Source organism: Panthera tigris, chromosome A1 (assembly GCF_018350195.1).
Source record: "Panthera tigris isolate Pti1 chromosome A1, P.tigris_Pti1_mat1.1, whole genome shotgun sequence".
Lineage (NCBI taxonomy): Eukaryota > Metazoa > Chordata > Mammalia > Carnivora > Felidae > Panthera > Panthera tigris.
The window spans coordinates 98,734,686-98,796,253 of record NC_056660.1 but is presented as its reverse complement, the minus strand read 5'-3'; the positions used below and the strand labels follow the sequence as shown (position 1 = coordinate 98,796,253).

Genomic DNA, 61,568 nt, shown 5'->3' with positions numbered 1-61,568 from the left:
ACGTTATGTTTTGGTTCAAATTATCACTAACCACTGACCACAGTCTCACATTTATATACTTTTCTTCATGTGAGAAATGTATAAATGCAAATGGAAAGTTCTATCAAGCATTAAATACACAGAAATGTTTTTCCTTCGTCATGTGTCGTCATTCACAAACATCCAGTTCCCTATTCAACTTGTCCTTTTATCTAACTTACCCTTCTCCTACTCTGTACCTATCAGAAATACCTAGAAGGACTGCAAAACATGCAGATGCCTTAGCTCAACCTCTGGAAATTCTTACTCGATAAAACTCAGATAGACTTGCTGACTCTAAATAAAGCCATCTTAATTAAACAGTTTGTGATAGGTCTGGGAAACTTTATAAAAGATGTAACATTCTTTTCCTAATTAGAAGGATGTAAAACAAATTCTATGAAAAAAAGGTTTCTAGCTATGAAAGGGACAGAGGAAAACATACCACTCGTCTTTTTACTATAGATCTCTCTAACTCATGTATTCCTTCCTGCACTTGCAGTCTTCCCTGCAATCTCACAGACCTCTGACTTTGAAATGTGAAAATTCACTGTATGAGCAGATGAGGGGGTAAAGCAATGACTCAGTCTCCCTGTGTTGTGATAACTACAGGGTACTAACTAGCATATGAAAATGATACCCAATAAATCATGGCAGCTCCTGGGAACCGACAGTGCCGGGCCCTGTGCTGAGCATAGAGGGTAAAAAAAGTGAATGGCGTCTACGTGCAATGTGAAATTTAGTGAAATCCAATATTAAGATACTTGCATTCCCACATTCCACTCAGATCATACACTGCTTATAAACTTCCTCTCAAGGCTACCTTTGATGTTTCTATGTACATAATTTTTCTTTTTACAATTTTTTTTTAACTGGAGAAAGAAACAGGAAGCTGTTATAAGGCAGTAACAAAGTTTCCACAATCTGCTTCCATCCCCCAGCACAGTCCCATACCAGCATGGCCTTAGGGAAGACTCAGCCTTTACTGGCAAGCGCTGCTGGTAAACAGAGGGACCAGTATCCCATTAACAATCAGAAAAACCTTCTATTTTTATTTTCTTTCGTGACAATCCTCCTTTCCCCACTGTGGATGCTTCCTCATTTTAGTATTTGAACTCCAGCTGCATCTGAATAAAAGAGATTTAAGAAACCCTAAAAGAGGGGGAAAATGTCATGAAAAAAACATACACAAAATTACATGAGTACAGTAAGTTGGAGTAGCCATTACACCTCTTTTCTGCTTCCTTAGGACCCTTCTAACTATTTCCGTTTGGCCATTTGGTTAGATTTGTATTATCAGTGGAAAATGACCTCTTTTAAAAGAAAACCAGGAAAAAACATACTGCTTCACAAGAGTGAAAAACACAAAAAGAAACTGTTTATAAAGCTGAAAGTAGCAAAACTTTAAAAAACAAAAGTGAATACAAATGAAATAGACAGGACTTACTCACATCATATACGTGGAACCACATCACAGAAGCAAACACTCAAAAATGTTCTATAACTTTGGTATCAATAATACAAGTTTGTGAGTCCTGGGATCCAATGAGATGGATTAAAAATTCCAAAATGTAAAATCACTGTACAATTATTCAGCCTGTTATTTTTCCGCATTTTATTGAAAAGTTTAATTTATGACTTGAGTTACTTAAGAAAAAGTAGGAATGTGGGATTACCATTTTTATCTCTACTACAGAAGATGAGGCATTTGTTTCCAACTTTCAAGAGCAGAATGCATCATCAAAAGAACTGCTGCCATGGCCAAAATGAAAAGTTTAATTTATGAATTTAAAAACTTTTATGCTAAAAAATGTTTTCATGTAAAACTTTTCTAAATGTTCGAATTTCTTATTGAATACACAAAATCTAATGGGGCACTTCCTAGACATTTGAAGAAAATGAGTAGGTTTACTAATGCTTATTGATTCCTAATCTAACACTTTTAGTGGCATTCCTCATGGAATTGACGCAGTTCACTGTATATTTAAAACAATTCCTAGGGACACCTGGCTGGCTCAGTCAGCAGAGCATGTGACTCTTGAACTTCAGGTCAAGAGTTCAAGCCCCACGTTGGGTATAGAGCCTACTTAAAAAGAATAAAAAATTAAAAACAAATAAAAGTGGCAATAAAGAAATCTCCCAAATGAGTATTATTATGTGCGGAAAAGTGCTATTCTGTGGTAAATTATGTCATAGGGCACTTCTGTTTTCAGTAAAACTGAATCGCTCCCTCCCATTCCAAACCCTTAGCTTTCATGTTACCATTGAAAATATCTATTCTTGAAGATTATTTTTGCTCTGAAAGGAAAATATATACATAAATCTTAAAGCAAATAAACCATTTTCTATATTCAACTGATAAGCAATAAAATTCTGAGAAAGTAAAAATTCTGAAGTATTATTTCTTTACTATAATTCTAATTATTGGAAAAATCTAAGGACAGTAGTCTTTAATGTTTTAACAAAGATTCTCATTTTCTTTAGCGGTCTATCATCTACAATTTCTGATGAGAACATTTTGTTGTCTGGTAAGCTCCCTTTCACTATGCTTTGACAGTGTCTCAACAAAAAAAGAGGTGAAGTTATGGATTAATGTGTTGAATCAGTATATAATAATGGAAAAGTAAAACATGCCTACAGGAATGAGTAAGCTGTGTGGCTACTGTTGAGAATCCAAACCTAATTACCAGTTTAAGAGCTGAGTCAAGGTGGGCAGTGTTGAGCCCTATTTAACATCACTGTCTGGGCCAATAAAACTAAACAGAACACAACAAAAACACAATAAAACAAAGTAAAAAAATAAAAACAACAACAGCAGTGACAGAATCTTTCATGTGCTATGATTTGGAATAATAAGAGCTCAGGTCTTAGCAGTACTGTTTAATTAAATCTCACTATGTTGGTAAGCAATCAAGAGCACTATACAGATGACCCTTGAACAAGGCAGAGGTTAGGGTTGCTTATTCCCCACGCAGTCAAAAATCCACATATGGGGGGCGCCTGGGTGGCTCAGTAGGTTGAGCGTCCAACTGTGGCTCAGGTCATGAGCTCATGGTTAGTGGGTTTAAGCCCCGCATGAGGCTGCCTGTGACCAGCACGGAGCCTGCTTCAGATCCTCTGTCCACCCTGCCCACCTGCCTCTGTCCCTCCCCTGCACGTGCATGCTCTCTCTCTCTCAAAAACAACTATTTTTAAAAAATCCATGTAGGGGTGCCGATGTAACTCAGTCTGTTAAGCGTCTGACTCAATTTCAGCTCAGGTCATGATCTCATGGTTCGCGGGTTTGAGCCCCACACTGGGCTACATGCTGACAGTGTGGAGCCAGCTTGGGATTCTCTTTCTCTCTCTTCCCTTCCCCTGCTCATGCTCTGTCACCCAAATAAATAAACACTAAAAACAATCCACATATAACTTTTGACTCCCTAAAAAGTTAACTGCTAATAGCCTACTTTTGACTATAATGCCTTAACAATAACCCTATCAATTAACACAGATTTTATGTGTATTATATATTGTATCCTTACAGAAGGTAAGCTAGAGAAAAGAAAATGGTAATAATATCATAAGGAATACAAAATACATTTACAGTACTATACTTCTAGTTATTGAAAAATATCTGTGTATAGGTGGGCCAGGTCACCCCTCTGGGACAGGATCAGGTGTGGTGGCAGGCCTCACCCCAGGATGGTGATGCTCCATGGCCTGGTGGCCTCTGCCCACCAGCAGCTTCTTCCAGAACAGGCCCACTGATGGCAACAGTGGCCTACAGGAAAATAGCTACTCCATCTGTCAGGGGATGTACCATCAACTTGTGGCCACCAGCGACTACAGTCTTAAGGAGACCAGGAGGCTGAGGTGTCACTCAGGACGGATCGGAGGTCCATAGCTGCTCTGGGACATGAAAAACTCAGGGGGCAAAGGCGCCTGGGGGCTCAGGGCTAGTGTGCAGTACCATCTGTGCCCTCTGGGCATGTTCACCCACTTCAGTCCCGCCTCCTGCCCCTGAGCCTCAGACATGCAACGTGACCACCCTGTGAGCCAGTTGGGCGGACTACAGCCCTGCCTGGTCCAGGGGCCTCCAGAGGCTGCTGATGGCCTGGTGGGCCTCCCTAGGTACTCAAGTTTTGCAACTTCTGTATCAGTTGCCTTCAGTTTGGTCCTGTGGAGACGGGTAGGCAGCTGTAAATAAATGCCTTGTGGTTTTGCTTGCTGTTAACTTTTAAAAAACAAAAATGGGTACAAGTGAAGCTGCTCACTTCAAACCTATGTTGATCAAGGGCCAACTATATAGGACTAAGTTTCCTCCTCTATGAAAGGAGAAGGCTGGATGGATGATTGCTAAGTAACAGCCTACCTCTAATGATGTCTGTTTTCATCTGACAAATAACAACTTCAAGAGGGCCTGTGAACACAGCAAATTTTGCTGAGGCTGATTAAATTCTTTCCAGTATTGCTACAGAGAAGCAAACATCAGAACTCAGTCCTAATATACCCAATAAAATACAGTCAGAAATGATCTTGATAAGGGGGCACCTAGATGGCTCAGTTGGTTAAGTATTAGCTCAGGTCATGATCTCATGGTCACAAGATCTAGCCCCATGTTGGGCTCAGCATGGAGCTCAGAGTCTGCTTGGGATTCTCTCTCTCTCTCCTTCTCTCTTTGCCCCTCCCCTGCTCATGCTCATTTTCCACTCGATTTCCACTCAGGTCATGATCTCAGGGTTGCAGGATCTAGCCCCACTTGGGCTCCATGCTGACAACGGGGAGCCTGCTTGGGATTCCCTCTCCCTCCCTCTCCCTCAGTCCCTCCCGAGTTCATGTTCTCTCCCTCTCTCTCTCAACAATAGAAATAATCCCGATAAAGTGGCATCCCAATATAATTAGTTTACATACATTGGGAGTGATTCAGTGGAATCTGTGCTAAAACATACAAACCAATGGAACCCTATTTATATGAATAAAAAGAAAAATATTTATTCCAGAATGATCTTAGAGACCAGTTATCTAAACCTATCAATTAAAGGAGTAGGAAACCAGGGACCAGTAAGGTAGAGAAATGCCTGAGGACGGAATTCATGGCACAGCCATGGCTCATATCCTGGCCTTTTGATATACTAAAATTATACTGTTTTATCCCCCCTCTATTGTGATAACTCACTTTCTTCTAAATAAGAAATATGGGAAATTAAGTTACCCAAATTCTTCTTTTGGTTTAATTATCTTAACTAAAAGTTATTATGCATCAGACATATTAAAATAGCTCATTAACAATGCAAAATATAAACTCTTTAAATAGTTTTACCATTTTATTTATTTATTTATTTATTTATTTATTTATTTATTTATTTATTATGTTTTTATTTATTTTTTGAGAGAGAGAGTGACCAAATAGGAGAAGGGGATACAGAGAGAGGGACAGAGGATCCCAAGTGGGCTCTGCACTGACAGCAGAGAACCCCACGTGGGGCTTGAACTCATGAACCATGAGATCATGACGTGAGCCAAAGCTGGATGCTTACCCGACTGAGCCACCCAGGAGCCCCAGTTTTACCATTTTAAATGAATAAAATGAACCACATATTTTTCTCTGGTCCCTGTTGAAATTACAGCAGAGATATTTAAGGGGGAAAAAAAAAGATAAAAAAGGACAAGGAGCAGGAAACATGATCACCAAATGAAATCTGAAATCTGGATGACAGACAAATTAGTAGCAGATGATGAAGACTGAGAAAGCCAGATTCTAAACTAGCCATTGAAGACATACAGAGCAAACCATACCAAAGAATCACAGAAAAACTAAGGAGTTTCTGGCAACATAACTCTCTGAAGCTGGGTTATAGATCCCTTCCCTATCTCAGAAGTAAGAAAACAACTTCCCCTAGTCATAATAAAACCAGAATTTTCCTCTCTAGAGAACTATAGCAAGGGAGATGGGGAATTAGGAAAAACATGGCTCCCATTGAGGATGTGGAACAATATAGAAGGAGATTAAAGAAAATTCTTCCTGGGGCACCTGAATGGTTCAGTCAGTTGGACTTCTGACTCTTGATCTAGGCTGAAGTCATGGTTCCAGGGTCGTGGGATCAAGCCTGGCACTGGGCTCCGTGCAGTCAGCATGAAGCCTGCTTGAGATTCTCTGTCTCTCCCTCTGCTCCTCTCCTCTGCTTGCACGTTCTCTAAAATAAAATTTTAAACAAGGAAAGAAAATTCTTCCAATCATATGGTGAGATGCTATATCCTTCCTCTATTTGATCTGAGAACATTGGCAGTCAGTTATACCTTTTAGGTACTAGAGGGAATAAGTCCTCACTAGGGAACTTTACCAGTCCCAGAGAAAAACTTAAAAACACTAAGAGGTGGGTATTTGACAATAAAAAAACAAAAGGAATCTAGCCATAATATTCTACAATGAATCCTGGTAATCCACAAGCAATAGCATGCGCAGAAACTTCCAATCAGCTATTTTAGTGCCCCATGTAGTTTTCTGAGAACAAAACAAAAAAATAAATTAAAGGAAGTTCAAGACTAGCAATAATCAGAAGAAAAGTGTTTAAAAAATGGCTAAGAGCTTCAGAAAGAGGAGGGAAACTATTACAGCAATAAAATCAAGTGGTAGAGAAAGCGGTCAGAAATAAAACATGGGATTATGAAAAGAATGTGTTCAAGTTAAAAATCTGAAGGTGAGGGGCGCCTGGGTGGCGCAGTCGGCTAAGCGTCCGACTTCAGCCAGGTCACGATCTCGCGGTCCGTGAGTTCGAGCCCCGCGTCAGGCTCTGGGCTGATGGCTCAGAGCCTGGAGCCTGTTTCCGATTCTGTGTCTCCCTCTCTCTCTGCCCCTCCCCCGTTCATGCTCTGTCTCTCTCTGTGCCAAAAATAAATAAATAAAAAACGTTGAGAAAAAAAAAAAATTAAAAAAAAAAAATCTGAAGGTGAAAAAATAATATTTAAATACAATATTTGGAAAATAAAATTAAAAAGATCCCTAGTTCCTCTATCCATTTGTTTGTTTAATGTTATTTAATGAACTCCTACTCTGTATCCGGTGCTGGAGATAAAGTAGTGAAAAAACAAAATCTCTTTAAGAATTTTTTATTCTAGTAGGAAACACATAATCAAGGTAAAGAAGTGGAATAGTGTACAGGTAGTGTTAATAACTAAGGAGAGAAACCAGGAAGGGGAACATCAGATTTCGGAAGAGGAATTGTGGAGTTGTGGAGTTGTGGAGTTGGTGGCTAGGGAAGGCTTCATGATGACTTCTGAGAAAAAGGCCAGAAGGAGGTGAGACAGGGGTGTTGACATCTGAGGGGAAAATACTCCAGCAAAAGAAAACGGCCAAGTCTCTCAAGAACATGCTTGCTATGTTCCAAAAACACCAAGGAGCGGTATCCTGGAATTGGGAAAATCAGGGCAAGGGACTTGGAACCTAAGTGAGGGAAATAAAGGAAAGCAAGGTTGTATAAGATCTTACAAGTCAAGATCAAGTGGGGCTTAGAGCAGAGAGATGATCCAAGACTACCGGAAGTTAGAAATAAAGAGACATATATCTTAGGGAATTGAAAAAAAAAATAGTAGACAATACATAAAATAAAGTCATTTTGAAAACATAATTTCAAAGCAGTCAAAAGGAAATGTAACGAAACAACCAAAGGAATAAAGACAGATAAGGCAGTCCAAGATGGCAGCATAGAAAGACCTTTGCTTCGCCCCCTCCCATGGACAATCCAAATTTACAGGTACATAGCAAACAACTTCCTCTGAAAAAGACCTGAAAACCCACTGAAAACCTCCTTCAGAACAAAGGATAAAAAGGCCACATTGAGACAAGTGGGGGAGGCAGAGATACAGTCTCACTCAAAATGCCACGCCCTGGTCAGGAGGGATCTCACGAACATGGATGGAGCTTTTCTCTGAGGAGCAAGGGGTTCATGCCCCACATAAGGTTTGCCAACCCATGCAACCTAAACTAGAGAGAGATGAGCCCCCAAAACATCTGGCTTTGAAAACCAACAGGGCTTACATCCAGGAGCCAGGAAGGGCTTCAGGGAACTGAATATCTGATTTCAAAGGGCTTTACATGCAGACTCACCCCAGAACCCACTGCAAAAGCAGGTGTTTGACAAGTGCCTCAGGGGCACCTGGGCGGCTCCTTGGTGTAGGCCTCAGACTTTGACTCAGGCCATGATCTCGCAGTTCCTGAGTTTGAGCCCCATGTGGGGCTCTGTGCTGACAGCTCAGAGCCTGGAGCCTGCTTGAGATTCTTTGTCTCCCTCTCTCTCTCTGCCCTTCCCTTGCTCTCTCTCTCTCTCAAAAATAAATAAACATTTAAAAAGAAAAGAAAAAATGAATATTGTTTTAGACTATTTGCGAAGAAGATTCATTTGCTAATTTTTAAAGCATCTGCCAGAGGGACAGGGCTCTGTTGAGACTCTCTCCAGGACAGAGGTACTGGCGTTCACCATTTTTGTGCTTCCCTTACATCCAGCTAGTGCTGACAGACACACAGAGTCACGGCACCCTAACCAGTGGATGTGCCCTGACTCTGTGCTCTCCAGCTGCCTCACTAAAACTAAATCCAGTGCATATGCCCAGGCCCTGCACTCCCCTTGCCATGCCAAAGCTGGCAGGCATATACAGTCCAACAGGAAACTCCCTACCCAGTTATGTGGCTCTGGTGGTCAGGGATGCCTGCCTCTCTGGGCCCCACAGGACAGAAACAGTTGAAGAGTTAGTTCTTGACAGGCTACCACCCATAGGCACTGCACAGACAGCAGACAGAAATATAACCGAACTCTTCCTGTGAAAAAATACTTACTTGTCTTATAGCTTCAGCCGGAAGGGCAGGCTTCAGGTTGGCCACACATCAAGAGGCGACAGAGGTGCCAGGGCAAGTTATCTTCGTGTTGTCCCTAGGTCTTGCTACAGCTTGGGACTATCTCCAGGAAAGGAGCTTATACACTCATCCGAAGACCCAATTTTTGCAAATGTCGAACACCTCTACATCTCCTGAAGAAGAGGCCAGAATGGTGTACAATTGTGGCCCCAAGGGACTATATATATATATATCTATATATATATATATAGATATATATATATACACACACACACACACACATATACATATATATACTATATATGTACTATATATATATAGTATATATACTATATATGTACTATATATATATAGTATATATACTATATATGTACTATATATATATAGTATATATACTATATATGTACTATATATATATAGTATATATACTATATATATATACATACTATATGTATATACTATATGTATATATAATATATATATAGTATATATATATACAGTATATATATATGTATGTGTGTGTGTATGTATATATATATATATATATATATATATATATATATATATATATATATATATATATATACTTGCATAGTTTAAAAGTGGCTTCCTAAGGGTGTGGCTTCCAATTAGCCTGAAGCTAGGTGCCAAATGAGATTCCTTTCTTTGGAACACTGACAGGTCTTGGCAAAGCTTCAACAACTGGAACCTGATGGATTTCCTGGTGAATTACACTAAACATTAAAGGAGATTCAATACCTATCCTTCTGAAACTCTTCCAAAAAACTGAAAAGGAAAGAATTCTTCCAAGGCCACCATGACTCTGTTACCAAAACCAGACAAGGACCCTAAGAAACAAAACAAAACAAAACAAGCAACCAAACAAAAATTACAGACCAATATCCTTGATGAACAGAGATTCAAAAATCCTTAACAAAATACGAGAAAACCAAATTCAACAATATATGAAAAGGATCATATACTATGACCAAGTGGGGTTTGTGCCAGGGATGGAAGGATGGCTCAAGATCTGAAAATCAATCCACATGATATACCACATGAACAAAGTGAGAGATAAAAATTGTATGTTATCTCAGTACATGCAGGAATAAAGGATGTGACAAAATCCAACACCCATTTATAATAAAAACTCTCAGCAAAGTGAGTATGGAGTGAACACACCTCAGCATAATAAAGGCCATGTACGACAAGCCCACAGCTAACATATTCAGTGATGAAAAGCTGACAGGAACTAAGATCAGGAACCAGAAAGAGATGTTTGCTTTGGCACTTCTACTCACCACAGTATTGGAAATCCTAGACAGACAAATTAGGCAAGAGAAAGAACTAAAAGGCATCGAAATTTGAAAGGAAGCAATGAAACCACCACTATTTACAAAAGACATTATTTCATATATAGAAAAGTCTATATACTCCTCCAAAAATCTGTTAGGTCTAAGAAACAAATTCAGTAAAGTTGCAGGTTACAAAATCAATATGCAAAAAATCAACTGTGTTAGGATACACTAACAATGAACTATTAGAAAGAGAAATTAAGAAAACAATCGTATTTACAACTGCATCAAAAAAAAAAAGGAAATGTCAAGGAATACATTTAACAAAGGAGGTGAAAAACCTGTAGTCTGAAAACCATTTTTTTTTTATTGAGAGACAGAGAGTGAGTGGGGGAGGGGCAGAGAGAGAGGGAGCACAGAATCCAAAGCAGGTTCCAGGCTCCCAGCTGTCAGCAGAGACCCCAAAGTGGGGCTCAAACTTGTGAACCATAAGATCATGACCTGAGCCAAAGTCGGACACTTAACCAACTGAGCCACCCGGGTGCCCTGTGTACTCTGAAAACTATAAGACACCAATGAAAGAAACTGAAGATGAAAGAAGTGAACGGAAAGATAAACTGTGCTCACAGATGGGAAGAATTAATATTGTTAAAATGCCCATATTACCCAAAGTAAATTTACAGATTCAATGCAATCTCTATCAGAATCCCAATGACATTTGTCACAGAAATACAATAAATAATCCTGAAACGTGTATTCAATCACACAAGACCCCAAATAGCCAAAACAATCTTGAAAAAAACAAAACAAAACAATGCTGAAGGCACCATATTCCCTGAATCCAAACTATATTACAAAGCTATAGTAATCAAAACAGTATGGTATTGTCATAAAAACATATAAAGATCAATGGAACAGAACAGAGAACCTAGAAATAAACTGATAAATGTATGCTCAATTAATTTTTTGACAAAGGGACCAAGAATGTACCAGGGAAAAAGTGCCATCTGTTTAGTAAATAATTCTGGGAAAACGGGACAGCCACAAGCAAAAAAAATAAAACTGTATTACTATCTTACATCATACACAAAAATCTAGAAATGATTAAAAGCTTCAAAGGAGACCAGAAACAATAAAAGTCTTAGAAGAAAACAGTTAATCTACTATAATCAAGTATGGTCAGGATTCGAAGCAAATCATTTAGAACTAAAAAATGAAACATGTACTAACATATTTAACAATTTCAAGGAAGTATTTATAGAAATATAATGTTATTATTTTATATCAGGTGATAGAGAAAAGGAGAAGAGAAGGGAAGAAAAAACATGCGCATTTTAACATTTCTCACTGTAGAGAAATAGTTATTGTAAATTTTGCTTAAAGAGATAGACCATTTTCATAAAAGTGAAAAATGAGAGATATGATATTACCTTGCACACCTAAAACATCCTGAATCATAATCTAAACATGAGGGGGAAAACATAATGTTGTTTAGTTAGCAAATCTTATGAAGCAATAAAGCAGAACTTCTCAACAAATATGTCCGAGCACAATACTGTTGTACCAGTGGGTCAGAGGCATGCTGAGATATATTTAATTGGTACAACCTTAGATAATATCCCTTTAGTCTTATGAATGAGATGTCCAAATACGTCCTTTGACCCTCAACTGTATTATCCACCTTCATATAAAACACGGATAGAGTTTTGTTAGAGATCACTTGATTGCTCTGGCTTTGATCATCATTTTACAGGGGCTTGGGTGTATGTGGGAGAAGGCAGGTGAAAATGTGGCCTAGAAAAGAAAAGGGACAGGGTAGCAAGAGTAAAATAGCAGCTATATTGAAGGTTGTGTAAAGTCAGAAGAGTGCCCAACTGCCCAGGACAGGCCAGTAAACTGCCACTCCTTAAACATCTCTGACTATGAAAAGGAACAGTTCAAGCATGCAGGGTGAGACCAAATCTACATGGAGGGTAACAATAGCTTCAGCTTGGAAACTAGAGTAATATAGAGTTAATACTTCAGGTAGGTCATCAAATTCATTTCTTTAAAGATATGTAGAATCAAGTTTTTACCTTACCTCTTAGCTGAACTGCATTCAAGTTCTCAAAGAGCACATCACTGAGCAAAGGCAAAACAGTTTCAGAAGGCAAAATAGGTCACATACACATATACAACTCTTTCATATATTAAATACATTGTCAATAGGCTGACTCAAACAAATGCCAGTGGAACATGATAACCTCAGTGTGCCTAATTTCACAAGCCTTTGTTTCTTGGAGTTGGTATTAACAGTAGACAAATTAGTTTTAGCTTCTTAAGTATAAGTTTTCTTCGGGAGCATGGTTTTCCATATAAAACTTAATGATGAGTGTAATCATGAAAATGATCACTGTCTTCATTTGAATTTCTCTCCCAGAGCAGACACCAAGACACCACACTGAGCACTAGTAGCTTATTTAAGAGGTAATAAAGGTGCACAAATGAGGAAGTGGAAAAGGAGAGGGAAAAAGAGAAGCAAAAGCCAACAGGTTTAATAAATAGGGGTTACCACTATGGACATGTGGGAATAGAACTGTCTCATAATTGTCCTACACAGGAACAAAGAGTACTTACCCTAATTGGTTGAGATGGGTGAATTATACACTACAGTTTCAAGCGAATTCAGAGGTAAGCTGAGAGTATTCAGAATGAGGATTTACATCTTTGCCATAGCCTATCACTTGCACCACACATATTCATATTCCACATTACATACATTTGGTTACTGATACCTCAAGCCATTGGCCAGCCAAAATCTCTCTCTAAAAAGAGAAAAACAAAACCTACAGGATTTGAAAGAAGCTAGAACTCATCAAACAAACTAGAGTTCTATGGCTCCAAGAGTTTCTAAGGTAGTAAGTGCTATGCATCAACTGTCTTCTGTCACCTATTCTAGATTTCTTTTTCCCTTTGTCATCACTTCTACTTATCCAGGTTGTTTACCCAGTAGAATGACCTAGATTTAATCTCTGAGAAGTATGAGCTCCTAGTTATCTTAGATTGCTGCAATTGCACACTGACTGTTTTCATTGATTGTTGAAACATCAAGGGGTACCATAGTTATTTCCAGCCTCCACACATACTCTGCCCTTTCTGCAATGTCTACTAGTAATCTTAGGTCCTTAGGTCTTCGTGCTTATTAGTGTTGATTACATCAGGGAGTGCAATAACTTCTTTCCTGCTGCTCTGTAAGAAAGAGCAGGCTTTCTTAAAACTATTGGAGAGGCAGCATTATTCAATAGCCACCGGTTGAATACACACTGTATCCTGTATCAGATATACTTTCACGCTTCCACCCAGAACCATCATCCCTATTTTTAGTACCCTGATAGCTTCCAGATAATGTCAGAGGACTATATGCCTATCGAACCTGTTTATTATAAAATCGGCCCTTGGATCTAAGTCAGTGTTACAATGGATCACACTTGAGGGAGACATAGATATTCCTCACTCAGCTCTCCCTTCCAGGAAGAACTCTTTGTCCATCTGGAAAGTACAATCAACAGACAGTGCCAACTATCAGTTCTCACAGCTGCCTGGAATAGTCAATATTTAGTGATTAATGCTTGCTTCAAAGCTGCCCACTTTGGGTTGGTAAAACCTTTATCAAATAAACTTCAAAGCTGAACTTCTCTCCATGCCCAACCCAGATTCTATTCTCCTATTTTGATAGGTTTCAGACCCTAATAAACATCTTACACTCTTCCAGAAAATCTGAAGAAGAAGAAAAAAAAAATGGGGGGGGCAAGATGGTCATTCCTAATCCTGCCACTAGTCTATATATATGCAGAGTCCAGAGAAATGAGGTAGCATCCATAGTTTGCAAATGAATAAGACTTTTCATGTGCTTCCTGGAAAAAGATTGCCCTTTGGGGGAACAAGGATCTCTAATCACACAGAGTATGGAGTTTCAGAAACAAGAAACAAAATGTCCCCCCAGTGGGTCACTGGGAGTGATATTAAGTTAGTCAACTCCTTTTCCACTCCATCTACTCTTCCCACTAGGGCCAAGTATAGTATTAAAGTATTTGCTACAAGTAATATATTGTATACTGGAAGAAGGATTCCATGAACTTTCAGAGTATTGCCCATAACTTGGCATTTTAATTATATCATTGGTTGGCTATTCCAATACTCTAGCATCTGGGCATCTTCTGAGTGGTGCAATATGTGGTAAAAAAGGGAGAGCCCACAATCCTGGATGCATTTCCATACTTCCATTGAGAGAAAAAGGATCCCTTTGTCTGTTTTGATATGTAATATCCCATGTTGGTAAACCAAACACTAAACAGCCTGTTTGAAAAATGGTCCTAACTGGAGCCCTGAGAGGATAAAAAGCAACTGCATATTCAGAATGTGTCTTCTCATATTTGAATAAATAGAATGGAAAGGATTCAATATGTCAACTTGCCACCTCACAGTCAATAGGAATTCCTGAGGAATGGTACCATCTGGTGACAGCCAGGTGAGCCTTGCATAAAAGGAGTCCATGCTGTTAGGCCTACACATAGCCTCCTTCTCTGCCACTGTGACCACTTCAGGGAGTTCTAGGTTGAAACACGTGCTCAGGTCTGGAAACTGGACAAGAGATGGGGACTTTATATTAGAAAGCCAGCACGAAGCCTTTAAGATGTCCATTCCCTACCCTCTTCTGCTGGTACAAACCGAACAGTACCCTTGCCGGTAGCCCATCTATTTTTCCGCTGGGGATGACATATTCTGTTAACCATCTCCATAATGCTCCGTGGCTAAACCCCTCTGGCTGCCCCTCCTACTCTACTACTCTGTGTGACAACTGCATCTACCAGTTTATGGAGGTTAAGTGATCCCAGGCAGCCTCTATTCTCTTTTTTCAGGATTCAGTCACTCTTGTAGTTATTTGTGAGCCTGTGTCTATCTTCCTGGCCTTTTCATAAATACCATCATCTGACAGATTTCCATTTGCCCACTTCTCTAAACATTTTATTACTTTCTCACAACTGCCATCACAACACCACCATATCTACTTGTCTTAGCATGAGCCATCAGTTTTTCCAGAGGTCCTTCCCAGGTTGCTTATTTCTTTATCCTAGGAGAGTTGTTCCAAGTAAGTAAACTCAAAATGCAATCCCACTTAAACTGTGGTGGGTCCTGACAATTCATGATGGTTATGTTTTGCAACTCTTACAGGGTATAGTAATTTTTTTTTCCTTACTAGACCTAGAACATCCCAGGATGTCTTAGGTTATAACTCAACCCTAGCTTTAGGTCTAGTGGCCAGAAAGGACAATGGAAACTAACCATGAGCACCACACATGAGTTACAAAAGAGAAGCATTTGTACCATCTAAGGGCAACAGGAAAATTCTACATCTTAATAGAGAAGGGTACATCATTTCTGTGGGCTCAAAGAGCCCAGGGGAATAGGAGTTCCTGACTTGGGGGGACATCAACCATTCCCATTTTATGTATCTGGGCTCCAAGCTGTCCTAGCTTCAGTCCTGGCCTTAGTAAGCAGATCCTGCTTTTGCTGAGTTTAACCTCTATTGGAAATTGTCTTCTCTTCTAATTAGGACCTGATCTGATTCTCAACACGCTATTCTCTCCCAATGCAGGAGAGGCAAGCCTCTTTATGTACTACCTAGGGAGACTTCAAACAGTCTCACTTAGCTCAAAAGTGGCAGTTAATTACTCTCAGTTTTTCCAGGAAAAAAAAAAAAGCAAATGAAAACAAACAACTTTTCTAAAGCATCAATGAAAGTGGATGTGGGTGTTCACCACAGGCTGTTCCTGCCACCCCAGATTGTTCCATTGTACTGAGTATCTCCTATCTGGTCAAATGTTTTAGCGTTTCATTTACTTCCCTATCAGGCTCTCCAGGGTTAATATAGGAGGCATTCAAGGCCATGAAGCTCATCTACTTTATAGCTCCACCACTCCTACAATCAAATCTTGGACCTAATTTTTAGCATAATCCTCTCTTGCTTTGGTTGGTGAGGTTAGATTTAAATATGGCCATAGATTTCCTCCAGCTTTTGAAGCATGCTCTGAGTAAACAGCTGGTTCTCTGATGCTGTTGTTACCTTTTTTCAAAATATTTGGGACAGTTAACAAAAGTCAGCCAAGGGCACTGTCCTTATAATCACCATAGGTCCTATAACTGAATTGTTACAGCTATTAACCGTATAAGCCTCAACTTACCCTTCCTTCTAAATGTCATCCCAGTTTATCACTTACGGGTTTCATGGCAAAAAAGCTGCTATCATACCCAATGGTTATTAACACTCATTCCATTTACTACCAAAAAGCATTACTTGTTGCCATCTGACTGAGTAATTCATTTCCAGACTGTTCTGCTGTTCTGCTTTATTGGGCCATTTCCATTACAACATCCATGATGTGGGAGAAAGCATTTAAGAAGAGATAAAGAAAGATTCAGGAACTTGATGTAGATAGATAGCACCCTGCACATTAACTGTCTATGTGGTTACTCAGAGGTTAACTGAAGATATCTATGGTGGGCATCAAAAGGGCTTCCTGTAACCACTTAATCATTTCTTTTTAAAGGAAAATTCCAATGAACTGTTTGAACATGCTTCATCCTACCCTACCCATAATTTTTCAAAGAGTACACCTAAACATAAGATAATTTGAATATGTAGTTAATCCATTATTTATACCTGGCTTCATGATCAATTCACAGCACACGCAAAACTGTGTTATGTGAGCTTGCGCACACAAAACCAAACACCCAAACCAATAAACAAATGCTCTATAAAACCAAACCTGTTGCAGCCTTTTAAAGTCATTTAACCTGATGTAGTTTTTAGGTATACTATCTCTTAAAATGAGTTTTGGAAGTAGTCCTTTCTATTAAAAGGCAATCTACTACTTTTTCAAAAACTAGTGTGAAAGATGATACACAGAAAGTAACCCCTGACTGATTTCTGACATTCCTAATGGAAAATTTATAACACTGAAAAAAAAAATCAGTAAAATGTAAATGATGTGACTGACAGTGAATCGCAGTAGAGAGAAAAAAACAAAAAGTGATCTGACTATATCATTCTTAACCATTGCTTCAAACCATTCTTTTCCCCAAAGTTTCAGTTGCTTTTTCAACACAGAAAAAGTGAATGAAAGCATTCTAAGATTAGCAAGTGAATTTTGGAAGGAGAATAATCCTATAAGTAAGATATCTTCTCATGGGCAGATAATCTGAAATCCACAAGTAAATGATAATAAATTTTTCTTCATAATGATTTGATCAGAGAACATGTAAGACAAAGTGTGCATCAATACTATGGAGTTTTTGCAATGCCAAGGATGAACAAGAGTTATCAGTATTCTCCACCAATGCCCTCATAGCCATACACTCTATCGTTCTATGAAGAAAAATGGCGTATCTACTTTCCTAATTGATACTCCATAAAAGGAAGGTCCTTCACTACTAGTAATTAAAAAAAAAAAAGTATGTTTGTATAACCTGTTTTCTAAATTAGTAAGATTGAAAAAATTAAAACTTGTAACCTTTGCACTATCTTCTTTAACAAACAGCTTAAGAATATAAATGAAATGGAACAAGACATAGCTAAACTTGAAACCAAAAAGGAAATTCACAAAAGCCCAATAAAAATAAAAACCCAGCTTCCTAAAAATATTACTTTTCATTAACATAATCTCCACAAATTTATTCCTTCACTTTCTGCAATATTTTTTGCATATTATTTTCTTCTGATTTCCATAGAAACAGCACTAGTTTTCTCATCTTAAGATAATTACTGTCTCACATTTGCTTTGCTCACTTGTTGCCTTTCCATTGATATTCCATCTGGCCCAAACCAGTATTTTCATAAAACTTTAGAGAAAAGATAAAAGAGAGCTTTCTTTTGCACTTCTCAATGATACCTTACGTTCCTATGATTTAGTGAGTTTCCAATCAAAGGAAAAGAGAAAAGCGTATTTGGTTTCAAGTGAAAAGAAATAATGGATTAGAGAGGACTCACATGTATTTAGAAAAAAAATAAACTTTAATGAGAGTTTATGAAGAGTTGAGAAATATCTAAAACTGTGAAATATAAATATTTACAGCACAGACCAATGCTCCAGAACTTCAACCTTTCCACTGGCCCATCCATCAGTAATGAGTGGTTTGAGACCAATCCTCTGAACTGTGCCTCTCCCAAACCCAGAAAAAGCATGATACGAAATCATTATCTGTATAATCATTGCAACAAATCTACTCCTTCTATTTTATACTAAAAAATAAAAAAAAAACCCTCAGAAATAGGTGGTAATTCATTCTTCCCAAAGCTGTGATTTCTAATTCTAAATCTTTATACATTGCAATACCACCTTCAACCTCATAATATTTCTTCCTGCATCTCATTCATTAATCAATGTCAATCCCTTATCTCGTAGGCTATACACCTTTGGTCTTTTACTTTCTTCCCTTTGAGTTGACCCTATACTCAGCTGTCTTTACACGTGCTTGACCACCCTAAAACTTTTGCAGTACAGATTTCCCTTTGCCTTAAAGGAAAGATTACGTGGATCTCAGCTCCAGATACTAGCATCAATCATTTTTCTTCTTGCATTGTGTTTTCCATTTCTAAAGATAAAATCAATACATCTTTTGAAGTGCTCCTAATACCCTGATAAATTGTTAAATTTACAGCAAAGACAGAGGATTATAAGATTTTCCTTCCTAAAGCATTTATAACATTGAACTCTATCCAAAGTGCTTTGCCACTAATGACCATATCTGTGCCATAATCTGTGGATTCAGAAGTACAGGTAAAATGCTGGCCCTTGAGCTTATTTAAATCTTTTCTCAAAAAAAAAAAAAAAAAAGCCAACTGTACTTGCTACTTAGCCACATGCCTATTAAAATCCACCCAAAAACAGGAACTCATTTTTTAAAAATTGACTCAATATGTGACTAGAAAAAATAAAAGCCTAAAGAAAACGTATGAAAGATAAATGTATTAATGTCCTTGGATAATTAGTTTTCCAATTTTAAGTCTTATCTATAACTGATACAGAAGTTATTTTCAAATTATTATTTGAAGCTTCTGTACAAAAATTCCTTAAACAGAATTTTATTCTGAAATTGTCATTTCATTGTCTTTGCCTGTATCATTGTGAAACCTGAAAATACTAATGGACCAATCAGGAAAACCTAAGGTATATCCCCCAAATAAATTAATATTTAAAGCAAGGGTGTCAAAGAAAAAGCCCTGATGGAGACCCATGCATCAGACTTACATGTTTCCACACTGCACAAAAATTAGTGGACATAAAAAGACCAATATATCAAGGCTAATTTGCAGAGTCATGGGGGGAAATAGATTTATCTCATTTCCAATCTAAGTCCTTTCTAGTCCTACTGTAATTGATGTGACTTGAAAAGGGAAGAATGCTGTGGTATCTGTCTTTATAACGGAGCAGAGAACAAGGTCATTAGAGAGGCTGTCCTCATGGAGTTCATAATGCTGAAACACTATACTCTGCAAAATTCACTACATTCTTCTATTGAAAAAAAAAGGATGAAGAAACTAGATCACTGTCATTAATGAAAATGATGAAAATGTTCCCAGAATTTACAAAATAGATTCATATTCGGATTATATGTATAGGGAGCTTGTAAGTCAGAAAGAAAATTAGTGACACATGGAATATGTAAATCCAGCCACGCAATCCAAGGCACATCAACCTAACGCTCTGTTTTTGTTTCTGTGTTATTTCCTGGTTCTGCTCCTTCCATCACTTACGGCTTTGACAAAATTTTAGAATAGCAATGTTCTGAGGATCACTATATTAGAAAAGGAGGAAATAATGAAGAGGTAAAGGAAACTGAGTGTTGACAGAACAATCTCCCCAAAGCGCAGAACAGCAGGCGAGCAAGAGTACAGCTTGACTGTTAGCCAAAGAGAGTAGTTTGAATCAAAATAACCTAAGGAGGAGAGCAAAATTTGGAGAGGCTTAAGGCAACTACATAAAATCTTCTGTAGACATAGACCTAAATGCCAGAAGAGGGTTGAAAAATTATGGGACGTTCTTAGTAGGGGAAAAATTATAGAAAACCAACAAGAGAAGAATAAAAGAATGTGAGAAGTATAGGTGAAATTGGTTGCGATCACTAAGATTTCGTGATTTGTTTAGGTGGAATTGCTTCAGGTAACTATAAAATTCAGGGGTGGGCTGTGCTGGCAAACGGTTGAAACAGCTCAGATGAAGTATCACCCGATTTGAGGAGAGGCTGTGAAATTTCCAAGTTCCGTGGGTCATCAGTGGGGATGCTGCAGGCATCAAGATGATGAAATATGGCCAAGAAGAAATGAACATTTGAAACAGATATGGAAGCCCTTGGGAAAGAGATTAAGAAAGAATGGGATGAGTCATTTCAAGAGGAAATTTAATTTTGAAAGTTTTAGTCATGTGTACTCTAAAAATTAATTGGCAACGGGATTAGGTAAATTTCTCTCCTTACTTTAAGCTAAGGTGGTATTAGAGAACTCCTCATTTAGGCTCTTACTGTATAAAAAATGGGATTAGCAGAGCAACTGTGGCTGTGAAGTTTAATGTTGTGTAAATAATGTTTCTACCCTGAAAATTTGGTGAAGGTCTTGATGTTGGGTTCTCCTAATATACTATGGCTCTTCAATATAAAATACTGGGAGAGCATTCTTATTAGCATGAAGAGTGATTACATAACAGAGGAAGACCATTAGTTATTTGATTAGGACTATCCACCTGTGTAAGTCTTCCCTTGGTGACATCAGTAGGAAAAAAGGAAGAAGGGGAGAGGAGAAAGTATATGTGGAAGGTGTAAGAAAGAAGTTTCTGATGACAAAGTTGAAGGCTTCTCAGAGGGTTACAGGGAGGGAGGTGCAGGAATAGACAAGAATAGGAAAGGCCTAGGGGCACCTCGGTGGCTCAGTCAGTTAAGTGTCCAGCTTTGGCTCAGGTCATGATCTCACTGGTTTGTGGGATTGAGCCCTGTGTAGGGTTCTGTGTTGACAGTATGGAGCTTGCTAGGGATTCTCTCTCTCCCTCTCTCTCTTTGCCCCTTTTCCACTTGACTCTTTCTCAAAATACATAAAGTTAAAAAAAAAAAAAAAACAATAGGCAAAGTCTAGTTAGCGTGAAGTCTAGAAATGAAAAAAGCCACAGTGAAGTAGAGGGTCAGAGAAGACATTCTGGGTTAAAAAAGCACTTAGTGGTTACCTCTTTGGATTTGACTAGTTTTTTAATATAAAACTTTGCAGTCTTTGTTTAGAATTTGTTTTAATCAATTGGTAGATGTTTGGTAAAGCACTGTTTAAAATTCACAATATTTCAAACTGATTAGAAAGAAAATGTAGACTATTTTCCTCAAAAGAGAATTTTTTGTGTGTGAACATACAGTCCTCATTCTGTTACTGAAATTGTTTGTTAAAAACCAAATCAATGAGATTATTTACAGAGTGCATAAATTCTCTTTCTCTCTCTCATGTACACACAGGCACACACAGACAGAAAATTAACAATAAAATATTTCACTACCATGATTCTCAGGGAGAGTCTTGTAAGTGTCTATAGGAATAAATGTAATTTTGAATGTTTATTGAAAATGTTTCTTTACTTATCAACTGCTAAGAAACATCATACTACATTTATAAACATCACACTTTACGCAGGCAGACTACACGGTGTTCTGGCTTTGTCGATGCCCCTATCAAACCATTTTAGGATCAGAAAGTCTGAACTGTATTTAAATAGATTAGTTCAGCTTCAATGGTGCCATGATTTTTCTTTGGGACATTTCTCGCAAATTATTACTTTTTTTCTGATATATGTAGATTATCCGGAGTTTACTTCCTAAGAAGGGTGGTTTGATGGTGATGATGGGAAGCAGTGACAATAGTCCTGGAAATATCAACTAAACCCAGAGAAATGAACAGCAGATGCTACAAATGAAAAAGCTTCAGAAACTATGTCACTAGTTCTTAGTGTTCTATTTCTAGAGGAAAACACCTTGGTTTTCCATAAAATATTACCAAAGTGTAAATATCAAGCTCCAGCCTTTCTAGTCTGCTCAATTTTCTATAAATTTCAAACGCAAAGTCCATTAATTAAAAAAAAAAATATACAGAAATAAAGGATACCCCTAGATTCTATGTATCATTTTTTATATTCAACAAGTAGTTCCAGATATGGTTATTTAGTTACAATATACGTAAATCATTATATAAATATGCTTCCCCAAAGGTTTTCATTAGGACTGAGTATTCAGAAAGGAAAGGAAAAGATTTCTGTTTTACAGTATTTTCCAAAAGAGCTCTCAGGTTCCATTGAATTTTTATAACCTAATTTTTTTCCTGTTTAAAATTTATGACATTTACTCAACTTGCTCCAAGCTAACAGACATTGGTTTACATTGCTTTTGGTATTTTCTGAACAATTTATTTAAGAGAGTGAATGGTATTTATTGCTCATCCCATGAGACAAACATGATTCTGGCCAAGTTTTCAGTCCAAAAAAGTCAGATGAAATATGAGAAGATGATGCATTCTTATTCAATCTTAATGAAACTTTAAAATTAGCCATATGGACTCAGTGAAAAGCTGAGGTTACTTTTATGCCTTTGAGCTGCGATAGGTCTTGTGATGTTGAGGCATCATTAATTCTTATGCCTCAAAAAGGAAAATTAAGACTCCACCAAAAACATGTTGTGAAAGGGAATTCTGCTGAAGAGCATGGAAATGCCTCAAATGATACTGTTTTGTTTTGTTTCTCAAATGATCTTGTTGCCTGCATCTAGTACTTAATACTAGCACGGGAAAGGAAAGAAAGGAAATTTGAGCCAAGAAATAAACTAGGTTGCTTGTGCTTGAGAGCGCTTATCTGCCTTTCTTCACACAACTTGCTTCCAAAAATCATTGAAGGAAACAAGAATGTAGGAGTATGGTGGCGATACTGCATAACTTCATAATCAAGAATGTCAGTAACTGGCTCAGGAGTATATTAGCACAGGAACATCATATCACATTCTTTTTTTAGTGACTTAATTTTAATTTGTAAGCAATTATATAAAGTATTAAATAATCAAAAGCATTCAAGGAATTTTAAATGTTATCTTATTTTAACTAGTAACTTATTAAGCCCTTTAAAATAGAATTATTTTACTGGAATATAATAACTCTAAATTTAGAATAATAATTCACATTTGGTAGAGTCCGTTAACACCCTCAGAAAGAAACGGCCTTTTCATTAAAATATTTAGTATTTTTACTATTTTTTTTTGTTGCTGTTGTTGAAGAGTGAGGGTGAAGGGAATATTTGTTTTTACCTAAAATGTACAAGCTTATAGGGTAATATTTTACTATTTGTGTAAGTTATTCAGGGAGTGCTTTGAGTAGCTATATAAAATTTCTCAAACAGGGTTAGGTTACACGAAATCTTGGAATACATGCCAAGTATATGTGAATAAGCTCCTATAGAACAAATAAAGCATATTTAATTGGAATACCAATCTTATTCACATATTTACAGAGGAAAAGTTAGTTAATATACTCCACAAAAAGCTCTTGATGGATATTTAAGGTAATAAAAATGTGGTGCTCTTTGAAGAAAAATTAAAAGATCAATGTGGGGGTGACTGGGTGGCTCACTCAGTTAAGCATTCGACTCTTAATTCTGGCTCAGGTCATGATCTCATGGTTCATGAGATGGAGCCCCATGCCGGGTTTGATGCTGAAAGTGCCAAGCCTGCTTGGGATTTTCTGTCTCCTTCTCTCTCTGCCCCTTCTGCTCTACTCATGCTCGCTCACTCACTTTCTCTCTCTCTCAAAATAAACATAAAAAAGATAATGTGAAGGTTTGAGTGTAAACATGGACGTGTAAACAAATTGTATTCATGAAGCAGGCTACTTCCAAATCCAGACCAAGCCCGTGATTATCCTTCAAGTTAGGCAGGGAAAACATGAGAAGCTCAGCTCTAATTTAAGTGCATGACAGTAGGTTAGTATGGTAAAAATACTGTTACTGTTACCCTGTCCCACCAAGAAAACCTTGAGAAATGAGAAATCACAACTTCTAGCATTACAGAAGAATGATAAAAGTGAATTCACTCATTCAATCATTTATGCATGCACCCACTGCATAAGTATTGAGAAGCTATTATGCGTCTTGAAGAGTCAGCAACGAATAAAATAATCTCAGCCTTTCCTTTCATGGAATTTACATTCTATGTGGCAAATGCTTGGCATAAATGAACTCAACCACATTAGACTTTCAGGCAACAAAACGCCACTTCAGGACATAGTTACACAGCCTAGGAAGACTGATGAGCATAAGCACCACAAAGATGGCTGCCTCTTGCATTATTTATTATCAGGATTGTTTTGAAAAACATTTTTCTCTTTGGACAGATGCAATGCACAGACTTAGCTACACCCAGTACCCCATCATCTCTGAACAAAGCAGCCTGCAGGCTACAAGCTCAAACCCATTACCTACTGGGGTTCCGTTTTTTTTTTCTCCTGTTGCTATACATTCCATAATTTATGAGCAGTGGTATACTGGGAAATAGTTAATAACTGGCTCTCCGAAAAAAAGTATATGGCTATAGATCTACGGAGATGGATACAGAGAGACATACATCCATCGCAAACTGTACTCATAAATGGATGGCACATCATTTATAAATGATGATAAAATATAAATACTCATTGTCATTTCCACATAGTCAATTAATTCTCACAGAATGCTTTAGGTGATCTCTGCCAACCTCTCGTATTTGTTGCCAACTTACAGTTTCACTTGATGAGGTGGTATAGCGGCATGAATGGTGGTGGGTATTTTGTTTCCTTTAACGAGTAAAATGAAAAGGAAGCAATGAAGAATTGAATTAAAACTTCCCTCATCTGTGAATGATGGGAGCTACATTTTTATTGAGAAAGGTAACAGTTCTCCAACACTGAAGAATATTTCCTCTTTATTGAGTACACTACACACAATGCAACAGTTGGACACACATCATGCACTATGAAGTTTAACCAACATTAACATTTTCCCCACTGCATTCTAGACCAACAATAGAACATCTCCCTTCCTAATTCGTGCTGCCAGTATGATGCCACTGAACGCACAGCTGGGAAGAGATGGGCAGTAGCCTACTATTTGTAGTAGTTCTAACCGTATGAATCCACACAGTAAACATCAATAACCTCAAATCACAGATGTGAGAAACCTTCTCAAAAATTAGAAAGTGGTGACTTTTGAATATTTAATATTTCAGTATAATTAATTGTAAGTTTATATAATTTAACTTTTAATAGTGGTTAGCCAATGGCTTAAACAATTTCTGAAAACTGGACAGTTTTCATGGGCAGCTTTGGCATAGCATTACTTATGAGCTTCTAGAAAGCCCCAAGTACCTAAATACCTATAATTCTTCTCCTGGTTTGCTGGAAACATTCCAGGTTTTAGTGCTGAAAGCCCCACATTCTGAGGAACACTTCAGTCTGAGGCAACCTGGGATATCTAGTTATCCTAATCTGTGGACTCTCCAGAATATGTATGTAACTGCCTACTTACTGATAGAGCTGGTGTCTTTGAACCTTAGAGCCCTTGCAATGTCTTTTCCCCTTAGAGTCCTTGCCCTCCGCTCTGGCTGTGGGCTAGGAGATAGAATCCATAAAATAAATTATTGTCATGGTCCCGGTCAGTCACTGTCAGACTGAATAGCACAGTGCCGCTCGCACTTGGAATGTGTCCTAATTCAGGAACATACCACCTTCTTTTGCTTTATTGTAACCAAGCCCTTGGAACCATTAAGCTCTTTTGTCTTCACATAATGGGGGCTCCCAATATTTACTTCAAGGAGTAACTCAGAAGATTAAATGAGATCATGTTCACACAATGCTTAGGTTATATGTTCAATAAGCAGTAACAGCATTCTTATAAGTAGTCCTAGTCCCTTTGTAAATCATCTGCTTTTGCTGGTGGCCCCTGCAGAGAGCCAGCTGCCAGCTAGCCTCTCAGTACATGCAAGCCTGTCTCCATCACATGGTAATTGGATTAAGCAAAGGAGTCCTACGTCTGGCATTGACACCAGAGTAGCATCAGTCATGACCTTATAGCAATGATTCAGGCCTTGGATCCACACCTTTCCTCTAAGCCAGTTGTAATCAGAGCTAATTCCCATAGTCAACCCCTGTGAACCATGTGTTACTTCAAGCCATTCATCTCACAAGTGTTTTTTCAAATTTAAATTTTTTTTTTTAATGTTTATTTATTTTTGAGACAGAGAGAGACAGAGCATGAACGGGGGAGGGTCAGAGAGAGGGAGACACAGAATCTGAAACAGGCTCCAGGCTCCGAGCTGTCAGCACAGAGCACGATGTGGGGCTCGAACTCACGGACCGCGAGATCATGACCTGAGCCGAAGTCGGCCGCCCAACTGACTGAGCCACCCAGGCGCCTCAAGTGTTTTTTCAAATTTAACTCATGTTCCCATCCAGGAAGAATAGGGGACTGTTTCTTGCCAGAGTGACAAATACTTCCCACCCCCGTGTTATCACTTTGGCTGGAAATCAAATCTAGGAAAAGGAGTGCAAAATGTGAGGAGCAGGGAGTTTTCAGTTTTCTTAGGAAACTGTGTATACAGGGAACTGGACAGATGACCTGGAAGATAATCCAATGCTGTGGAGTAGAGGCCAGCAAACCCTGGTCAGCTCACAGTCTGCTTTTGTAAATAAAATGTTATTGGAACACAGCCTTGCTCATTTATTTACATATTGTCAAGAGCTGCTTCTGCGCTTCGGCGGCACAAAAAAGTTGGGTAGTTGTGACAGAGACCATGTGGCCTGTGAAGTCTAAAATATTTACCATCTGGATCTTTATGAAGAGAAAAAGGTTGACAATCCTCGCTCTAGTGTCTAAATGAGGAAACACTTTTATCGATTCACCTGGTCAGAGGGAAATGACCTGAGAAGACGGAAACACTGGTTGTCTCTAGCTGCTCCCAGATTTTCAAGTAAGACACTATGCTTACTCCTCCTCCAAATAAAGCCACAAAGGCTTTGCTGTGACTGCATTTACCTCGAATGATTAGAGACCAAGCTTGTGGCCATTGTTTGTTAGAACTTCCTAAAACAAAAGCTAGAAAGAGTCCTAAGAGCCTGCAGTGTCAGATACTGATATGTTTATTCTAAAAATGCAGGAATTATTTCTGTTTCCCATGCAGCTTTCAGAATACCATCATCACTCTCCAGAAATTATACCAAAAATCTCTGACAGGGAAGGACTAGCAACTTTTATCACCCTGGGCCAAAATTAAATTTGACCTTTAATGAAAAAAAAAAATTTCATCTTTTATGTAGAGAAGTAATCATGAGTATATATTAAGAAATTCTTAGCAAAGGCTGGGATTTATGTAAGAAAAATATAATCTGTCAGTCTAAGAAATGTGTTAATTATACCACGATTCTCTTATTTTGCTTCACTGGAGAGTTGTTTAAATTGGCATCATTTCTTTTTCAGTTGTCACGTTGTTTTTCTCCACAGGTTTTCATAAAATAAAACCAAAAGCAAATCACAATGATTATTGAATTTTGTGACGTATGCTTCAAGTGACACAGTGGAAAATTAGGTTAGACTGTCTGGATGGATCCTTGTTTTTCAAAGTTGTTTTTTTTTTTTTTTTTTTTAGTCACTTCAGACAAGATGCCACATTCTTGCCTGAAGCACTGGCAATAAAAGAAAGGTGTTAGATACAATAGAGAAGCACTTCCAAGGTTAGCATACAATGCCTAATTTTTTTGTTTGTTTGTTTAAGGATTTCATAAGGCTCCCTAGTTGAGTAGCTGTCCTATGAAGGCTTTCCGTTAGAAATGATGGGTGGACTGAGTCAGGCCCTAGAAAGAGGCACATTTCTATACTTCAAAGAGAAAGGAAAAGAAACAAAGGCTGGAAGAGAAGGACAATCTACCTTAGGAGTAGATTTCTTTTTTTGATGTGCTGCGCAAGTGTGGGGCTGAGCGTGGAAGGAACAATTGGGATGCATACTGTACGGCCAGGCCTGGACAGTTCTGAATCAGTAGTCATTACCACCTTTCCCTTCCCAGGGCTCTGCCGCTCTCTGTGGGCTGTGTCTCCCCACCACACACACACACACACACACACACACACACACACACACACACACACACACACATATATTATGAGTCATTCATGGCTTCAAGAAAATTAAAAAGTAACATAAAAGTTGTCACCTCACAAGCCAGTTTGATCTCACTGCAGTAAGTACCGACTCTGTCTAATCTTCCTTCTCTGCAACCTTCAGTGCCCCAGGCATGACCAGAGTGAAGCAGACATCACTTCTGCATCATCACTCTTGATTGAGCTTCAAGCAAGATTAGTTTTAACTTATAGCAGAATCTCAGGGCGCGGGGAATAAGATGCGGCCTGGTGATCATCATGAAGATTACCTATCCACCTACTCTGCTTCAGGACTCAATCTCTTAGCCATATTTTCATTTGGTGCCAATGGAGGGAAGAGAAGGGCATGCTTTCTGTTGTCTCTGTCGTCAAAACCAGCTCCAGTCTTTAGGGCAAATGTTCCCCTATTTGAAAAGCATTCCTTCACCTGGAGAAGCAGATTTAATTAAATTCTCTTGGGGAGCCTTGGTGGCTCAGTCAGGTGAGTGTCCCAGTTCGGCTGAGGTCATGGTCTCCCGGTTTATGAGTTTGAGCCCCACATCCAGCTCGCTGCCATTAGCCTGTCAGCATCAGCGCAGAGCCCGGTTTGGATATTCTGTCTTCCTCTCTCTGCCCCTCCCCCACTTGCGCTCGCCCCAAAATAAATATTTAAATAAATAAATAAATAAATACTCTTTACTGAAGTATTCAGAAACTGTAGTCCCAGCTTTACCACTTTTTTTTTTTTCCCAGGGTGACCGATACATAAAGAGACATTCACATGATTTGACTATGACTGAGAGGCCAGGCTGGGGAAATGGAGTGGACCCTTTTTTTATGATTCATTTGTTAAAACCAAATTGACTGACTCTTTCCTGTTTTGTTTTGTTTTTCTCTGAAAATAGACTCTTCTTTCTCCTACTTCAAAACTCCAAACATGGGCAAAGTGACTCTTGTAGGCCATAGATTTCTGAACAAAACACTAGTGATTTAAGATGTAAAAACGGAACAGAAAAACTAATATAAAAGGAGATTCAATGAAATATGCACTACATATTTTTATGGCAAAATGCTACAGAATTAATGAATGTTTTGTTATTTATACACATAAGCACAACTATGTTGATACGCACACAATCTTTTATCTTTGTAACACCATTTGATAAATGTGTATTGGGTTAATAAACAAAGAAACTATTACATGCCTAGAACCTATTTAGTGATCTAAATAAGTTCAATCGTATAAGAGATCCAGCTCAAGAGATGACATTTTTGCTCCCAAGTTAAATATATAATCTATATAGAAGGATATTATTATCGAATATTGAGATTAATTTTTTTTCTTTTCTAAAAAATATGAGACCTTTCAGACACTGAGAAAATTGATAATGTTTTTAAAAAGCCCACGAACCCATCATGCAGCTAAAATTATATTTGTCTCTTTAGAGACATAATTCTACGAAACATTAGACGTTGATAGGTCTATGTTGAGATAAAGATAGTTACAGATAGATCTATTTCACTCATTTTAACTGCTGAATACATGTAACACATTATTTTTCATTCCTCTGTTGGATGACTTCCACTGAATAAGGTTTTCATTTCCAGAAAATTTTCTGCTGCAATGTGATCCTTGAACACATGGAGCCAGTGCTATCCACTGATCAGGAAGGCAGAAGGTGCTGCCTAGAGGGACAAAAAACTAATCACTTAGACTTGACCTTAAGAAAGGTTTTTAAAAGTGCTTATAGGAAACAATAGTCTGAAAGAAAGAAAGAAAGAAAGAAAGAAAGAAAGAAAGAAAGAGAAAGAAAGAAAGAAAGAAAGAAAGAAAGAAAGAAAGAAAGAAAGAGAAAGAAAGAAAGAAAGAAAGAAAGAAAATAATAGTCTGGAAAACAATGCATTCATTTGCAAGAGCTGGATTTCATTAAAAGCAGAAAACTTTTTTTTTCTTTTTTTTTTTTTTTTGAGAGAGAGAATGTGCATGAGCAGGGGAGAGGCAGAGAGACAAAAGCAGAGAGAGAGAGAGAGACAGAGAGAGACAGAGAGAAAGAGAGAGAGAATCCCAAGCAGGCTCTGTGCTGTCAATGCAGAGCCTGACACAGGGCTTGATCTCCGAACTGTGAAATCATGACCTGAGCCAAAATCAGGAGTCAGATGATGATCTGGGGCGCCCGGGTGGCTCAGTTGGTTAAGTGACCGACTTTGGCTCAGGTTATGATCTCGTGGTTCATGGGTTCAAGCCCCGCGTCAGGCTGTGTTGACACCTCAGAGTCTGGAGCCTGCTTCGGATTCTGTGTCTCCTTCTCTCTCTGCCCCTCCTCCATTCATGCTCTGTCTCTCTCTCTCTCTCAAAGGTGCATACATGTTTTTTAAAAAATTAAAAAAAAAAAAAGAGTTGGATGCTCAACTGACTGAGCCACCCAGGTACCCCAAGAAATTATAGGTTTAAAACATAAAGACAAAAATGAGAGAACGGAGAAGAAGAAAGAGAAAGACCCTTACTAGACTGTAGGGAGGGCAGGGACAGGACTAGAGAGAAGAGAACCAGTTTGCACTGGAGTGCAGAGGCTGATCCTGACCTTTCTTTCAAGTTTCTTATCTACAGCACAATAGGGAAGCCTAGGAATTAAGTTCATTACATATGAAATGACTTAGCTAAGGTTTTCTAGAAAACCAGCTTGAGGGAGGGAATAAGTATTGATGCTTTCTTGGTGTGATACTGTGATTTATAATAAATATTTTGTCTTTGTCCTCATCACTGGTACAGAGCTACTAAAACCCTTGAAGTTTTCTAAGTAATGAGAGCTATAAAAATGTCTTGTTTATCTTAATGAGGTCAGTTTTGGAAGCACCTAGGAATAGCGGCTTCTTGCCAGAACTGCCAAACATGTGATTAGGTTAGAAATTTTAGTCCCACCCCACCCCCCGAACTTCAGGGAGGGGAGATGGGCTAGAGTTTGAATCATTTGCCAATAACAATCATGCCTACCTCATGAGGCCACCATAAAACCCTGAAAGACTAGGTTTAGAGAGCCTCCAGGTTGGTGAACACATGGAAATGTCAGGAGAGGGTATGGAAGCTCCATGTCCTTTCCCCATACCTTGTCCTATGTGTCTCTTCTGTCTGCCTATTTCTGAGTTATATCTTTTTATAATAACCTGATGACCTAACAAGTAAAATGCTGCTCTGAGTTCTATGAGCCATTCTAGCAAATTAATCAAACCCAAAGAAGGAGGGGGTTGTAGGAAGCTCTGACTTCTATCGGTTGATCAGAAGTACGTGTAATAACCTGGACTTGCTTCTGGCATCTGGAACCTAAGGCAAGAGTTGTTGGAACCTCCAGTCTACAGCTGATTGGTCAGGAGCCCAGGCTTCAGACTGGAGTCTGAAGTTTTTGTGGGGGGCAGTCCAGTAAGACTGAACACTTAATCTAAGGGATCTGATATAAACAGACAGTGTCAGAAGTGAGCTGAATTGTAGGATGCCCAGCTGGTATCTAAGAACTGCTTGGTGCTGTGGAGGAAACCAACCCCAACCTTCAATGAAACTGGTTCCAGAACACCCCAAAGATTTGGTAAGATGTCTGAGCAAGAGAAAGAATACATGAAGTATGGAAGGAAGGGAGCCAACCCATGAAATGGCCTCAAGGCCCCATATTGGCTGTGTCTTCACAATAAACTATTTTCTAAGCAAAGGTCTCCACTCGATGAGAGAGGACATTTCTGGATAAACTCCACAGAGAAACTATACTTTAGGGAAGTTTTTCAGAGGGAAGAAAAAGAGAGATCATGTTTATCTGCAAAGCTTCTTAGAATGTTCTGTCTTCTCCATAGGAAGTTAGCTACCTCCAATTCCAAAGTGTACTACCTTGGTAGATTATTGAAAAGCAGTGTCTCATGCCAGTAGGCAGTGTTTTGTCTCAGTCCAAAAGTGGCAAAATGTAAGAACTCTGAATAAGCAGGCAAGTCACAGGGCAAAGTGGTAGCTGACCCGGTCAAACATGCACACCAAAATAGCTATGCCTGAGGCTAAGCAAACTGCTAAGTGTTTAAAGGAAGAGAAAGCCAAGAGAATCTGAAGAGACCCTTCAAATGTATTCCCTCCCTGCCTTCTTAGAAAACTGAGAGGAACCATGTATTTGGACATATGACAATACGAAGTCTGCCAGCATACAACAGACACAACAGCCATACCACCCCATCTGGTCTCACACACTTCCAGAGAGCCACAGAGGAGATCTAGAAAAATTTCCTGGACCCTTTCCTGCTGTGGAAACTGAGATTTCCTAGTGTGTGATGCGATTCTTGAAAACTAATAGACCCTTCATCAGAAGAAATGTGAACTCCAGAACTTGGCTTAGTTCCAAGCAAAGCTAGCTGTGGTGCAAAAGGATAACTAAAATTGCACATGGGCATATCTGGAGTTGCAAATGTAAATCTGAAATCGCTTTAGATGAAAATAAACCCCCCCAAAAAAAACCAAAATAACACCAACACAAACCCCCAAAAAAGATAAGGTACAACTCAGATCAATGGATGTTGCGTACCATATGGACGGCATAAGAAATATAACTGCACTTCTCATGACAGAAGCTAATTGATGGCTGGAACATCAGGGACAGTTAATAAAGATGGTGTGACTAAAACTAGGCCTCTAGGAATGACGAATTTTGAGAAGCAGAGAAGAGCTCCAAAAGCGTACCACACGAAAGGGAAAGAAAGGCAAGAAACAAGGATTTTGGCAGTGCGTTTGATGTAGGTGAATGCAGAAGTGAAATGAACCCAGATCATACGGCTTTGACGGCCAGACATAAGCAAGTGTTATCGTAGAAATATAAGGAAAACAATACACAATCTTAAGCAAGGGAGTAACATGAACTAAGGTAAGCTAGAGGAAGAAAAATCAAGAGGCCACGATAGAATCTGTTAGGAAGAGAAATGGAAAGAAAACTAAAGTGGCAATCGCAATGGTCTAGACATGAAGTAATAAGGGCTTGAATCAAAAGAGATGACAGTGGAGTCAGCAAGACTCCAAGGAAGAACCAAGTCTATTATACTTAGAGACCATACTTGATATGGGGTAAACTACAGGAATACTTCAGAGACGACTGAATTTGGGGAATGGGTGACTGGGTCATCGTTGGCTCAAACCAGAGAATTAAGAAAGCCTACAGGGATACTGTGAGAAAAATATGGGCGTAAGTTCAGTTTGGGGCTTACAGAATTTGAAAAACTGGTAAGACATATTAGGAGAAATGGCAAGGTGGCAGATATAAATGACATTGTAACTCCAGGGAGAAAAAGACCAGGTTGTGATTAAGATCTGGCCATTCGTACTGTATCGCATTAACAATAGAAGTCAACAGAGAAAAATGATGATCCTGCCTCATGGCTATGATGATAAAAGTCAAATACTAAACCTGGAAATTGTGTGTGAAATAAAAGTTGAAAACAAAATGCTCCTATAAAGCATTGTAACAGACTGAAATGTTTGTGTTCCCCTGAAATTCACACGTTGAAACACTCACCCTCAATGTGATGATACTTGAAAGCAGGCCCTTTGGGAGGTGATTAGGTTTTCATGAGGTAGTGAGGGTGGTACCTTCATGGGATTAGTGTTCCTATAAGAAAAGGATGAGACCCAAGAACTCTCTCTAGAAGCAGCCTTGAGGATAGGTCCTTTGAGCACACAGAGAGAAAGGAGCTGACTACAAGCCATTCAAGCAGCTCTCACCAGACACCCAATGTTAATACCTTGACCTTGGATTCCCCAGCCTCCAGAATTGTAAGGAAAAAAAAAAAATGTCTATTGCTTTAGCCATCCTGTCTAAGGTATTTTGTTACAGCAACCTGAACTGACTAAAACAAGCATTTCAAGTACAACCTGAATCCTTCTTGTTTTTTTTGAAGGATTTAGTAGCTAAACTGCAAAATAATTTTCTGATAATTTTGTATCTGTTTAGCTTTTGTTATACATAAAAAGGATTTTTCCCTGTTTCACTCCTTACTTCTCAGAGCAGCCACATTTTTGGTCTTGGATAATATCTGGCTTTCCCTAGAACCTGAAAAGTGTTATTTGGTGTTTTGGGATGTCCCAGCATGGCTTCAAAACTTCAAGGGAGAAGGGGATAATTCAACTACAGAGAGAGGGAACTGAGTTTCATGACTGATGGAGAAGTAAGAAGGTTCTTGGAAAAGCAGCTAACTTAAAAAAAAATCCTTCACTGCACCAGAGAACAGAGGTGGTACCTGTGAAGGGCTGACTTACAGCTACCTGTGGTCTCAACACACACAATGCCCACCCCCCTTGGGAGCCATAGCCAAGGGTCAGCAGTGTGGCATGGCAGTAAGGAAGCAAGCATTTGGATTTATAGGGGCTTCCTGCTTTGGAAGAGATTAACTCAGCTCGATCATCAGTGCCCAGCATGGACTAATGCTGCACTAATTTCCTGCATTACTCAGCTCCAAGGTTTGTGTTAGGGAAGGGGCTCCAGGAAACTACTAACATTGGCTGTTCCTGCAAAAGTTATGGGAGGGATGTGAGCCGCGTTAATTGTGATTTAGAAAAGTAAATAGAAAGTTAACTAAATAGGACCACTTCTCTCTAGTTGCACGCCTTGTGCATAGCGTTCTAAAATAAGGACGGGAGATTATAAGACAAACAGGACTGTCTGGCATCTTGCTTTTCATAGAGATTTCCAGACTTGATATTTAAATTTAAGTATTATTTTAGAGCAGGTTATTTTCCTGAAGAAGTAAAGAGTAAACAGCTTTTTATATGTGTGAGGAATGTGCCTATTATGATGTAAATTTTCAAAACTCATTATTTTACTGTAATGCCACCTTACAGCGCTCATTACATTACTGATACTTACTAAAGTGATGTCATTTGCACATTTTTAGAAACTAATCCAAATCATAGCTTGCAATTCTGAAATCCAAAAGACTGAGTGCACAGAAATGCAAAGGAAACCAAAACTATGTAAACAAACCTATACTGTCCTGTTCAACTAAACTGAAAGGCTATGGAACCCTGATATTTTCCTTTGATATGAGTCCATTAAGTGGCATCTCTTTCTAGACAACATTTAAAAATGCACAGTATGGCAGGCTCCCTCTGCACTATAAAAGGATGAGTTAATGTTCTTGGCTCCATTTTTTTCTCTTCCTTACTTCATGCGAAAGATTCTATTTAACATTCAACACTTATTTAAAATATTTAATTTATGTCTATTTTGTTTCCATCACTTCAATATAACCAAATTATAGTTCCAAGACTTTACATTATTTATGATATAGAAACAGGATATCTTGGTAGCTCAGTTGGTTAAGTGTCCAACTTAGGCTCAGGCTAAGATCTCAAGGCTTATGGGTTCAAGCCATGCATCAGGCTCTGTACTGACAGGTCAGAGCCTGGAGACTGCTTCAGATTCTGTGTCTCCCTCTCTTTTTGCCCCTCCCTGCAGTGGTTCTCTCCTCCCCCCTCAAAAATAAACATTAAACAAATTTAAAAAAAAAGAAAAAAGAAATGGCAGTAAGCCAGCTTACAAGGAAACTTGTGCTTTAATTATAGGTGAAGTATGTTAAAAACCAAAGAAGTGTTTGAAGTAAATATTTACTTTACTTTTAACTACTCAAATCCAAGGCAGGATGTATTAAAATCTTTGCCTACCTCTTTTAACTTCTCCCTCACTTTTTTCTTCACAGTAGAGCAAGAAAAGTTTATCAAACCATTTTTCTATATAACACCCTACATTTCATTTTCTTTTTTTATTTTTTTTAACATTTATTTATTTTTGAGACAGAGAGAGAGCATGAACAGGGGAGGGTCAGAGAAAGAGGGAGACACAGAATCTGAAACAGGCTCCAGGCTCTGAGCTGTCAGCACAGAGCCCGACATGGGGCTCAAACCCACGGACCGGGAGATCATGACCTGAGCCGGTCGGACGCCTAACTTGAGCCACCCAGGCGCCCCATACATTTCATTTTCTAAAATTTTTTTTAATAAGACTTTGTTTGATTAATATAATAATAATTCTCTTCCTGTGTTTTCTCATGATGACCTTATGTCCTTATATATGTAATAATCACACAATAGCATATGGACACAAAGGGACTCCCAAAGGGAAGATGATTCTTTTTTTAATTTTTTTGATGTTTGTTTATTTTTGAGAGACAGAGAGAGATAGAACATGAGCGTGGGAGCAGCAGAGAGAGAGAGGGAGACAGAAACCGAAGGAGGCTCCAGACTCTGAACTGTCAACTCTGACACCGGGCTCAAACCCACAAATTGTGAGAGTATGACCTGAGCCAAGTTGGACGCTCAACCGACTGAGCCACCTAGGCACCCTAATAATGTACATTTTAGATCTCAAAGCAGTAACTTTCTTTGATTTTCCTCAGCTAAATTTGTGGATATTTAAGGAAGATAAATGATCTTGGATCATTATTATTCAGCAAATCAGTAGGAGCAGATAGTTACAAAGTCCTATGGCAAATCCAAATGGCTAATAACACATTTTTGCCAAAATTGCTGAAAGAGTGACAAGTAAATTTTAAAAGTAACATATTTGAATGAAAATGAGAAGTATGTTAATTTTATGAGAGAGTTCTATTCAGAGGTGGAGGAATAACTTTGAAAGGTAATCATGCAGTGGCTCTCCCTGTCAGGTATCCCGATAGGTTTTCTCTTATCGTACTACCCCAAATTCACTTAAACTTGATTCCTAGATCATTTTGTTTAATAAATTCTGTTTTGCTTCTCTCCTGATCTATCCTCCCTGTATGTCTATTATGTCTCATACTGATTTCATACCTTCTTTCTCTCTCTGTCTCAATCTTTTTCTGTCACACACATACACACACACACACACACACACACACACACACACACACATTCCATCAACTGTTTGTGTATCAGGTACAGATCTTTAAGTTTACAAACATGGGTGTATAAAAACAATCATATTTATTTGTTTTCCTTACAATGATGCTCTGTTTTTCCAGAAGAAGCATCTAAATTCTGGTACCCTGTGCCAAGAACTGGGGCCAGGGACATACCACTCTCAGGTGGTGTTTTCCCTACTTGAATTTCATGCCTGACTTTTCTATTTCTGAGTCCCTCAAGAAGAAACCAGAAATGTTGCATATTGGTCTTTGAAATAGTAATATAACTAACTTTATGAAAACTGTATTATCTTGATTCCAGAATCAGACGTGTACAGAAAAACCAAAACAAACAAAACCAAAAAACATTGTGGGTCGATTCTACCTATGAATTTTTATGCAAGAATCCTAAGTAAGATATTATAGAAATACATAAAAATCGTCAGAGTAAATCATTACCAAGTATAATTTAATCACAAGAATATAACTGATCCTTTAACCTTGGGCAGTCCCTTTAAGTAGTTCACCAAACTGAGCCATAAAAAAAATCAAAAGCCAAATGATAATACTAATAAATGCATTAAAAACTGGGTGAAAGTTTAATGAATCATGATTTAACATAAAATCTTAGTGAATAAGGAATAAATTTAAGTTCTTTAACTGATAAAGGATCTATGTCAAAAAAAAGATAACATCACACACAATGGTGATATGTTGCAAGATATCTCTTAAAAGTTAGAAGCAACACGTGGATGTCTGCTATTATCATTCTCTTCACCACTGTACTACAAAATTCAGGTAATGCAACGTGACAAAGTAAGAGAGAGATTGAGAGAGAGAGACAGAGACTGATTTTACGATTAGAATAGGAGAAACAGAAGTGTCATTGTCCACTAAATGTGCAACTATTAATAAAAAAATCCAGAAGAATCTACAAATCATCAAAATTAGTAAGTGACATCAGCTGTGTAAGAGTATAAAAGTTTATTACACACAAAAAAATCATCTTTTTCCTAAAAACTGGTAAGAAACATTTAGGAATAGAAGTTTTTAAAGTTATTATAATAGAAATAAAAAGTATAGTGTAATTGGAAATAAACTAAGGAAAGTTATAAGAAGAATGATTTAAAAATGTATAGAATATTACAGAAGGACATGAAGGGATACTTAAAATGTAGGGATATACTATCTTAATGGATGGGAAAACTGAACAATAAAGATGACAATATTCATAAAATATATCCTATCAAAATCTAATTGGCTTTCTCATAATATTTGAAAAGTGTTCTTAAAATTCATAAAGTTAAATATTAAGAATAAAGGAAGGCATACCCTAGCAGACGTGACACTTTTTATAAAGTGTTATTTACACTAAAGGGTTTAGCAATACGATGAATATACCAAAGGACAAAATCAAGAGCCTGCAAAGAGCTCTATTCATATTTAGAAGTAGTATCAATGAGGGCTGGCATTACATATAGTAAGGCAAAGGAAGCTGGAAATAATACATTTGAATCATCATCTTACTCCATAAAAAAAACTAACCTAGCTACAATTATATAACATGACATCAAAAAGGGTAGGCAAGGGGCACCTGGGTGGCTCAGTCGGTTAAGCGGCCGACTTCAGCTCAGGTCACGATCTCGCAGTCCGCGAGTTCGAGCCCCGCGTCGGGCTCTGGGCTGATGGCTCAGAGCCTGGAGCCTGCTTCCGATTCTGTGTCTCCCTCTCTCTCTGCCCCTCCACCGTTCATGCTCTGTCTCTCTCTGTCTCAAAAATAAATAAACGTTAAAAAAATTAAAAAAAAAAAAAAAAAAAAGGGTAGGCAAGAAGGGCCTGACTCAGTAAGTCTGGCAAACAGTGCTTTGACTGGATGCTATTAGACTAGAGAACCACACTAGCTCTGCAGCGTAGATGGTGAAGTTATTTCTCAGAGGGGGAAGGGCTAGCATTTCTGATACTTAGAATTAGTTTCTCACTGTCAGATAAAGACGCTACAAATAAGCAAAGGGGAGGTGGGGGAGGGTGGAATGACTTCCGAGGTGAATTAAGGGTAAGAGATGTCAGTATGAACTCACCTTTATTGTATCCAGATGAGAAAACATCACAAAAACAAACTTGCGGGGCTCTTAAAAATATCTGTTACTTCTAAAAAAACACTGTCCATTCCATGGAAAAGAAAAACACTGAAACACTTTCACAGATCTGAAGACTAACCACACATAACAACTAAATGCAATGTGAGATTCTGAACTGAATCTTAAAAAAAGTGGCAGAAAAACTGGCAAAATCTAAAGAAAGTCTGTAGTTTAGTTGGAAGCATTGTACCCATGTTACTTTCTTGGTTTTGATAAATGTACCGTAATTATTCAAGGTGCTACTCGTAAGGGAAGTTGGGTAAATTGTATATCGGAAATTTCTGTGCTGTCTTTGGAATTTGTCCTGAAATTTAAAATTATTCAAATAAAACAGTTTAACAAAACAACTTAATTTCAATTTTATTCACTCCTTGTTCCTTGTTTCCTTTAAAAAAAGATGGCATACATGTAATAAATTACATAGAACATGAATCTTGTTTTATCTAAGAAATTCATGTAGAAACAAAGTATCAGCAAATACATTTACTTATTCAAAATTAAATTATGTAAGATATGACCTCCTTACACAACTTAACTTCCCATTAAGTGAAAATTGTGTACCTGGGCAGTAAAATTAATTGCATGTTATATTTTCAAGGGAGTTTTTTAACAAACAACTTGTTGTCCTATTTTTTCCTAAGTAACTAAAATATTTCTAGGGCTAACTAAAGTATCTCTTTGTATAAAGAAATAGATATAAATGAAAACTGGCAGTATTATAATGGTCACTTCTTTAGCAATTGTTTCTTATGTTCATTAACATATTTCATTTTGAAAGATGCTTGTGAAACAAGATTTGATATGAGACTTTGAAAAATTAATCAAGGGGCACCTGAGTGGCTCGGTCAGTTAAGCGTCCGACATCGGCTCAGGTCATGATCTCATGGTTGGTGAGTTCGAGCCCTGCAACGGGCTCTGGGCTGACAGCTCAGAGCCTGGAGCCCACTTCAGATTCTGCGTCTCCCTCTGTCTGCCCCTCCACTGCTTGCATTCTCTCGCATTGTCTCAAAAATAAACAAACAATAAAATTTTTTTTTAAATAATCAAGACAATTTCACAGCTAATTCAGAGCAACACAGTCAAAAGTGACTTCTATCTGATTTGTTTCCATTCTTCCATGTGAATTATGCATGTGTGTGTGTGTGTATGTATATGTGCTGGGATTATATAATAATCATACACATTCCACAAGCAGTCTGTCAGTGGATATAGAACAGAAAAAATTTGGGATTTTAATTGGTTCTCAGTCTCTATGAGGCACATAAGATCTGAACTTCATATTAATTATTCATTTCCTCTAATTCAGTCAACACCCTCTTTTGTTTTACAATGCTTCAAATATTCATTATGTAATAATCATATTTTCCCAATACTTATTGCAATGGAATCCCTGTTCTTTAGCACAGTCACTCACAAAGTTTAGCAAGCATTAAAGTCACCTACAGGGTTTGTTAAAACAGTTCCTCAAGCCCCATCTTCAGAATTCCCGATCCAGTAGGTCTGGGGTGGAACCCAGGAATATGCCTTTCTAAGTCCCTAGCTGCTAAGGATGCTACTACTGGTGTTAGATGCACACATTCTTACTTCATCTGTCAAATGTCTCTGCTTCCAGTATTTAAAGTAGGTGTTTTAAGCTTCTCCTCTCTCCTAACATCCCTCATGGAAAGAGAGAATTACAAGCTGATATGTGAAATGGACTAAAGGAAACCTCATCTAAAATGGAGTTTAGCAAGCATTAAAGTCACCTAAAGGAACTAACTAAAGGAAACCTCATCTAAAATGGAGGCCAGAAGACGGAGGTCTAATGCACCACCTCTCCTTGTCAACTGAAGACCCCAACAGAAAGACACACCTTGCATTCCCAACAGGAAGAAGCTTACTTTACTGCTCCTGCAGGAGAAAGGAAGAACTTCTCCTTGCTCAGCAACATGCTCAGCCAATGAATACCTTAACTCAACAAATGAGAGGCCATCACCACACTGAATGCTCACTTCCTTCCTGACCTTCCTTCCAAGCAGCTCTTCTCAACTTCCTTCTCCAGGCTTGCCTATGGTTTGCCAGAGCTTGCTGTTTTGAATTGCAATTCCTCTGCTCTTCCTGAATAAAGCACTGTGCTGGCAAAATAACCAGCTGTTTTGTTTTTAAGGTCAACAGGGACTTATACATAATGTGTGTAATATGAATCAACAGGTAGAATGAAAACAGATTTGCAAAGAAAGAGCGGACATGTTTCCAAAAGCCATTTTATTTTCTAAGAATGCTAACCCAAATTAACTACCAATTGACTACACAGATGTTTATCTCTAGAACAACCCTACATTTTGCAAATCAATATATACTTGTCTGAGTATAGTATAAATCAGAGAGCTCCTGAGACAGAAAGGAGTTCCTCATATACATTGTTCTCCCACCTGGTGAACAATGAGAAACTTCTGCTAGTCAACAATTTCAAAATATTTCCATGGACATTTGCTTTCTCAGTAGTATATTAATAGCTTTAATCAGAAGTAGCTTAATAAAGGAAATTTACTACAGGGATTCTTGTATTTGTATTTCTGAACTACAGCCATACCTGTGTATGAATTAGTATCACAAGTCTGCTAGGGATTTTTAAAAACTATTATTATTTTTACTGTATTTAGTGGTCTAGTAGCATAGATAAAGTCATCACATCATCACAACAATCAGAATTACATTAAAATATTGTTTTGTTGTTATTCAATGTAAGGTTGTTTAAAGGCTTTTCTTTTTTAAAGAATAGTTTTAGGTTAACAGCAAAATTGAGAAAAAGATACAGAGATTTCCCATATCTCCTCTATGCCCACACATGCACATTCTTCCTCATTATCAACATTTACTAGAACGGGGCATTTTTTCACCACGGATAAACCTACATTGACATATCATAATCACTCAAAGTCTGTAATTTACTTGTGTTCACTGTTGCTGCTAAACACTCTATGGGTTTGGGAAAATGTTTAACATATATGCCTCATGTATAATACATGCATAATGATGTATTTTCACTGCCCTAAAAATATTTTTATAACTGTAACCTTTCACTCACTGATGGTTCTTGATCCAGAAAGTCACAAATATGTTATCAAATCATGGGATTTCTAAGGATTCTATAGAAGAGGAAAAAAAATGTCTTCTACCATTCTAGATTCTTGGCTGAGACTATCATGTAATAAAAAAAAAAAAAAAAGATTAATAGGAGAAAAACAAACACAAGTTTAATAACATGTATACCTCCTGTATAAATGAAAGATACTCAGGAACACTGAATAACTCCCCCAAATGATCAAAGCCACCACCTTAAATATCATCTCCAGCTAAAGACAAAAGAAATACATTGGATGGGTAGAGAAGGCCAGTTGCAGGAACAGATACTGTTCTTATACAGTGTTAAGACCAAGTCTCCTCCACGGATAAGAATTTCTGGAGATTTAGTCCTCCTCTTCCAGGTATAGAGAGGGAGACACCCTTACACATGTAGATTTTACATAGGTAAAACTTTTTACATATGTAAGTTTCTTTTACAAATGGGTTAACTTCTAACCAGAAGGAAGCTTATTTTGGACTGGTATATTCTGTTCCCTTTTAATTCCTTCTAAGACAAGATGGAAACTACCAAACCCAATGGACAAAGATTCTCATCCTATAACATTCATGTGCGTCTACTTGCCAATTCCCTTAAAAAGTGCATACAAAACTCTTCAAAATCATTTGCAAATGATTATGAACTCACTAGAAGTTATAAAAATTATATCCTGTTTCAGATATTCACTGGGTCTTCCAAACAGCTCTTTCTAAAATGTATCATTAATTAACAGCAATCATTTTATTATCATATTAGTGCACTGATCTGTTTTTTATTTTTTTGTGGGTTTTTTTTGAGAATTCTTCTTTTTCTTTGTATTTTCTTAGTATTGGGAGGTTTATAGCCTTATATAGTTAAATAAACGTTCTCAGAGATGAAATTTACTGAGAAGCTATGTCCAAATTTTTTTTATATACTATCTTAAAATCTTCTGACAACCTTTTCAACAAATTTAAGAATGCATTATAATTCTCATTTTGTAGGTGAGGAAAAGAGCTCACAAAAAAAAAATCACTTGCTTCAAGTCACACAACTGGTAAACATCATTAATATATCGAACTCAAGGATACATTCATTGTACTCACTGTACAAGTAAATAAAAGAAAAGAAGTTTGGGACAGATGTTTTATTTTCTATCAAGTAACAAAAATATAGCAATTAACTTGGAATGGGATTCTCAAGTTTGGTTTACTTTACCCTAAAGAAGCAACTTTTAATTTCCCTAAATTCCTTGAGCCAAGATATCAAGAGAAATGGACTCCAGAAAGGCAAAGGGGAGGGTTGTACCCTATCTTTGGCTTTCTCTTCTGTTTACCTTATAATCTCAACTACATTTCAGTGTTTATCTTCTTTTGTTTAATGGTAACTTATGATTTCCTGCTCTTCAGCAATTCAGCGATTTCTGAATATACTGAGCTTTGCCTAAAGGGAATGACTCCCCACTGATATTCTGATTCTGTTATTGGGTATCTCATTTGATTGGGAGGTTAGTGTTGCTTTCAGTTCAGTTAGTTTCCATGTGGGAATACACATCTGACTTACTCAAATCTTAGAATGCCATTTGCTAAAGTAAGTGGAAAATAACATCTTGCAGATCCTCAACTGACTTAAGAAATAGACATTAAACATTATTAGAGGCAGAATTTGTATGATCCTATTCAAAAACTTTCTTCATGCTTTCATACTGTTCCCTCCTTCAAATCTATTAGAATTTTTCATCCCCATCTCCCTAATGAAAACCCAGTTATGTTCATTCAGCTGACAAATATAACCTGGGTTTGGCCCTGTTAACCTATACTCTCAGGAAAAACAGAGAATGGAGGAGACAAAAAAAAAAAAAACAAAAAAAAAAAAAACCCAAAAAACAAAACCTTCCCTCTTTCCACATATGCCTGATTGGCCTGAGATCCAAAATGTGTTTTATTTAATGGCCTAAGTCCAGAAGCCACTGCTGATTGCATCATTACATTATCATTTGTTTATTTGCTATTTTTCCCCCCTGATTGACTTGAAATGCTGTTTCTAAAACTTTTTATTTTTTTGTCAGTTTCACTCCTGGCAGTTGATACCCCAAAATGAGGCAAGTCCCACGACGGTGGACTGTCTCTGTTCCCAAGGCTTTGAGCTTTCTGGGACAAACCAATTATAATTGGATCACTTAGCTTTTAGAAACCTACCTACCTCTTCTAACTTGTTCATGCTGCCATCCCAGAGTCTGTATGAAACAGGCTATAATGAGCCAGGGACTGCCTTGGAAGAACTCAGAAGATTAAATTCCAGTTATATCAAAGTGGTAGTTACTTTCGCTTTCTAAGCAGTGTTTATGAAGAGGAGATGAGTGAGAATAAATCTAGGCCTCAGGTAAAAACAAACACCAAACAACACAACAACACAAGGCAGGAAGTCTCATCTTATTCCTGATGATGAATGGTAAGAGCATCAATCTGCTAGTGATCAAGAATGGACAGTTATTTGAATAGAAGCCCAGGAAAGAAAAAAAAAAAGGAAGATTAAAATTAATTCAGGAAAAAGACCATGCGGCTATTTCCTTCCTTCATCATTTATCCTTTCTTCAAAGGGGCCACTTCCCACCCGTCTCTTCTTTATTTTCTATGCTTCATGCTTGAAACTTTAAGGTAACAGGTCTCAGGGCAGAAAAGTGGGTGGAGCTGTCAGGAGAGGAAAGGAAAAATTTGGTAAAATCGTCAGAGGTTGTTTCTGAAGGACAGGTTGAGATTTGTGTAAGGAACCAACTTTCCTTCCAAATTTCTTATATTCCAGATCAGTTCCTTCCCACGATGAAGCTTTGTCTGCCGTGCTCCAGTCAAGGAATCCTGAGCCCTAAGAAAGCACGACTCCAACCACTGTGGCCAAAAGGCTAATTTGTTTCTCACATATCTACAGAAAAAAAATGTTTCCTTTTTACTTATAAATGCTTTCTCCAGAATCAATAAATAGGATACATATGTTTTAAATATATGCCAAACAAATACAATATATTTTCATAGCTTAAAAAAGTTCCCACTGGTAAATAAATAAACCCATAATTCAGAATTCAGCCTGCCACTATGGAAGGGCTGTAGGGACTTGAGGCTAAAGAGGCTGAAAAGAAAAAGACTCAGAAGGCTGGAATGGGAGTTTCTAAAGCTCAGAAATTCTAATGACTATTTATTTTTTATTTATTTTTTTTAAATTTTTTTTAACGTTTATTCATTTTTGAGACAGAGAGAGACAGAACATGAATGGGGGAAGGTCAGAGAGAGAGGGAGACACAGAATCTGAAACAGGCTCCAGCCTCTGAACTGTCAGCACAGAGCCGGACGCGGGGCTCAAACTCACGGACCGCAAGATCATGACCTGAGCCGAAGTCAGACGCCCAACCGACTGAGCCACCCAGGCACCCCTCTAATGACTATTTAGAAGTGGACACTGAGTCTTTAGAGCCATAGGGATGGCTATCACAGAACTAAAATGTTTCTTACCCTTAGGCATATGCAGTATCCAGGCTTACAAGATTATTGGAATTCTATAAATAAATATTTATAACTAATATTGCAGAGATAATTTACCAAAGAAACACCTAAACTGTCCTGGCTGATGCCTTAAATTTCTCCAAAATCAATCTACTCTGTTGGCTTGATGCTCCATAACATTATGGGTGGCTAAAATTTATTTCCAGTGTAGCTTAAATTTTGAGTTACAGATCCATTCCTAAGAGTATGGTCAATGGAGAAAAGCAAAGGGTGGCAGTGAGGATCTGACAGATCTGGGGAAAGTTATGCCACCAAGGTTTTGAAAAGAAAAGAAAAGAAAAGAAAAGAAAAGAAAAGAAAAGAAAAGAAAAGAAAAGAGAAGAGAAGAGAAGAGAAGAGAAGAGAAAAGAAAAGAAAAGAAAAGAAAAGAAAAGAAAAGAAAAGAAAAGAAAAAAGGCAATGAATCTTCAGGGGTTTGACTATTCCCCAAGTTGATTAAGAGGAAGACTTAAACCTAAATCACTATTAGACTCCAAAATTGTGTCATTATGCCAAAATTGAACAAAGGTAAAAGAACAAAAAAACAAAAAACATCTGATTAAAAATTCTTTAAATATCTGGTACTTTGAGCTATCCTATTCAGGATATTAAGAGAAATGTTGTATATTATTACAAGTTATTTTTCCTTCCTGCTCTATTAATATGGAAAATTCCAAATATATAAAGTAGTTGACTATAAGATGAGGATCCTATTTTGATTCTGAATTATATAAAAGAATAAGAAAAGACAATGAACACTGTCAATGGATTTGCACAGTGATCTGAAATTCACTTCTCAACAAGAAGTGACTTATTTTATAAAAGAAATGTTTTCTTTTAATCTATATTTATCATATCATCAGTATAGTTGGTAAAGATTTACCACTAATGTTATTTTACATTCTAAAAAGATTACAAGCTACTTTCATAGACTACCTGAAATCTGTCATTTTGAATGACATTCAGAGGGGACACAACACTGAAAAAAATTAAAGATACTGTTTAGCCCCCTGAGAAGCATGGAGCCTGCTTGAAATTCTGAGCAATTCACTGGTTATTTTGAAGTCTTTAAGTTAAAATTAGTAAACTCTCAAACAAAAACTGTTTGCAGCTGTAAGATCAAATTTTATATTATATTTATGCAACACAAATGCAGACATCAGGAACAAAAGGCTTGCCCGTCTTAAAGGCATTCCTAGTTTTAAAATCACAGAGGTTATGCTTTTCTCTGTGTGTTTCTGAGTTTACTGTCAAAAAACCCTTAGACAATCTGTTGACTCAGATCCCTCTGTGACCTTTCCTTTCATTTGAACCTTTCATGCATAATACATTTTAATACTGGGGTTGCGCACAGAGTCCACCAACTAAACACATGAGCATTGAATAAATATTCCTGAGGACAAACGAAACTTGTGGAATGTGAAAATCATTACAACTAAGTTTCATTTCTGTCCTTTCTTTATATATATATATATATATTTTTTTAATTTTATTTATCTGAGAGAGTGGGGAGAGGGGCAGGGAGAATCTTAAGCAGGATCCATGCTCAGCAGGGTACCCGACATGAGGCTTGATCCCATGACCTTAGGATCATAACCTGAGCCAAAATCAAAAGCTGGACATTCAATCAACTAAGCTACCCAGGCCCCAACATTGCTGTCCTTTTAATTACATAGGTTGTAAGTGTAACATGGCCAAGAACCAGATTTACCTCCATTTATAAAAAGGTATATGCCAGCCCCAAATCTATGACAATCAACCATTTTGGTCCATTCCCATGTGTTTTTTCTATTTTATCTTGGCTTTTGGACCCTATCTATTTATATAATTTTTGGGTGCTCCTCTATTATAAAAACCCTGAAGTCATTCTTTCTGGGTTGTCATTTTTTATTCACCTCTTCTACTCAGTTTAACCTGTTCCTCAATCTTCTAGAATGGTCTAGATATATTTTTCTTGATCAGCGTTATCCAAAATGGTATTATATAGCTGTCTTACACAGTTCAGTTTCTGAGATCTGAGTTAGGAAAGGCTGCATTCTACACTGTCTTACATAGTTACCATGGACATCTTACATGAAAGATTCTGAGAAAATCATGATTAAGAAGAAACAAAACTGTTATATATATAACTTTTTCTCAAATTTATCTGATTACAAAACATTTTTTTTTTCCATAACACACAAGAAGATCTTAGAGAAAGACACAGTGACAGGAAATATTATTCTGTATTCTAATCTCTTGAGCAACTGCAGCCCTTCACTACTGGCCTCTGATATGCAAACCATTTAAAGGGCATATTATTAACAGGAAAGTAGTATTCAAGGCACAGGCAATACTCCTAATTACAGATATTGAGAAGGCTATGTTTTTAATTCCTTCATATGCAATAAGCAAAGATCGCATGACTCAAGATAGCAACAGCCAGAAAGTGTCTTCCACCCATACATAAAGGTTAATGAAAGCTTTTTAATTCTTTACTTATATCCTACAATTAATTTAACAGAGCTAACTTGTGTTGTTCCCGTTGTTAGTCACCTGAAGATTATCTATATAAAAAAAAAAAAAAAAATAGAAGAAATCATACAAAACAAATAGAGTACAATGAAAACTAACCAATCATTAGAATTGGACTATCTCAACTTAATGGAAGAGTCTGAACTAATAAGCTATGTAATAACAAATAATTTAAAATTTTTTTTTAACGTTTATTTATTTTTGAGACAGAGAGAGACAGAGCATGAATGGGGGAGGGTCAGAGAGAGGGAGACACAGAATCCGAAACAGGCTCCAGGCTCTGAGCTGTCAGCACAGAGCCCGACGCGGGACTCGAACTCAAGGACTGCGAGATCATGACCTGAGCCGAAGTCGGCCGCTTAACCGACTGAGCCACCCAGGAGCCCCTAATTTTTTTTAATAATAAGCACACTTAAGGTACAGAAATCCAGATCCAGACATACTCCTTGAAATCTGCCCTTTATATAGACAGAGCCATTTAAGAGATTGACAAGGGTAAGATGATGTACTATGAATTGTCACTGGTTTGTATAAATACTTGTATAAACATAAAAACACATATTGTTATGTAAAATAAAATACATATAAATAAAAAAATAAAAAATACACGTTTATACATACACATATGTTTACATATATGCATATGCACAAAGAATAAGAAATAGATGGCATTGTTCATATCTTTAAAAGAGACATAAACTGAACCACAAAACAGAAATAAGAAAATGATAATCCTCAGAGGTTCTCAAATGATAAAACTGAGAGATCCCAGGCTGTGAGGGGGTGTGCCCTTAACTAATTTAGGGAAGAGGCCACTGTAAGAAAAAATACAAAAGTAAGTTTAAGACCCACATAGTATAGACATATAGACCAATGAAATAGAATTGAGAGTCCATAATAAAAATAAACCCATACATCTATGATCAGTTGATTTTTGACAAGAGTACCAAGATATTCAACAGGGAAAAAAGAGTGTCCTCAACTGAATTTCCACATTCAACAGAATAAAACTACATCCTTACCTTATGCCATGTACAAAAATTAACCCAGAATGAATCAGTGACCTAAATAGAGAGATGAACAATAAAAGTGTTAGAATAAATCATAAGGATTCATCTTTATTACTTTGGATTTGACAATGGATTCTTATATACGACACTAAAGCATGAGCAACAGAAGACAAAACAGATAAAGTTGCTCTCATCAAAACAAAGTAAAACAAAACAAGCCTTTTGTGCATTAAATGACATTACCAAGAAAGTAAAAAGATAACCTACAGAATGGGAAAAAAATTGCACATCATGCATCTGATAAGGGGTGAATGCCCAAAATATGTAAAGAACCCCTAAAACTCAAAAACAAAGTCCCATGTAAAATGGGGCAAAAGACTTGAATAGACCAAAGAAGACATATAAATTGCCAATAAGTACATGAAAAGATTCTCAACCCTATCAGTCTTAAGAGAAAAGCAAATCAAAACCACAATGAGATACCAGTTCATATCCATAAGGATGGTATATATAAAAATACTGAAAACAGCAAGCGTTGGCAAGGATATGAAAAAAAATGAGGGACCTCATACACTGCTGGTTGGAATATCAAACGGTGCAACCACTGTAGAAAATAGTTTGGAAAGCTAAACAGAATTAGCATATGACAGCAATTTCACTTCCAGCCATATACCCAAAAGAATTGAAAAAACAGACTGGAAGAGATATTTGTATTTCAAAGTTTGTTTTGGCTTTATTCGCAGTAGCTAAAGGTAGGAAAAAAACAAGTATCCCTCAGTGGATGAATGGATAAGCAAAACATGTTATCTCCGCACAATGGAATATTATTCAGTGTCAAAAGGGAGTACAATGATACATCTGATACATCTGATACACACTATAACATGGATGAACCTTGAAAACATGCGAAGTGAAGTAAGCCAGACGCAAAAGGACAAATATTGTATGATTCCCCTTATATGAAATACAAAAAAGAGGAAAATTCACAGAAACAGAAAGTAGAATAGAGGTTATAAGGGGCAAGGTTAAGGAGGCAGTGGGGAGTTATTGCTTTATCAGCCCCGCAAATAATCAGCCCCGCAAATATTCAGAATGGTTACAGAATTTCTGTGTGGGTGATGAAAAACTTCCAGGAATAGACAATGATAATGGTTGTACAATACTCTGAATATAATCAATGCCTTCAATTTGTATAGTAAAAACTAGGTAAAATGGTAAATTTTATATTTTAACATTTTTAAGCTAGGTATAAGTAATAAAGATTTTAATTTTCTATTAAGACCGTGTATAGATAAATGATAAAAGAACTATTAAAAAAAAAATGGGGCACTTGAGTGGCTCAGTTAGTTAAGCATCCGACCCTTGATCTCAGCTTAGGCCATGATCTCACAGTTCACAGTTCATGAGAACAAGGCACACATCAGGCTCTGCACTGACAGTGTGCAGCCTGCTTGGGATTCTCTCTCTCTCTGTCTATCTCTCTCCCTCCCTTCCTCTCTCCCTCCTTTCTTCTCTCTCTCTCTCTCTCTCTCTCTCCCTTCCTTCCTCCCTCCCTCCCTCCCTCGCTCTCTGCTCCTCTCCTGCTCATGTTCTCTCTCAAAATAAACATACATTAAAAAAACAAAAAAAACAAAAAAAACCCCAAAAAACTAAAAGGGAAAAAGGCCCATCCTGTGCTCTTCCTCCTAGGGAAATTACTGAATTTATCTCACAGATGTGTTTATCATATGAACAATATATTAATCTTTAGAAAATCCCTCAAAAAACTAAGCACAAGAGTAAACACTGATTTTGAATAAAGAAACACATCACAAAAAATTACCACTTCAAAAACTCACAAATGTCACATAAATCCACACACATAACTTTTGTATTAAATGACTGCTTGATGTGCCTGTTGGCCATCCGGATGTCTTCTTTAGAGAAGTGTCTATTCATGTTTTCTGCCCATTTCTTCACCGGGTTATTTGTTTTTCGGGTGTGGAGTTTGGTGAGCTCTTTATAGATTTTGGATACTAGCCCTTTGTCCGATATGTCAGAGTGGCCAAAATGAACAAATCAGGAGACTATAGATGCTGGAGAGGATGTGGAGAAACGGGAATCCTCTTGCACTGTTGGTGGGAATGCAAATTGGTGCAGCCGCTCTGGAAAGCAGTGTGGAGGTTCCTCAGAAAATTAAAAATAGACCTACCCTATGACCCAGCAATAGCACTGCTAGGAATTTACCCAAGGGATACAGGAGTACTGATGCATAGGGGCACTTGTACCCCAATGTTTATAGCAGCACTCTCAACAATAGCCAAATTATGGAAAGAGCCTAAATGTCCATCAACTGATGAATGGATAAAGAAATTGTGGTTTATATACACAATGGAATACTACGTGGCAATGAGAAAGAATGAAATATGGCCCTTTGTAGCAACGTGGATGGAACTGGAGAGTGTGATGCTAAGTGAAATAAGCCATACAGAGAAAGACAGATACCATATGTTTTCACTCTTATGTGGATCCTGAGAAACTTAACAGAAACCCATGGGGGAGGGAAAGGAAAAAAAAAAAAAAAAAAAGAGGTTAGAGTGGGAGAGAGCCAAAGCATAAGAGACTGTTAAAAACTGAGAACAAACTGAGGGTTGATGGGGGGTGGGAGGGAGGGGTGGGTGGGTGATGGGTATTGAGGAGGGCACCTTTTGGGATGAACACTGGGTGTTGTATGGAAACCAACTTGACAATAAATTTCATATATTAAAAAATAAAAAAAAAATGACTGCTTGATACACTCCTATGTTTTTCCTATTTCTTTTTGTTCTTTATTCTTTGAAAGTTTCCTCATAGGATAATGATTTGCAAACCACTGTCTACCAAAGGGACAAAAAGATGATTTTGTGTTTCTTCTAGTATGACCTGTATTAGAAACTCAGCTGTGTGGTGAGAGATTTCCCAGAAGCTTCAATGTCACTTCAGGGAATCTGTCTTTAACTTTGTTTGTGTATGTATGTATGTATGTATGTATGTATGTATGTATGTGATCTCTGCACCCAATGTGGGGCTCTAACTCATGATCCAGAGATCAAGAGTCACCTGTTCTTCCAAATGAGCCAGCCAGGCACTCCTAACAGGGAATCTTTCTTATCCTCCAGCCATTCTAGTTTACTTTTGCTCATCATCAACTGAAACCTCCTGTCCTGCAGAAGTAAATGCATGTCCTAAGGGCCACGTTCATTATCCCAAGGGGCTTAATTTATACCTGAGGCAAACTTCTGAGCATCATTGTATAACTTCATGTGGATTTCTTGCCATACCTCACTGGAGACTTCAGTCTCTGAGAAGTTTCAGGGTTTCCCATAAGGAAAGATATTTCATAAAAGCACTGAACGTTGAGGTTCAAAATGATCATAAAAAGCACCTAGTCCAGAATTTTTTGAACATTAGTCACTAAGATCTACCCTCAGAGCTTTTCCATTTCTAAATACCTCTTCTCAAATAAATGTTAAAAAAACAAAAAAATTAGGGGCGCCTGGGTGGCTCAGTCGGTTGAGCGTCCGACTTCAGCTCAGGTCACGATCTCACGGTTCGTGAGTTCGAGCCCCACGTCAGGCTCTGGGCTGATGGCTCAGAACCTGGAGCCTGCTTCCGATTCTGTGTCTCCCTCTCTCTCTGCCCCTCCCCCATTCATGCTCTCTCTGTCTCAAAAATAAATAAACATTAAAAAAAAAATTAAAAAAAAAATTAAATGCCTCTTCTGAGGCTGTTCACGTACTATCGCTTTTCCAATTTTTTACTTAGTCACGGACTTCAGTCTGACCTGACACCATTCTTTCTACAAAACTGTATGTTTGAATCGCAACATACTTTTTTTTTATAATGGATGTTAAAATACATTGATGGCTGAAAAAAGAAGAGACAAAAAGAATCTCCCTGGGTCCTGCTAAAATTGCCTCATACTCTGTGCACCAATGCAGCAGATGCTTAAACAAAGTAACTTACAGGGACTGGAGAAGACTTTTATTGGGAGAGTTAATAATAGAGAATAAGAAATCCCCTGGGATGCCTTGGTGGCTCAGTCGGTTGGTTGAGTGTGTGACTATGGCTCAGGTCATGATCTTGCAGTTCCTGAGTTTAAGCCCCATATTGGGCTTGCCACTCTCTGTGCATAGCCGGCTTCACATCTTCTTTCCTGCTCTCTCTGTCCCTCCCCTGCTTGCACTCTCCTTCTCAAAAATAAATAAAACATTAAAATTAAAAAAAAAAATCCCTTATGTGATGGAAACTACATAGAAATCTTGTTATTTTCCAAGGCCAACGTAATTATCCCTTTTATTAAAGTTAGGTGGTGAAAACAGCTATATATGCAGTTGTTTGTTTTCTTTTCTTTTTTCTCTACAAGTGCTTTAACAAAAGTAATGCCATTCATTACATTATTGCAATGTTTTATGCACTCCAAAGTCATTTTAATCAAATGAAAAAAAAAAATGAGTAAAATTAAGTAATAAAGAAAGCAAGTAAGGGAGCCAGACCCAGGGTTAATGAGGGGCAGAAAACAGATCTTGGTTAGTCACTTCCTCCCTGAATCTATGAAAACTTTCTCTTTCAATTCCTTAGTCAGTCTCTACGGGAAGAAACAACCACTCTATGTTTCACATACTACCCTGCCTGTGTAGGCTTTCACACATTGTTTCCTACTCTTTTCTCTATGCTCTGTAAGCACAGCAAAGGCATTATTTCCATAGACATCCCTAAGTCACGCTAAGCACGCGGGAGGTGTTTCAAATTGTTGAATAAATGGTCCAATGGTACACATAAAAACAGACATCTAGGAAAAAAATCCTTTTAATAACCATCATTAATAATACTTAATAAAATTGATAGCATTCTTAAAACTAGAGCACCCAGGATAAGAACTGAATAAATACAGATTTAAGAGGAGGTAAGACTGGGAATATTTTTGTTAACTTACATAAGACATCGTATTGACCTATATTTAAGTGAGACAAGTGTTGCCACACTCAACACTATAAAAATATGGTTTTAGTGTTTTCTACCCATCAGTCTGACAGATAGTATTGCTGGCACTTATATGAGATCGAAAAAGGGGAAAGAAAAGATTTCAATGTATCTAAAGCAAACACAGTCTGAGAAGGGCAATGGCAAGATTAAATTCAACAGGACAGAAGTTCACTGGTGGGCAGTAGGATTTAAAAACCACCTGAGTATAAGCAGAAGCAGGACAGAAGGACCCCCATGTAATCAACCTAAAGGTTTGTGGAAGAATAAAAGTGAGAGATGTGGCAGTTAAGTCTGAGACAGTCTGGACATGATGAAAGAGAATCCTCTTTGCTGAGCCTTGGGGCATGTTCCATGCTTAAGGCCTCACCAAATCAACTGTCAGCAGGAGCTGGATGGCTGATACAAATGCACATACACAGTGCATCAGGCAAGGATATGCTGGAGAATACATGGTCCCAGTTCAGACCGAAGCTGCTCCCCGGCATCTACCAAGGCTTCATCACATAAAAACAGAGGGCCAGCGTTGCCAGCACTGGAATTTGCTAAAGAAAAGCCACAAATCTTGACTCCTACGTGAAAGTTAATGATTATTAAGTCTTAGTGATTACTTACAATATTTAGAATACCATACAGGTCAGACAAAACACATCTGTTACTCCAACTTGACCCTTCATCCTTCGGTTTGCAAACTGTGGTGTCACTGCACTCAACAAAATTTAAATTTTTATAGAGGTTATGTTAGCAAAACCATGGCTCTCAAAAGTTTTCCTGTGATTAGAGTGCTAAATATTAATGCATTGAGAATGTATTAAAATGCTAGGAGCGCCTGGGTGGCTCAGTCAGTTAAGCGTCCAACTTCAGCTCAGATCATAATCTCATGGTTCATGAGTTCGAATGCCCTGTCAGGCCCTGGGGCTGACAGCACAGAGGCTGGAGCCTCCTTTGGATTCTGTCTCCCTCTCTCTCTGCCCCTCCCCCACTCGTGTTCTCTTTCTTTCCAAAATAAAAATTATAAAAATTTTTTAAAAAGATGTATTAAAATGCTCAAGAGAAAGATCACTTCCAAGCATTATATACTTCCTAAGCATTATATTATTGCACCAGATGATGTGAGACCTCAAAACTCTTGAATATGGAGACCACTGACTTTTACATTTTATATAATTGCATTACAGTTTGCATAATTAATATAATTTACATTAAAATTCTTATAATTTATATTGTTTCTGCCTCCCTCTCTCTTCTAGAATTATGCACCTTAATTCATGGAAGATTATTACCATTAGTCCCTTCCTCAATTCAATTATTTGGTAGATTTCACCTATGCCCCACTCCCATTCCATACCTCCCTAAAAGTATAAACTATTCCAAGGTATTTGATGTATATACTTCTTTTCTGTGTGGCCTCATACATTAAATAGTTTTTGTTCCTATCTTATTTTTTAAATTTAATTTTACTTTTTTAATATTTCAAGTTTTTACTTAAATTTTAGTATATAGTGTAATACTGGTTTCAGGAGCGGAATTTAGTGATTCGCCAATTACATATAACACCTAATGCTCATCCCAACGAGTGTCCTCCTTAATGCCCGTCGCTCATCTAGTCCACCCCCACCCACCTCCCTCTATCAACCCTCAGTTTGTTCTCTGTAGTTAAGAATCTTTTATGGTTTGCCTCCCTCTTTTGTTTTTCCCTTCCCTTATGCTCATCTGTTTTGTTTTGTAAACTCCACATATGAGGGAAATCATACGGTATTTGTATCTCTCTGACTTACTTCACTTAACATAATACACTCTAGCTCCTTCCATGTCTTTGCAAACAGCAGGATTTCATTCTTTTTGAGTAATATTAATGGAATCTTCTTTACCCATTCATCAGTCAATGGACATTTAGGTTCTTTCCATAATTTGGCTATTGTTGATAATGCTATGATAAACACTGGGTTGCATGTGACCCTTTGAATCTGTATTTTTGTATCCCTTGGATAAATACCTAGTAGTGCAGCTGCTAGGTCATAAGGTAGTTATATTTTTAACTTTCTGAGGAAACTCCATCCTGTTTTCTAGAGTGGCTGTACCAGTTTGTATTCCCATCAAGAGTGTAAGAAGGTTCCCCTTTCTCTACATCCTTGCCAACATTACTTGTTTTCTGTATTGTTAATTTTAGCCATTCTGACAGGTGTGAGGTAGTATCTGTATGGAAACACAAAAGATCCCACATAGCCAAAGCAATCTTGAAAAGGGCAAGTGAAGCTAGAGGCATCACAATTCCAGATTTCAAGCTATAGTGAAAAGCTACAGCCATCAAGACAGTATGGTACTGGCACAAAACAGACACACAGCTCAGTGGAACAGAATAGAAAACCCACAAATGGAGCCACAACTATCTGGTCAGTTCATCTTTGACAAAGCAGGAAAGACTATCCAATGGAAAAAAAGACAGTCTTTGCAACAAATGGTGTTGGGAAAACTGGACAGTGACATGCAGAAGAATGAACCTGGACCACTTTCTTATACCATAAACAAAAATAAATTCAAAATGAGGAAAGCCCTAAATGTGAGACAGGAAACCATTGAAATCCTAGAGGATAAAACAGGCAGCAACCTCTTTGACCTCAGCCACAGCAACTTCTTACCAGATGCATCTTTGGAAGCAAGGGAACAAAAGCAAAACTGAACTACTTCATCAGAATAAAAAGCTTCTGCACAGCAAAGGAAACAATCAACAAAACTAAAAGGCAGCCTATGGAATGGAAGAGGTATTTGCAAATTACATATCGGATAAGGGATTAGTATCCAAAATCTATCAAGAACTTATCAACCTCAACACCGCCCCCCACCAAAAGCAAATAATCCAGTTAAGAAATGGGCTGAAGACATGAATAGACATTTTTCCAAAGAAGGTAGTCAGATGGCTAATAGACACGTGTTCTTACCTTCTTAACTTACAGAAACAGTACACTGTGTTCTAGAGCTACTTTTACTTTCCTACAAAGCATGTTGTTTTCAACATGTGTGTTGACTTAGTACTGAAATTATGGATGCCCAGAAAGTCTGTAGCTTGCTGGTACCACAAGCAACATTGCACGAATCAATCTGTGTGCATTCCTTTGTAAACTTTAAGGTTCATGTCCAGGACTGGGATTGCTGGCTCAGAGAGCATTAATTTTACTAAGTACTGCTTTAGTGCCTTCCAGGACTCCTGCAGCCATCTACATTCCCACCACAGAAGGTGAAGATTCCTGTTGTTTATGTTCTGCCAAACATGTGGCATGATCCATGCCCATAATGTATCTAGAATGATATCTCTTTACGTAATTTTCATTTTTTCTATTCCAGAGGTGGAGCAATGGATTACCTTGCTCCTGGCAAAATGGAGCTCGAGGCCATGAGTAGATATACCAGCCCAGTGAAACTGGCTCTCTTCCCCCACCTGACCACAGTGCTATTGGCTGCTAGCGTATTCTTTACCCTCTGGTTCTTCACTTGCAAGGTTACCTCCCCCAAGTGCACTCTGGATATCTACAAAGAGTTCCTCATCTCTTTGGTGGCCTCGCTCCTCATGGGATTTGGAGTCCCCTTCCTGCTGCTCTGGATCAGCATGTACATCTGAACTCTCAAAGGTTCCAATCAGGTGGCTTCATGGAACCCCTGCTTTGGTAAACTGATTGTTTTACTACTGCTGGGAGCGCCCTCACCAGCTGCTCACAATAAAGGTAGATGTGTGCAAAAAATTTTTCATTTTTGTATTTACCAATGAACATGAGCCTCTCCTTATAAGACTAGTGATTTTTTTAGGCTTCTTCTGTAAGTTCCTGGTCCAAATTTTTGCAATCCTATGTTGAGATATTTATATTTTTATTACTGATTTGTAGTAATCTCTACTATAGTAAAATACACATACACACACACACACACAGAAACACATGCATACAAATCGCTTGGGGACCTTGATACAATACATATTCTGACCTACTGGGTTTGAGGTGAGTCCCCAAAGTCTATATTTTCCATAAACTCTTAGATGGTAATGATAATGATGATGAGGCCTATCCAAGAACCACACTGTAAGTGGCAAGGTTGAAGATTATATTTGACTACCTGTTAACCTTTATCCTTCCATTTATATTTAAATTTATCACAGTTCACAGAAGTATCCAACTGGGGGTTTGCATGATATTGGTCAAAGTAATTAATAATAAAATTAATTTAGGTATTCTAAAAATATATATTATTCTTGATTAAAGGACAGGCATATCTTTCCACTTACCCAGATCATTTTCTATGTTATTAACTTCAAAATTTTTCCATAGATTTCTCATGTAGCTTTAGTTAAGACCTAAATAACACATTAGTTTTTGTGAATTTTCTGAAAAGTGTATTATTTATAGTTGGTTATAACTGGTTTGGAGAGGGATGCTGTTGATTTTATTATGTTTGTACTTTACCGACAACCATGTTGAAAACTAACCCTTATTAGTCCAAATACTTTGCTGATAGTTATTTACGGTCATTGTTGTTTTTAGGTACATAACCACTTAATGTGCCCCAAATCCCAACTTTATCTTTTCTCTGTCAATTCCTAACACTTATTCTCAGAGCATTGATCAAGATATCAAATACTATATTATACAGTAGTTGTGCTAGCGAATGTCCTAATCTTGATCTATATTTTAAAACAGCATCTAAATGTTTTCAGTAGGTATAATGTTTGTGGTAGATTTTTAGCAATCATTGTACTTAATGGGAAAAAAATATATTTTATATGTTTTTAGATATATTTATTAGGAATATGTTTTTATAGCAATATACCTGCACATATGTACAATTATACACACACACACACACACACACATATCCTTATATAATATAAAAACAAATACATTTAATAAATATCAGTCCCCAAGTATCACTAATTTATGAAGGGTTTTTACCAAAACATTACTGAAGAATTTTCTGCATCTAAAGATATCAAAGAGTTTTCTTCCTAGAAATCATTAACACATAAATGGAGTTATATGAATTATAATGATAGAATTTCTGATGTTAAATCATGTTGTAACTTACGTAATTATTACTTGATCATTATGTATTATAAAATACATCTTTATTTTACCTAGCTCTTGCCTTGTTTCAAATTTTTCACATATAATCATAAGAAGAGCCAATACTTTTCTCTTCCTCTTTACCTATTGGGATTAAGATTACAATAGTCTCCTTAAATAATTTTGGAAGGTTTGCTTTTTCTCTTTTCCTCAAGTTTGTGTGGAAAGATTAACAGAATTCCTATAAAAACAGACCTTGGATACTTATGGTCACGAAGTTTTGAATACTATCTTTATTGTTTACCTGTCTTCATGTTTTATTTTCTCCTGTTTTAAGTTCAGCAGTTTGTAGTTTTGTAGAAATTTTTCATCTAATTTTCAAAATTATATCAATTTTTTCTATGAAATAGCTTTTAGTTTTGTAATCTTCTCTAGTGTTCTAATTTTCATTTAATGCAAATTATTTAAGAATATATCATTTGATTTCTAAGCATACTGAATTTTTAATATAGCTTTGTGTTATTAAATCTTAATTGCATTGCATCATAACTGAAGAATTTTTTGTGTATAATATTGATACCATGGATCACGCAGGCTTTTTAGTAGCCTATCCATAGTCTGTTTTATAAATGTCCTAGTTTATTGAGTATAGGTGCTTTTACAATTAATAATTCAAGGTTCTATTCATTCTGTTGCTCTTGTCTCAGATATCTTTTATTATTATTTCTTACTTGATTTGTCAGTCTCTGAGATGTTTAAGTGGTTGATTTATTAAGTATTTTCTGCAGCCTGTTTTACACACTTTTTTAAGCTCTCTATTTACGTAAAAATTCATAAATATGCACTGTTATATTGACTTTCTATATTGTTCCTTTTTAGAGGATAAATTATTAACCATCATTCCTCAGAGAAATTAAATCACTGCTTTGTATACAATAAACTTCTGGTAATGTTTTTCATTGAATTAGGTAAAAGCTGAATTAGATAATGTAACTGGTTTTTAAGAGTGGGCAAACAGGGAATAGGGAAGTGGGAGGCCTACAAATGAATTAGAATTTGCAATATGTCCTTCTCTTCTTGGAATTTTACTGAGATTGAATGTCCCCAAGAGTTTCAAAAGCCAATTTATTTTGAGCTGCAACCTAAAATATCACAAGCTTATGAAACCAAGACTAGAAACCAGATCTTCTAATTCAGTTCGAAAAAGAAAGGGAAACAAAGTCAGAGAGAGAATCCGAGGCATATGCACGCTCAAGAGACCAAAGAATGAGAAAATGAGAGACGGAGCCAGCAAGAGAAGGAGAAAGAAGAACTGAAAGAGAGAGACAGAGACATAAAGACAGAGAGAAAGAATTGCCACATTCCTTAAGCAATCACTGTGTTGCAGGCAATGGGATATGTTCTTTAAAAGTACTATTTTGGGGGCACCTGGGTAGCTTAGTCAGTTAAGCATCAGACTTTGGCTCAGGTCATGATGTCATGGTTTGTGATGTTTGAGCCCCGTGTCGGGCTCTGTGCTGACAGCTCAGAGCCTGGAGCCTGCTTAGAGTTCGGTGCCTCCCTCTGTCTCTGCTCCCCTGTTCATGCTCTCTCTCTTGCTCTCAAAAATAAATAAACATTAAAATATATATATATTATTTTGGTGCACCTGGGTGGCTCAGTCAGTTAAGTGTCTGACTTCAGCTCAAGTCATTATCTTACAGTTGGCTCATGAGTTCGAGCCCTTGTTGGGCTCTGCGCTGACAGCTCAGATCCTGGAGCCTGCTTTGGATTCTGTGTCTCCCTCTCTCTCGGCCCCTCCCCAACTTATACTCTATCTCTCTCTCAAAGATAAATGAACATTAAAAAAATTAAAAAAAAAATAAAAACACTATTTTGTTGAAATGCACAAACATACTCCACAGAATCACTTTTAACACACATGAAAACCATTTGAAGAGACAGCACTGATCAGATTTTTTCCAACACAGCCTAAATACTTACAGTTTATGTCTTTATAGTCAA

General features: G+C 37.5%; 1 protein-coding gene across 3 annotated transcripts; it reads left to right on the top strand.

Moving 5' to 3' along the window:
* The first annotated feature begins 12,063 nt into the window (after positions 1–12,063).
* On the top strand, positions 12,064–58,132 carry LOC102970142 (transmembrane protein 258-like). 3 transcript variants are annotated; one of them, XR_006216262.1, is made up of 4 exons: positions 12,064–12,168; positions 27,862–27,946; positions 28,495–28,851; positions 29,103–29,391. XR_006216262.1 is itself a non-coding variant. In XM_042982679.1 (2 exons), exon 2 carries the CDS (start codon positions 57,869–57,871, stop codon positions 58,130–58,132), a length of 264 nt encoding a protein of 87 aa, XP_042838613.1. In that variant the 5' UTR covers positions 12,064–12,168; positions 57,859–57,868. The 3 variants fall into 3 exon arrangements, 1 of the variants encoding a protein (XP_042838613.1); XR_006216260.1 differs by lacking the exon at positions 29,103–29,391 and having other exon boundaries at positions 28,495–28,999; XM_042982679.1 differs by lacking the exons at positions 27,862–27,946; positions 28,495–28,851; positions 29,103–29,391 and adding an exon at positions 57,859–58,132.
* The last annotated feature ends 3,436 nt before the right edge of the window (positions 58,133–61,568 follow it).

Coding starts and splice junctions, on each gene's coding strand:
- LOC102970142 (XM_042982679.1), top strand. CDS start 57,869: ATGGATTACCTTGCTCCTGGCAAAATGGAGCTCGAGGCCATGAGTAGA.